A 72,089-nucleotide genomic window follows, 5' to 3' on the forward strand; every position below is an offset into this window, starting at 1 on the left:
ACATTCTTCCTTTCAAACAGGGGAAAGAGCTAGGGCCACTTTGCTTCTAGCCTCTAGCCCCTGGTGGTCTGGTGGCTACCATTCCTGGTTTTCATCCAGGCTACCTAGGTCCAATTCCTGGGCAGGGAACTAAAATCTCTCTTCAGGACTGCTCACTGCTCTCTCTGAGATCAATTCCTTTATAGAGAAATTATATATATACAGATACTTAAATAAATGTTTACCTGTACTTACTTACCTCTACAATTTAAATTTTAAATGCCTTAAAAAAAAAATTTTAAATGCCTTAAGATTCTCAAAAGCCAACTATAAAAATTAAAGGTTTAAAAAACAATTTCTTTGTTCTTAGAGGTGAAAATGTGCACAGAATTTCAAAAGAATATTTTTATTCAATGAAAGTGTTTTTAAATACAAATACTTCCATGAAATAAATCCCAAGTGCTACATTTAAGTTTTTCAGTACAATTTATTATTCTTACATTTTAATTTACATTTATTAAGTGTTTTATAAATATTACACTCAAAGTAATAGAGCTCCAGAGAGAGGCCATTAACTAAGAGGTGAACAGTCTCAGTGTGTCAACTTCCTAGTTAGCCTGCTCGCCTCCCCACTACACATACTTGCCCTCTGGTGGTTATTACTATGTAGCTGTCTTCAAGATGTGGCTGAAGCTTGAATCTACATCTGACATCAGGCCAAGTCTGTGAATCCATGAATATAGGCCACCAAATGCATTTAGAGTTCAGCCTGCTGAAGGTTCTTTCTTGACAGACAATGATGATGAATGTGGAAAGACTGGCTATTCTCTTGGGAGAAGAAAATATACCTCACCTTAAGTGACAACTACAGTTTTCTAACAGAAAAAATAATCAGCAAAGGGACAGGATCAATGATAAGGATAGGGAAAATACTCTGAGAATAGAGTAAGTACAATATATACATAAGGGAATAGTGAGGCTGCTCCTGAGTCCAAACTCTTATTTTTAAAAGTCTGATAAAAATTTACTCAATTACATTTTATACAGTAATATTTAGTGAGCTTTGTCCAAAAAGGCTATGTTTTGTTTGTAAAAATAACAAAAGCTTTATCACTCAGTCTCTGGTCAATAAGAAAGGAAGAAAACCTTGCTAGAAATAACAATAAATAATTTCACACAAAAGTCCAGGTGACATAAGAATAGTATATTAATTAATATATTTTTTTGTATTTACAATAAATCCATTTGTTAATACTGCGATAGAAAAAATAATCAGTCCACATTATGTAGTAGAAACTGGCTTTGAGGCTGATCATACCTCTCACAATAAAAACATACAAGGATTTCTTCCACAGCTAAAGTACTTTTCAACATGACAGTCTTGGGTGAAGGTAAAACTGACAGAGTACTTTACTCTATGTCCTAGAATCAAGCGATCGAGGCTATTACCGTTAAGCAAGCAGCGAAAAGCTGTTTAGTTTTTCCAGGACTATTTAAATAGTAGTTACCATATGAGAATTTAATTTTACTTTGATATAAAAAGTAAAAATCCTAAATAGGGAAACTGCATTAATCAAAAGCAGCCCCAAACAAAAAAGCCATCACTAGAAATGAAACAAGGCATTCTTATGTATCATGCATAAAAAACAATAATTACATAATACATACTTTAATGACCAGACTAATAAATAAATGAGGTAAATTTTACAGTCATTGGAACAAATAAACTATATTCAACTACTTGAGTGCTGTACTGACACTGCTTTTGTTTCAAAATATAAAGTAACATAATTAATCTAACATCTAAAAACTGCATACTTTGAATGTTTGCTTTTTTGATACCCTTGTGAGATAGTAAAGGGGAACTGTGTAACAAAATATTATCTGAATATAAATTATCAACACCAATATGATACAATTATCATGTCATTGCCATTTTGTATATGCACAGTGGAAATATTTTGAAAGCTAGGAAACAGATGAAAACAGACTGGTCAGAATTTTAAATTTCAGACCAATCCATGATAATCTAGAACAGAAGACAAAAATAAAATTCACTAAATAGATATAACTTGATATCTTTTCCAAATTCAGTAGTCCACTAAGATGCAACTTCAAAACAAGTCTACTACCTCAAAGGTAAAAAGGAAGAAAATGTAAATCTCTTTTGAGCTTTAGTTTTCAAGTTTATGCTCTGAAAGAAGGCTGACATTAGTCAAAACAGCAATACTGTATCTTTGCTTTTGAATTTTGTATTTGCTTTTCCTATTTTAGTTATAGTATGGAATAGAGAGAAAAATATTAAATTATTAAGTCAAGGGTAAGTACGGCCAGTTCATGAAATATATTGAGTTAATCAGTTGGGTCAAGAATTTCCTACTATGCTGCTACATTTATTATCTATAGCCTTGGAATAGTAATTTAGGAGATGTCTATCGTAACTACTGACAGCACTTTTCATGGTATACCAATTTCCATTTTTATTTCTTCTCTCCTTTGCCACTTAAATACATTATTTTAACCACCAGATAGGAAATTTTATTTTACAAATTCCTGTTTCATTTACTGAAGAGGTGATTTAACACATAAACCTGCCAATCCTGAGAGATGATGATGGTGAAGATGATAGGAAAACTAAAACCCAGAGGATTATTCACTCAAATTTCTGCTTTAGTTTTTTTTGGAAGATGGCTGGCAGAATAGAAAGAAGAGCCAAAATCATTAGAACAAATACTGAGTTCCAGGAAACAGCTTCCCCTGCTGTTGTAAGCTGGTACAATGTTGTTCCTGCCTTAATTGCTACAAAAGAGGGAGGTGCAACACCTAAAATAGAAAGTAAAAACATATGGTAAAAAACAATCAATTATTTTTAAAAATTAAAATACTGTGTGTATACAATTTCTTCTAAGAATATAGTGATTTACAATTGGAAGACTTTAATTTAAAGTCCCTCAAGTTTATTTCCATATAAAGAATTCAGTCTTTCATAATCACCGCTTAAGGATAATGAATTTAAAAACCCAAGGAAAGTCTCCAGAAAATAATTTTACAAAACTTATCAACAGCCTTAAAAAATGAATGTGCTATGATGCACCAATTTCAACTTTAGGAAATATTAATGTATATGAACAAAGATCTAGTCTCAAGGATGCTCATCAAAGAATTATAATAATAAAAATCTGGAAACAATCTAAGTCTTCAAAAATAAGATTGAGTAAATTGTCATTCACCCTTGATAGAGTATACTTAAAAATGAGTGGTAGGAAATACTCAGAAATGGAAAGATACTCAAAATATATGAGTAAAAAGAGCAGTTTATACAAAAGCATGGTGGAACAGCCACATTTTATTAAAAGCCAGAACAAATTGGAAAAATTACTTTAGCCAAAGCTGAAGTTAACTTTATCTCTAGGTATTTCATCTGTAAAATAAGGAGACAGTACAAAAATTCTCTCTTCTGATTCTATCAGTGTAATATTATTTTACAAAATCCAAAATTACCCCTGCTAAGATTTTTTTCCCACTTTTATAGAGAACCTAAGATTTTTAAGTTTGTCTATAAATTTTTCTAAAAATAGCAATAAAAAATTAAGTATTATTGTAAAGCTTTAACAGACAGTCAATATTTGAAGAATCTGCTCATTTTGTTGGTATCTAAACAATTCACCTTAAATTTGGAAGAAAAGCAGAATACTCTTATTAAAGAACTATCAGAATTCACAAATATATAAATGAATCTTTACACCCACTGATTAATTTCAAAATTAAGTGTTAGCTCCTTGAAAGCAAGAAACTTCTTGTTCATCCTTGCTTTCCCTCAAACTTTCAGTAATGCCCATAATAAGTTCTATGTTAATAAAAAGATAGGATCAATTTTCTATTGAAAATTAAAGTTCAGTATTTCAGTACCTGATTAGAAGACAAAGGAGAAAGTACTGAAGGCATCTTCAATTTTTTTTTTTCTCTCCACTGAGGGAGAGAATGGAGTTAAAAAGTCCTGCTTAATTCTACATGATTAAAAAAATATCCAGCAGAGAGTGCTCTTGTTTAAAAAAAAAAAATTTAAATCAACACAAACCAACAAACATTTCCGAGCATCTATTTATATGGGCCAGGCTCTGTGCCCACCAGTTATATATGGTGCTGGCATGCCTGCAAAGAGCACAAAATCTAGCCCAGCTGGACACTGCTAGACATGTACACAATGAGTTCTAACACAGCATGAACCAGAGGGCTTACCTAGAAAAGTGCCAATAAAAAAAACTTTCAATGGCACGTTTATCACAGGAGATGTAATATTAATAAACCAGTTAGGCAGAAATGGTGTTATTCTCAAAAATATAATGTAGTTAATGAGATGTTCTCTATGACGTTCAACCTGTCACAAGAAAGAAACAAGTTAGGATCAAGATAAAGCCAAGCCTGAAAATAAACTGATTATAAAATACCTTATTTCAAATTCTTATCCCTGATAGCTCAGCATTTACCCAACAGAAATGATCAAATAAGGAGCTTGAAAATGACAATGAACTGCTTATCAAATGTTCATTACCAGAGCTAAATAACATCAGATGAAAGTTTTTAAGATTGTGCTTATAGTGTAATGTTATACTACTAAAGATGGCTCTACATCAGCCTAGATAATATGGCTCAACAACATTTTAAACCTAAAAAGGCAAAATTAAATTTATAACTATATATAAGATAGATATCAAATGACCAACTTTTTAATGCCTTTAACGTCCTGTAATATAAAGGGCTAGTATAGTACATCAATAAACCTGGCCTCCAATTAAAAATTCAGATAATCTTTATGTTAATGTACTTCACATAAGTGAATTCATTCATCATTGATAGATGAGGTTAAACAAGCATATAGAAACATTTAGCTGACTAAATAAAAGCACTGATTACAGTTTATACTTCCTAGATCTTGCTACACAAATAGTGATTTTGATTTTGGACAAAATGCTTAATTTCTCTTAATTTCCTAACCTGTAAAACAAAGGGGTAAATTTCTAAAATTCCTCTGATTTAATAGTCTGCTTCTTCTGATTCTTTATAAGAATAAGATTCTTAGCAATACTATGCTAGACTTTCCTGGGCAGTAGACCTTCTATTTATCACTGCTAGTCTTTGCAGAGACCCTAACGGAAGATAAGTTCTTCCCACTGATGAAATGCCTTAAAAGAGTTGGCTGATACAAGTTTTTCAGAGACCCACTGACAGCATCCTGCATCAACACAAAACAGGTGAGGTGTCTAAATATATGGATGCCTTTACATTGACACTTTGACTTTTGTGCTCTGATTGAAGTTATTAGGAATAAAGAATTAAGATTACTGTTACAAAAACATCATATTTGAAATAATTAACATTCATTATTTGCCTACCACTTAATTTTCAAAAGATCATTTTTATCAAAGCCCTGAGTCTGAGTTAATTTATGTAGATATTATACACTGACCCCCCAAGTAGCCAAAGAATTACATCAAATAATTTAAAAATACATGTTTACCTGCTGTGACCATTTTACTGCTTTCTCAGTTAGGTATTTATAGACAACTGGCCTCCCAACTAAATAGGAGAGCATATAGCAGAATGAGGCACCGAGTCCAGAACACTACAAAATAACAAGAACTCATAAGCACTTTGTACTTTTCCATCTTATTCACATAGATATATATTCACCTAAGGCAAACCTCAACCAGTTTCTTTCTTTTGGGGTATGGGGTGGATACTCTGCGTAACATCTCTTGAGCAGAGCAGAAGAACCCATCTGATCTAGCCCTTTCTCTGACCAAATTATAACTAAAATGAGACCAGCTAAAACAAACTGGCACTTGTGATTAAACTTAGTGACTATATCCAAATAGTTAATGTTAGCCATTAGCCTATGAATAAAACTTCAAGAGCAATATTTTTTCAATTCCTATGCTTGAAAACACCACCTCCTGCCATGGGACTTAACTCCTTGGGCCCACCAACATTCTTGGACTATTTGAATTACAAAACAGTATAGAAAGCAAAGGCTAGAACAGAGCCTATAAATGCAATTAAGTCTATGATAACCCTGTTCTAGAAAAATGCCAAACTATAACATTTCCTTACGGAGGGACTTAACAGATATTACTGTAACATTAACCCCCCTTTAAAACTAATAAGTCTATGCTTCCAGAGACTAATGGGACTAGGATGCCATCTGCATTCCCATCATTCTATTTAAAGTTATTTCTTTCTAGTCTCCCGATTCCATTTTATATACTTACCAAACAAACAAGAAATAAGGCTAGTGGAAAGGGATAAAGAAACCCTGAGAGTATACTGAGAAATATAGAGCCTGGAATAGCAAATGTTTGCAAGCTGTTAACTTCTAAGTTAAGGATTAAAACATAATTAAATGAATTTTTAAACCACAAATCCAACAATCCAGAAAAAAAGTATCAATACAGAAATTAGATGTTAATAAGATTATATCCATATTTCAGTATTAAAAAAAAGTAAAATTATACCCAAAGTTTAAAAAATACATGATTCTACAGCTGCAATACCTTTATAACCATTTACTAACATTATCGTAAATCAATGCTAATTAGAGTGTGTTACTAAGAGAAAACAAAGACAAATACTGAATGTGTACCAGATAGAGAGGAACTGGGCACTTTAGGGTAAGGGGGTGGGGGGGGACGCAGGGCAGAAAAAAAGAAAGAGAACAGAAGTCTTCAGTAATCTTGTAAATGACATGCTTCTCTAATGCACTGGATTTTTTTTTTTTTTTTAAAGGGCTCTTTTTTAAAAAAATTTATTTATTTTTGGCTGCATTGGGTCTTCATTGCTGGGCGCAGGCTTTCTCCAGTTGTGGGGAGCGGGGGCCACTCTTCGTTGCAGTGTGCGGGCTTCTCATTGCGGTGGTTTCTCTTGTTGTGGAGCACGGGCTTCAGTAGTTGTGGCACGTGGGCTCAGTAGTTGTGGCACGTGGGTTCAGTAGTTGTGGCTTGCAGGCTCTATAGTGCAGGCTCAGTAGTTGTGGCGCACAGGCTTAGCTGCTCTGTGGCATAGGGGATCTTCCCAGGCCAGGGCTTGAACCCGGGTCCCCTGCATTAGCAGGCGGATTCTTAACCACTGCGCCACCAGGGAAGCCCTTAATGCACTGGATTTTTACTCTCAAATATTTTTAGGAAACATGATTTCTATGGAAATACAGGTACAATATAATGTATAATTACTATTTCTAATTTAACTTTTGGACATTTACTTCAACTTACTACTCATTTAAAAAAGAATAAGGGTTACAAAATATAGTAAAAGTCACAAATCTTATTTTTAAAACAGAATTATGTTTTTTTCCTGCGTCTCTCTAGTTCCTAGTTTTGGCCTGGACCTCTGCATCACCCATAACGTGATTTACTTGTAAGACAGACTGAGTGAATTCCTTCAACATCTCTCCCTTCTACTTTAAAATTTCTATCTTTACCCATCCTTCCTTTTTTCCTCTAGTTCCCACTTTACTCTTGTTTTCATTTCAATCTCCTTCTTCCTGAGTTCTTTTATCTTTAACTTCTTGCTCTTGCACAGATCCTTTCTGTATAAAACCACTCACACTAAAGAAAACCTAGGCTTTTCCTTGAGCAAGGTATCCTATCCAGTTACTGCCTCTCATCTTCACTGCCTCCCTTGCAACCTGGCTTAACCATCCCTCACTCTACTGAAACCCCCTCCTGGACAAAAGTAATGACTTTTTCTCAGTAGGAATTTTCTATTGACCCTTGCATAGGATTAAACATCCTTCAGTGTAAAACTCACCTCCAGTGAACTGTATTTTTCTTCTGTGTTACAGATCATTACTTCTCTAGTTTTTCACTTCTCCTCACCCTCAAACCTGAGATTTCTCTAACATTCTGTTAGCTAATCTCTCACTTTTCTTTGCTAAATTCAGTCATTTCCATGTATATGGATGTACACATGGCTTCAAGCATATGGTGACAGATAGATAGATAGATAGATGATAGATAACTTTGAATTCTCTATCTCTGATTCAACTTTTCTAATCAAATACCAGTCTCAAATTTCCCAGCAGTCTACTGGATGCCTCCATTAAAAATTTAAACTTAGTTATTTCAGGGCTCTTTGGAATCTTTTAATGGAAAGTCTCAAACACATATGAAAGTAGAGAAACTAGTATTATGATGCCCTATATTCCCATATACAGCTTCAACAATTAACATACAACCAATCTGGTTTTCTCTATATCCTTTACCTTTGATTATATTGAAGCAAATCCAAGACATATCATTACATGTACAACTACATTAATACCTTTAAAAGATAAGGATTTCTTTTCTTTTTAACACAACTATAATACCATTGTCAGAGATTAATTAACCAAAATTCCTAACTATCATAAGTAGCTATTGAGTGTGCTCACAGTTTCCAAGAGTCTTAATTTTTTTTTTTTTGGACAGCTCGTTTGTTCAAATCAGGACAAAAAAGGTCCACACATGGTATTTGCTCTCCACAGCACTTAACTACAGGTTTGGTTCTTTTTTTGGTCTTGTAATTTACTTGTTGAAGAAACTGGGTCATTTGCAGGATTTAACAATTTTTGAACTTTGCCTATTGTATCCCTTAGGGTGGTTTAATATGTTCTTTTGTCATTTTTTTAAAATTAATTTTTATTGGCATATAGTTGATTCCCAATGTTGTGTTAGTTTCTGCTATACAGCAAAGTGAATCAGTTATACTTCTACCTATATCATTCCGCTGTCATTTACCTTATAGTGTTAACAAAGCCATTCTCTCTGCATGGGGATATAATTTGACCTTAACTTTCCAGCTTTGTATAGATTTGTATTTCTTTTCTCTAACACTGAAAAATCTTGGTTCTTAATGTCATAAACATAATTAGCTATTTCCTTTACATACTATTAAGTATATATATATACACACATATATATATATACACACATGTGTGTGTATATATATACTAGATACATTAATATCACATATTTTAAAATTTCAGAATATAGCAACTGAAAATAGTTTAAGATTTCTTTCAAATCTTTTGTCCTTAAGATTTATCCCAGAAGGGACACACAGCCAAATTACTTTTTTCAAGGAAACAATTTGAAATAATTCTTCTAGATAGTCAAATCCCCATCAACTCAATATATTGTTAAATTTCTTTCATTTTGCTTTAGATTGTTTAATTTTTTAAAATTTTGTTAAAATATACATAACATAAAATTTACCATCTTAACCATTTTTAAGTGTATGGTTCAATAACATTAAGTACTTTCACACTGTTGTGCAAGCAATCTCCAGAACTCTTCTCATCCTGCAAAACTGAAACTCTATACCCCTTAAATAACATTCCCCCTCCCGCCTCCCCCAACTCCCTGACAACCATCCTTTAACTCTCAGCCTCTATGAATTGGGCTACTCTAGGTACTTCATGTAAGTGGAATCATATAGCATATCTTTGTGATAGGCTTAGTTTGCTTAGCATAATGTCCTTAAAGTTCATCCATGTTGTAATATGTTTCAAAATTTCCTTCCTTTTTAAGGCTGAATAATATTCCATTGTATGTATATACCACACTTTGTTTCATTCATCCATTAAAGGACACTTGAGTTGTTTCCGCCTTTTGGCTACTGTGAATAATGCTGCTATGAACATGGGTGTGCAAGTATCTCTTGAGACCCTGCTTCCAATTCTTTCAGGTATACACCCAGAAATGGGACTGCTGAATCTTATTTTTAATTTTTTGAGGAAATGCCATATTGTTTTTCACAGCAGCCAAACCATTTTATGCTCCTATCAACAGTGCACAGGGATTTCAATTTCTTCATATCCTCGCCAGCACTTGTTACTTTCTGCGGTTTTTTTTCTTTTTGATTAGTAGCCATCCTACTAACGGGTGTAAGGTTACTTTAGATTTTTAACATTTCCGTTTCTTTTTTCAATTTGATTTAATTGGTTTTATAATTACATGAAATATTTACTTGGTTCTAAAGTCAAATCTATACAATAAAATACACTTAGAGAAGTTTCACTTCCATCCCTGTTTCATCTCTCTCCATAGGTAAACATTTTTATTCGTTTTTAAAAATATCCTTTCTTTTGTCATCCACAGCTCAAAAGTCCTCAACGACTATCCAATACCAAATCAATATTCTATATTCCTTAGCCTGTACTCAAACTTCTCTACAATCTGAGTGCAATGTCTAGCCTACCTTCCTAAACTTATTTCTCAAATCCTCCCCTTCTCACACCCTATATACCAACAAAACTGGACTGCTGATCACTTCCTAACTGCCCTGTGCTTATAAGCTCTGATCTAGACTTGCTTTGTCTAGAATGACTATACCGTATCTCTACCCATAATTCCCATTATTCCAGATGGAAATAGTTGTTTTCGTTTTGAATGCTTAAAACACTAGATTGTATTCAGCATATAATTAGTACTTTATGGTTAAATGGATGAAAGCTAAAGTTAAAATAAGTAATTATAATGTAAAAAGTAATTAACATACAAGAGTTTGAAATAGGTATTACCAATGAAAGTACTAGTACTGCACTGCTGAATACAATGGCTACTAGCTACATGTGGCTGTGGGGAAGAGACACTAAAATGTGCCAGGTCTGAACTGAGATGTGCTATGAGTGTGAAATATACACATTTTAAAGAGTTGGTACAAAAAAAAGAATGTGAAATAGTAATAATTTTTATGTGGTTTCATGTTGAAATGATATTTTTGACATTTCAGTTGAAGTAAAATGTATTAAAATTAATTAAAATGAATTTATTCTTACTTTCCTTAATGTGCTAACTAGAAAATTTTTAAACTGCATGTGGCTCACATTATACTTCTATTAATGAGCGCTGTACTTATTATACGCCCAAAGATATGTCTTCTCTTTTGTTCACTGAGTTTAAAAAGTACCTTTTTAACACTCAGAGCTTAAGGTTCCAGAGTGTAAAATAAATAGAAAATTATAAGAAAATATATAGATTTAACAAATTATCCTATAAAAAATCTAAAACAGGGGCTTCCCTGGTAGTGCAGTGGTTAAGAATCCACCTGCCAATGCAGGGGACACAGGTTCGATCCCTAGTCCGGGAAGATCCCACATGCCATGGAGCAACTAAGCCAGTGCGCCACAACTACTGAGCCTGCACTCTAGAGCCCACAAGCCACAACTACTGAGCCCACGTGCCACAATTACTGAAGCCCACATGCCTAGAGCCCAAGCTCCACAACAAGAGAAGCCACAGCAATGAAGAGTAGCGCCCACTTGCCGCAACTAGAGAAAGACGTGCAAAGCAACAAAGACCCAATGCAGCCAAAAATAAATAATAAATTAATCTTTTAAAAAATCTAAAACAATGCAGAATCACTACAATACCTTAATTATTAAGCAAATAGTAACCATATGCAATAAATCCTGCTGAATTGACAATATTAACCAATGATTCATTTAAAATTGAAAAATTTAAACCAAATGTATTTTATAACAATAAACCTATTCCTATCTTTTAAAAAAATATTTAATTAATTTATTTGGTTGTGCTGGGTCTTAGTTGTTGCATGCACGTGGGAGCCAGTTCCCCGACCAGGAATCAATCCCGGGCCTCCTGCACTGGCAGCGTGGAGTCTTAACCACTGCACCACCAGGGAAGTCCCTATTCCTATACTTTTAATTCACTTTCTACAAGTCACTTTCTTTTTTTCTACTAATTTACATATGGATATTAAGACAACTAGGCTACAACATTTATTCTGCCATAGATGGTCTAGATTCACTTATGCTAACTGGCTCTCTGGCCCTGTGGGTGGGTATCCCCTTTATCCCTCAGCTATGAATCCTTCCAAAGCTAGGGGGCAAAATAGGGCAGAAAAAGACAACTTTCCAAAGTAAATAGAAACTATATGCCTCATTCACAAAATGTTCACAAAAACCTTATAAAAGACAAATGAAAGGGCTTTTTTTTTTTTTTTTTATGGTACGCAGGCCTCTCACTGCTGCGACCCCTCCCGCTGCGGAGCACAGGCTCCGGACGCACAGGCTCAGCGGCCATGGCTCACGGGCCCAGCCGCTCTGCGGCATGTGGGATCCTCCGGGACCGGGGCACGAACCCTTGTCCCCTGCATCGGCAGGCGGACTCCCAACCACTGCGCCACCAGGGAAGCCCTGGGGAAAATATTTTTTATGGTTAAAGTTTATAAATGCAAAATAACCTACAAGCCTAACACTTCGGTTTTTACAGATAAGTGATGAAATGGGAAGTAGGAAAAGGCAGCAGGTGTGAATTTCTTAGAACAGTCAGTATATAATTAAATTACTTTACAAATAACTGTTCCAAAGAACTGTGGAGAGACAGGTGCATAATAATCATTCTTCAAATTACCCCCAAATTTGAATTTTTCTAATAAATAGGGAGGATAATGACAAAGTGCCCACACATAGCACACTACCTAAATATAAATGTTATCTTCACCAGCTGGGTAAAGGAGTAATGTTTGTATTAGCAGCAAAAGCTATTATAACCGTACTTGTCACTAAGTTGTTTATGCCAGGAATAACTGGTCCAATGTGTTTTAAGTATACACTCAAAACATCTGCATAAGGAGGTAAATACAGGAACATCTATATGTTAAATACATAATATCTAATCCAATAAAAATCTAAGAAAATAAAATGCTATTGAATTTTATGAGAAAAAAATTTTAGCTGAAAAGTCCAACAAACCAAAAGAAATTCAGGAAATAAGAGAGGAAGCAAGAATCGAAATATTTTGAGAGAATTAACAAAATAATTAATATGCCTTTTAGAAAGCTGATTTGGAAAAGAAAAATGATTACCTTTACAACATCAAGAGTTAATGTCGACATTTCTCCAAAGAAGATATACAGATTGCCAACAAATACATGAAAGGATGTTCAACATCACTAATTATTAGAGAAAGGCAAATCAAAACTACAATGAGTATCACCTCACACCAGTCAGAATGGCCATCATCAAAAAATCTACAAACAATAAATGCTGGAAAGGGTGTGGAGAAAAGGGAACCCTCTTGCACTGTTGGGGGGAATGTAAATTGATACAACCACTATGGAGAACAGAACAGAGGTTCCTTAAAAAACTAAAAATAGAACCACCATACGACCCAGCAATCCCACTACTGGGCATATACCCTGAGAAAACCATAATTCAAGAAGAGTCATGCACCACAATGTTCATTGCAGCTCTATTTACAATAGTCAGGACATGGAAGCAACCGAAGTGTTCATCAACAGATGAATGGATAAAGAAGCTGTGGCACATATATACAATGGAATATTACTCAGCCATAAAAAGAAATGAAATTGAGTTATCTGTAGTGAGGTGGATGGACCTAGAGTTTATCATACAGAGTGAAGTAAGTCAGAAAGAGAAAAATAAATACCGTATGCAAACACATATATATGGAATCTTAAAAAAAAAATGTTCTGATGAACCTAGGGGCAGGACAGGAATAAAGATGCAGATGCAGGGACTTCCCTGGTGGTGCAGTGGTTAAGAATCCGCCTGCCAATGCAGGGGACACTGGTTTAAGCCCTGGTCCGGGAAGATCCCACATGCTGTGGGGCAACTAAGCCCATGCACCACAACTACTGAGCCTGCGCTCTACAGCCCGCGAGCTACAACTACTGAGCCCACATGCCACAACTACTGAAGCCCACGTACCTAGAGCCCGTGCTCCACAAGAGAAGCCACTGCAATAAGAAACCTGCACACCACAAGGAAAAGTAGCCCCCACTCACCACATCTAGAAAAAGCCTGTGCATAGCAATGAAGACCCAACACAGCCATAAATAAATTAATTAATTAAATAAATTAAAAAGATGCAGACGTACAGAATGGACTTGAGGACACAGGGAGGGAAAAGGGTAAGCTGGGACGAAGTGAGAGAGTGGCATTGACATATATACACTACCAAATGTAAAATAGATAGCTAGTGGGAAGCAGCTGCATAGCCCAGGGAGATCAGCTCCATGCTTTGTGACCACCTAGAGGGGTGGGATAGGGAGGGGATATGGGGATATCTGTATACATATAGCTGATTCACTTTGTTATACAGCAGAAACTAACACAACACTGTAAAGCAATTATACTCCAATAAAGATGTTTTAAAAAAAAAGAGTTAATGTCTTTCATTAACCGAGAAGATTTGGAAAATACGTTGGATTAGAATAAAAGATACAAAAATTAGAAATTAACATCCACAAATTGGAAGGCTAATCACCAGTTGCATAGGCAGTTTGAAAATATGTAGAAAGAATAAAGCAATTTTCCTGCCTAGTTAAAATACAACATATATTTCTATATAAAACAAAGAAATACATACTAAGAACTGTCAAAAAAAAATTCATATCCTTTACATGACTAGTTACTCTCATAGGATTTTTTACCAAGAAAACCATCAAATGGAAGAAAAATCATAACACAACATCTAGAAAAGCAAAAATTAAATACAAATTATATCTTCAAACCTAAGGGAATTTTTTTTAATTTATGGTATGGTGATTATTAATTCAAAATTATTATTTAAATTAAGACAATCAATTAACTAATAAAATAATCCTACATAAAATGATTATCTTGAATAATACAAAGGAAAGAAAATGTTTATAACTGAAATAAGCAGAAAATAGAAAAACTGGTAATAAATATTCAGAAATGACAACTGACTTGAAGAGAAAGGATTAAAGTGAGAATTTTTTCATTCTCATTTTCAATATTTTATTTAAGGTTATACTGCATTAAAAATTTTTTAAAGGAAAAATAGTTACGTATAACTGAGCAGCAGATCTTTTAAAACCTTTTTCTTAAACAAAACTAGAAAACATTTTTCAGTTAAAAGGATACAAAATATATGTAGCAAAATAAGCTACAAGTACTTGAACATAAAAGGTGTCCTTATATTTGGATAAAACTTTTCCTAGAGCCTTGGCATCATCCATATCTCTGGGAACCTTCATATTCATTCTTTCTTCTCTAAAGAAATAAAGTGAAAAAAAATTTTAAATAGAAATTTGCCAAGATAATTCATATCAAAGTCAAGTTCAAAACATGAAGTTTTATCCAAAATGATTTGATGCCTTGATCTGTAATATGCTAAGCATAAATTCACAAAATTAAGTTCAAAGTCTATAAATTATTTTTTAACGCTTTAATATAATTTCATGAGATATGTAATCCATTTGAAAATTCAGAATGACCCAAACTAAAGGTTAAAAAGCATTTGCTCAAACACTGGAGTAAATTTTGAATTAAGAAATGAACCACTGATGTTAGCATATTTAAAACATACTGAACATCATTTTGGGTAATCCTCATGATAAACTGAAGTCAATAATCAATTACAACCAAAATTAAGTAAAAATTTCAATGAATTTATAGTTCATATCTTTTCTTCAATATCCCAGCTCAAAGTTCAGATAAAAACTTAAAACACTTGTCACTTTCTATTAATTTTACTTTATATTTGGTGCCTTGTTTGGAACTGATGTTCTGTTTATAAAAGCCCCAAATAATCATCTTTGTGTTTAATGTATATTGTACCCATTTATTGTACCCATTTGTTTACATGATGAAATTTAACTAACCTTGCAAAACAATGATAGAATGATGTTTAAGTCCTATAAAATTAGCAGGTAAACTAAAATGGGTTTTCTCATTTATAAATTTAAAAGCTTAAAAAAGCTCTTTATAGGCGTGTGCATGCATCTCACACATATACACACACCGAAAGAAATAGGCAGAATATAAAAGATTTATAACAGCATATTATTATACGAAAGTGTTATATTTCTTAGAGCAGATTGGGATCCAAAACAACCTTAATCTACACTCTATATTCTTTCCCTCTTTCAGTCAGCTCTTTATTTCCTACTCCTTTGACTAAAAAGAGAAAAGATCTAAAATTCAATGATACTAATATTAACATAACAATATAACATGCTATCCTCCCAAAGGCATTTACATTCACGTAAGAAATCAAAGTATTAAAATAAAAATAAGTTTAACTATAAAATTTCAAGCATAAGAAAGTGTTAATGAAAGAAATTTAGAGGAAACAGGAACTTCCTTATACCCTGAAATCACATTGCACAGTTATCCATCACCACACCAAGCTGGCCCTGGTTGAAAATCACTACATTTTAGTAGTCTCTGATGTAATCTATGATTACCCAAGGGTGTTGTTATTGTGGTTGAATAACCCAGGGATATTTTATCCTCATAAAGTATGTTTCAGGTCTATAATCTTTTCCCTAAAATTCAAAAAGCTCTGAAAACCAAAAGTTCTTTGTAATCTGTCAGCAAAAATTGACCCACACTTATATACAGTTTTTCACAGTCTTCTATAATACAGGTTTCACTGTAAAAATATTAATGTATTTGATTATGGGGTGCTGCCCCAGATCCTGCTGGAGATACTACATAATATACAGTATTTATTCCATGTTATCTTTCCAAAATAGAAAAGTTCTAAATTCTGAAATACGTTTCACTCCTAAGGTTTTTGTTACGGAATTGTGGCTGTATACTAGATAGACAAGTTTTTCTACAAAGTGCATTTGACAGTGAAAAGTACCTATTCAAACCATGTCATTTCTATAAAACAGGGAAGAGAAAAAGAGCTAGGAGACAGAGATGTGGTGCAGAAGTAAATGGATGAATAGAGGCAGACAAAAACTGATGACATGGAAAAGTAGGAAGGTAGAAAACAGGGATGGAAAAAGGGATAAAGCAGAGAAAAAGAGCATCACTATTTCTCAAACTGCAGGTCAATATCTATTATGGACTGCAATATAAATTTACTTGGTCACTACTAACATTAAAAAACAATATGCAATAAATTTATTAATGTGGCTATGTTTTTCAACATAGCCATTAGAAAGATGCCTTAATTAGAGGAGCAGCGCTAGGAGAACCTTGCATAGAAAATCAAGAGACATATTTGGAAAGAAGTATTTAAATTACAATGTCAATATGAACTTGCTACAAGCCACGAGAGCTGACATACAATTATTATGCCAGTTCTGTTCCTTAAATTAGTTGAACTTTCAATGCACGTTCATCTCTATAAATGTCTAGACATTTTCCATTTCTTTCAGTATACTTACTCACTAAGCTGAGGAAAATTTTTATATACCAAAAACATAACAAAAGCTGCAGATAAGAAAATGGACACCAATATAAGAAGCGACATTCTTGCTGAACCAGCTTCTGCACAGGCTTTCTCTGAAAAAAAAAAAAAAAAATTATAATTAAGATAAATATAGAGGAAGACAGTATTCCAAGCCAGTAAATAATTTCCTGAAAGGTTTTCCTCCCAAGAAACTGTTCACACTTTTGCCCAAAACACTGTAACATTAAATTTTAAATACTACCATATTTGATGTTTATTAACTGGCCATAGTTCTTTGCAGGGATATATGCATTTTAGAAGCACAGAAAAACAGAACACCAGAATTTGTAGCACTGATTTGTTGATAAGCCAAAGGGGAAAAAAGGGCATTGCTCTAAATGCTATCACTGACTTTCAATTTTATATATCTATATTGGGAGATAACAGCATAGGCAGAATGGCCTCTTAAGAAAAATGAGGTAATCTGGCAATTACTTCAAACTGTCATGAGAAAGAACCCACAGATTCACTAATGCAACTGATGAATGTTACACTTTCTCTTTACACCAAGGGCTTCAGAATATAGTTGAACCTCAAATGTTTTGGGTGGCTCTGTCTGTGACTCCAAGAATGGGAGAATATGTTTGTATTCTCCAACAAGGTAATCTTAGTGTTATCTTAAAAATCATATGCAAGTGGGCAGAGTCAAGATGGTGGAGTAGGAGAACACTGAGTTTGCATCTCCTCACAACTAGGGCACCTACCAGGTGATGGTGGGGGACTTTGGACACCTAAGGGAACAGGAGGAACCTGTGAGCGACCGGGTAGGACATGGGGGGGAGCGAGGCGGGAGGAGAAGTGGAGGCAGGAGGGACTGGAACCCCTGAGGGGCGCCTGGGGGAGAGGAAGGGTTCCCACGCCCGTAGGGGCCCACTCGCAGGGAGGGGATCAATGGGGATGGGGAGAGACCGTCAGGGGATCAGAGGATTGGAAGGGAACGTGGCCAGCATTTCCCCCACCCACTCAGGCCCCAGGGAGCCTGCTGAGGTCCCAGGGCTGATCCTCCACCCTCCCACGCCCCCTCCATCTGCGTGGGTCCTGGGGGTGTGAGAGGGAGGGGGAGAGGAAAAGGAGAGGCGAGATGGGACCAGTACCCCGAGGGGTGGCTGGGGGAGGGGAGGGGGAGGTGGGCACTGAGGAGGGGCACACTGTGATCCCCTACCCACAGGAAGGGGATCAGTGGGGACAGGGAGGGAACCTCGGAGGATCAGAGGGAACTTGGCCAGTACTGCCCCTGCCCACTTGGGTCCCAGCAAGCCTGCTGGGGCCCCAGGCCTGAGCCTCCACTGTGAGGCCCCCACCAGCTGTGCTGAGCCTAATCCCCGCCCCCCACCCCCCAGGGCTTTTCCAGTCCTGAGCCTAGGCCCTGCCCCTGCCTAAGTCTGCCCCTCCCCCACAGCCAAGGCCTTTTCCTGCTTTTATTCTTTTTCTTTTTTTCTTTTTGCTATTATGGTTCTGTTTTACTGTGTTGCTATTTCATTTTTATTTGTATTTTATCTAGTATATTTCTTATCTTTCTAACTTTATTTATTTTTTATTCTTTGTTATTGTTCTGCTTTTTTCTTTTTTTTTTTTTGGCCACACACCAGGTGGCTTGCAGGATCTTGGTTCACAGGCTGGGGGTTGGGCCTGAGCTCTTGCGGTGGGAGCACCGAGTCCAAACCACTGGCCTAACAGAGAACCTCAGACCCCAGGAATATTAATCAGAGTGAGGCCTCACAAAGGTCCTCATCCCCGCACCAAGAGCCAGCTCTACCCAGCTGCCTGCAAACTCCAGTGCTGGAAATCTCAGGTCAAACAACCAGTAAGACAGGAACACAGCCCCAACCATCAAAAATAATGAGACGACAAAAAAATATGTTACAAACGAAGGAACGAGGCAAAAACCTACAAGACCAAATAAATGAAGAGGAAACATGAAACCTACCTGAAAAAGAATTCAGAGTAATGATAGTAAAGATGATCCAAAATCGCGGAAATAGAATGGAGGCACGGACCGAGAATATACAAGAAATGTTTAACAAAGACCTAGAAGAACTAAACAATAAACAAGCAGTGATGAACAACACAGTAACTAAATGAAAAATACACTAGAAAGAATCAATACCAGAATAACTGAGGCAGAAGAACAGATAAGTGACCTGGAAGACAGACTGGTGGAAATAATTGCTGAAGAACAGAATAAAGAAAAAAGAATGAAAAGAATTGAGGACAGTCTCAGAGACCTCTGGGACAACATTAAACGCACAAATACTGGCATTACAGGGGTCCCAGAAGATGAAGAAAAAGAGAAAGGGTATGAGAAAATATTTGAAAAAATCATAGTTGAAAACTTCCCTAACATGGGAAAGGAAATAGCCACCCAAGTCCAGGAAACGCAGAGAGTCCCATACAGGGTAAACCCTAGGAGAAACACACCAAGACACATATTAATCAAATTGACAAAAATTAAATTCAAAGAAAAAATATTAAAAGCAGCCAGGGAAAAGCAACAAATAACATACAAGGGAATCCCCATAAGGTTATCAGCAGATTTTTCAGCAGAAACTCTGCAGGCCAGAAGGAAGAGGCAGGATATATTTAAAATGTTGAAAGGGGAAAACCTACAACTAAGATTACTGTACCCATCAAGGATCTCATTCAGATTTAACAGAGAAATCAAAAGCTTCACAGACAAGTAAACATTAAGAGAATTCAGCACCACCAAACCATCTCTACAACAAATGCTAAAGGAACTTCTCTAGGCGGAAACACAAGGAAAGAAAAAGACCCACAGAAACAAACCCAAAACAGTTACAAAATTGTAACAGGAACATACATATTGATAACTACCTTGAATGTAAATGGATTAAATGCTCCAACCAAAAGACACAGACTAGCTGAATGGATACAAAAACAAGGCCCATATATATGCTGTCTACAAGAGACCCACTTCAGACCTAGGGAAACATACAGACTGAAAGTGAGGGAATGGAAAAAGATATTCCATGCAAACTGAAATCAAAAGAAAGCTGGAGTAGCATTACTCATATCAGATAAAATAGATTTTAAAATAAAGACTGTTACAAGGGACAAGGAAGGACACTACATAATGATCAAGGGATCAATCCAAGAAGAAGATATAACAATTATAAATATTTATGCACCCAACATGGGAGCACCTCAATACACAAGGCAAATGCTAACAGCCATAAAAGGGGGAATCGACAGTAACACAATAATAGTGGGGGACTTTAACACCTCACTTACACCAATGGACAGATCATCCAGACAGAAAATAAATAAGGAAACACAAGCTTTAAATGAGACGATAGACCAGATAGATTTAATTGATATTTATAGGATATTCCACCTGAAAGCAGTTGAAAACACTTTCTTCTCAAGTGCACATGGAACATTCTCCAGGATAGATCACATCTTGGGTCACAAATCAAGCCTCGGAAAATTGAAGAAAATTGAAATCGTATCAAACATCTTTTCTGACTACAACGCTATGAGATTAGAAATCAATTACAGGGAAAAAACTGTAAAAAACACAAATACATGGAGGCTAAACAGTGCGCTGCTAAATAACCAAGAGATCACTGAAGAAAGCAAAGAGGAAATTTAAAAACACACAGAAACGAATGACAACGAAAACATGACAACCCAAACCTATGGGATGCAGCAAAACCAGTTCTAAGAGGGAAGTTTACAGCAATTCAATCTCACCTCAAGAAACAAGAAAAATCTCAAACAATCTAACCTCACACCTAAAGCAACTAGAAAAAGAAGAACAAAGAAAACCCAAATTTAGTAGAAGGAAAGAAATCATAAAGATCAGAGCAGAAATAAATGAAATAGAAATGAAGAAAACATTAGCAATGATGAATAAAAACTAAGTTAGTTCTTTGAGAAGGTAAGCAAAATTGATAAGCCTTTAGCCAGACTTACCAAGAAAAAAGAGAGGGGACTCAAATCAATAAAATTGAAATGAGGGACTTCCCTGGTGGTGCAGTTGTTAAGAATCTGCCTTCCAATGCAGGGTTCGATCCCTGGTCAGGGAACTAAGATCCCACATGCTGCGGGGCAACTAAGCCCACGTGCTGCAACTACTGAGTCCACACACCACAACTAGAGACCCCACGTGCTGCAAAAAGAGAGAAGGCCATGTGCCGCACCTAGAGAAGCCCATGCGCCACAACGAAGAGCCTGCAGGCTGCAACAAAAGATCCTGCATGCTGCAACAAAGATCCTGTATGCCACAACTAACACCTGACATAAATAAATAATTTTTTAAAATAAAAATTTTAAAAATTAGAAATGAAAAAGGAGAAATTACAACTGACACAGCAGAAATACAAAGGATCATAAGAGACTACTACAAGCAACTCTATGCCAATAAAATGGACAACCTGGAAGAAATGGACAAATTCTTGGAAATGTACAACTTTCCAAGACTGAACCAGGAAGAATTAGAAAATATAAACAGACCTATCACAAGTAATGAAATTGAAACCGTAATTACAAATCTTCCAACAAACAAAAGTCCAGGACCACAAGACTTCACAGGCGAATTCTATCAAACATTTAGAGAAGAGCTAACACCTATCCTTCTCAAACTCTTCCAAAAAATTACAGAGGAAGGAACATTCCCAAATTCATTCAACAAGGCCACCATCACCCTGGTACCAAAAGCAGGCAAAGATATCACAAAAAAAGAAAAGTACAGGCCAATATCACTGATGAAAATAGACGCAAAAATGCTCAACAAAATACTAGCAAACAGAATCCAACAACACATTAAAAAGATCATACACCATGATTAAGTGGGATTTATCTCAGGGATGCAAGGATTCTTCAATATATGCAAATCAATGTGATACACCATATTAACAAATTAAAGAATAAAAACCATATGATCATCTCAATAGATGCAGAAAAAACTTTTGACAAAATTCAACACCCATTTATGATAAAAACTCTCCAGAAAGTGGGCATACAGGGAAACTACCTTGACATAATAAAGGCCATATACAACAAACCCACAGCAAACATCATTCTCAATGGTGAAAAACTTAAAGTATTTCCTCTAAGATCAGGAATAAGACAAGGATGTCCACTCTCACCACTATTACTCAACATAGTATTGGAAGTCCTAGCTAGAGCTAGGAGGAAGGAAAAAGAAGGAGGAAAAAGAAATATAAGGAATACAAGTTGGAAAAGAAGAAGTAAAACCATCACTGTTTGCAGATGACATGGTACTATACATAGAAAATCCTAAAGATGCCACCAGAAAACTACTAGAACTAATCAATTAATTTGGTAAGGTTGCAGGATACAAAATTAACACACAGAAATCTCTGGCATTCCTATACACTAACAACGAAAGATCAGAATGAGAAATTAAGGAAAAAATCCCATTCACCACTGCAACAAAAAGAATAAAATACCTAGGAATAAACCTACCTAAGGAAGCAAATGACCTGTACTCAGAAAACTATAAAACACTGATGAAAAAAATCAAAGATGACACAAACAGATGGAGAGATATACCATGTTCCTGGATTGTTAGAATCAATACTGTGAAAATGAATATACTACCCAAAGCAGGCTATAGGTTCAATGCAATCCCTATCAAAGGCATTTTTCACTGAATTAGAACAAAAAAATTTTACAATTTGTATGGAAACACAGAAGACCCCCAAATAGCCAACACAATCTTGAGAAAGAAAAATGGAGCTGGAAGAATCAGGCTCCTCAACTTCAGACTCTACTACAAAGCTTCAGTAATCAAGTATGGTACTGGCACAAAAAAACAGAAATATAGATCAATGGAACAGGATAGAAAGCCCAGAGATAAATCCATGTACATATGATCACCTTATCTTTGATAAAGGAGGCAACAATATAAAATGGAGAAAAGGCAGCCTCTTCAATAAGTGGTGTGGGGAAAACTGGACAACTACATGTAAAAGAATGTAATTAGAATACTACCTAACACCATACACAAAAGTAAACTCAAAATGGATTAAAGACCTAAATGTAGGACTGTACATTATAAAACTCTTAGAGGAAAACCACTCTTTGACATAAATCACAGCAAGATCTTCTATGACCCACCTCCTAGAGTAGTGAAAATAAAAGCAAAAATAAGCAAGTGGGACCTAATTAAAGTTAAAAGCGTTTGCACAGCAAAGGAAACCATAAGCAAGATGAAAAGACAACCCTCAGAATAGGAGAAAATATTTGCAAATGAATCAACAAAGGATTAATCCCAAAATATACAAACAGCTCATGCAGCTCAATATCAAAAAAACAAACCCAATCCAAAAATGGGCAGAAGACCTAAAGAGACATTTCACCAAAGACATACAGATGGCCAAGAGGCAACATGAAAAGATGCTCAACATGACTAATTATTAGAGAAATGCAAATCAAAACTACAATGAGGTTATCGCCTCACACCAGTCAGAATGGCTATCATCAAAAAATCTACAAACAATAAATGCTGGAGAGGTGTGGAGAAAAGGGAACCCTCCTACACTGTTAGTGGGAATGTAAATTGATACAGCCACTATGGAAAAAAGTACGGAGGTTCCTTAAAAAACTAAAAATAGAACTACCATATGACCCAGCAATCCCACTACTCAGCATATACCCTGAGAAAACCATAATTCAAGAAGTTACATGCACCCCAATGTTCACTGCAGCACTATTTACAATAGCCAGGACATGGAAACAACCTAAATGTTCATCAACAGATGAATGGATAAAGAAGATGTGGTACATATATATAATGGAATACTACTCAGCCATAAAAAGAAATGAAATTGGGTCTTTGTAGAGATGTGGATGGACCTAGAGTCTGTCATACAGAGTGAAGTAAGTCAGAAAGAGAAAAATAAATATCGTATATTAACGCATATATGTGGAATCTAGAAAAACAGTACAGATGAACCTATTTGCAGGACAGGAATAGAAATGCAGACATAGAGAACAGACATGTGGACACAGGCGGGGAAGGGGAGGGTGGGATGAACTGGGAGATTAGGTCTGACATAAATACACTACCATCTGTAAAATAGATAGCTAGTGGGAACCTGCTATAAAGCACAGGGAGCTCAATGAGGTGCTCTGTGATGACCTAGATGGGTGAGAAGTGGGGGAGTCCAAGAGGGAGGGGATGTATGTATACATATACCTGATTCACTTCATTGTACAGCAGAAACTAACACAACACTGTAAGGCAATAACACTCCAATAAAAAAAAATCTAAATAAAGACTTCAGTAGGTAACAGTCCTCCTAAATTAAAAATTAAACAAGACATTTTGCATGGCAACTCTAAAATTTAACTACAATATTTTTCTTCCCATCATTAATTCACAAGTCCTAAGTAAGGAGTCCGAGGAGAGAAAGGTGTGGACTTAACTGGACTACAGAACACCACCCTAAGCCTTCCTTGAGTACACATCTCTCTGATTGCTACTTGTTGCCTTACAGTTGGATGATGAAATATATAGACATTTGTTGAACAAAATTAACCTCCAAGTTTAACTCCATACCTATTTTTTTCATTCTCTGAAAGGAAAACTTTTTCAAGCATTGTACTCAGCATAATGTAAACACAAGAAAACAGCTAATAATGCAATAAAACTAAGTGAGAGACAATTTTGAAGCTCTCCATTCTTTCACACAAACTTGGAAATAGGGAGTGTTCCCTATTATGATTCCACAATTCTTTTTTAGTATAGTTCTAATAAATCTAGAGGCTAGCACGTAATTCATTTAGTTCTGAACAGAGATAAAAGTTATAAACTTGGGAATTCCCTGGCTGTCCAGTGGTTAGGACTCCATACTTCCATTGCTGGGGGCCCTGGTCAGGGAACTAAGATCCCGCAAGTCCAAGGTGCAGCCAAAAAAAAAAAGAAAGGTTATAAACCTTGCTTTAATGATCAACATCTGAATGTGTAACATACACATTTATAATGTTTATCCTCCTTCTGGCTGCATTAGACACAAGTTATTTAGCATTCAGAGCCACCCACAACAGTGCTTTATACATTCATTAACCTCCAAATCTTCCATCATACTAATTCCCATTCTCAATTATCCCAGTATCTGTTTTCCAACCTCCTCCCAGGCCAAAGGTACAGCTAGAGAAAGATCATTGTGCTCTCCTGGCTTACAAGTTCATATGCTTCCTGCTTTTCTATCGTCAATTAAGGTTATCACTGGTAAACTATAATCCTTTTACAGTACCCTCCGAAAGGGCTATTTCAAGTCTTCAAGCCTTTAATTCTACTTCCCCCATTCTCAACCAATGAGGCTGTCTCCATAATTTAGAGAGCTTCCCAATCTCTACCTCAAGATCTGTTCATGAAATTATCTCCACTTCCCTCTTTCCCCTTATCTTTGCATCAAATGCCAACACACTTCCTTGCAGATCTTGCTCTCAGAATTATCTCATCTCCATTCACTGAATATCTCCAATTCTTCCCACTAACAAGCAACTCTTCTCTAACTTCTAATATGCATATATCTACCCTGAAAAATCAAAACTTAACCTTAATGCCCCTGTAGTAGCTCTCTATTTCTTATAACTTTCATATCAATACCTTTTGAAAAGCAAAATCTTTATATCTACAAGATTTTAGGAATCACTCTTACTGGTCATCTAGTCCACTAGTTCTAGACCTACAGAATCCTACCATTCCAATAGGTAGGAGGAAGCAAAAGACCCATCTCCTCTGAGGACACAGTTTACAGGAACTCTAACAAGGATTTCAGAGTTCTTTTTTTTAAAAATTTATTTGGCTGCATGGGGTCTTAGTTGTGGCACACAGGCTCTTTGTTGCAGCACGTGGGATCTTGTGTGGCGCGCGAGCTTCTCTAGTTGCAGCAAGTGGGCTTCTCTCTAGTTATAGCGTGCGGGCTCCAGAGCACATGGGCTCAGTAGTTGCACTGCGCAGGCTCCAGGGTGCCCGGGCTCAGTAGTTGCAGCACACGGGCTTAGTTGCCCCACGGCACGTGGGATCTTAGTTCCCAGACCAGGGATTGAACCCACGTCCCTTGCACTGGAAGGCAGATTTTTAACCACTGGACCACCAGGGAATTCCCTCTAACAAGTTTTTTATGGTTACAAGAATCTATTGTAACGTTTTTGGAAGTAAATTTTATTTAAAGAGCTTAAAATTTTTTAAATTATGTATTAATAATCAAAAATGGTAGTATCATCAAGTATAAATTTAAACAGCTAAAATAACTTTTTTATAAAATATAAAGAATTAACCATTAAAAAAACACACAGAGAGAAAGCATGTTTGCAGGCAGCAGAAGAAAGAGCACTACCTATCTTGTATAAAAGCTCATTCTCTGATGTTTATGCCCTGCATCTCTGCTACCATTCAACCCACACAGCCTCACTTACTATCATCAACCACTTTCAGGCACTTCCCCTATTCAGCGAAGACTAAGCCAAGCTTCAAGCAAACTTTTCATAATCCTAAAAGATACATCTATTTAGATGATTCACCCAGCCTCAAAGTTCTTATACTTTCATTTCTATGCAACTTTAGCCACCCACTTCCAGTGGTACACTAAATTCTTACACCACCTGAGACTGCTCTATCTTGGGTATTTTAAATTCCAACATGCCATTCCTTGATCATCTTTATTCTTTCATGAGCTTAACACCTCCATTTTCTCCCTCTGTTGGGCTCCTCACTTCTCTTCCTTCTATGCCCAGCCTGGACTCCATGGTGTATGCAGCAGCACCTCTGATTAGAATCCTCACTCTTTCCTTATAGCTAATCTAACCCAAAATCAGTGTTTCAAGCTCACTTTCTTCATTCCTATACCAAGATGGTTGAGCACAAGTAGAGAAAAATCATGAGTGACCCATCACAGAAATCCACGTCTATGGGAAAACTGACTTAGCCTCATTTCTACTCCCTTTTTTTAGGTGTTGAACATGAATCAGTCTGAGCCAATTAGGTTATTCTTACCCTCTGACAACAGTGATAGGTTCAGGGATAAGCATTTGATCTGAGGCAATCTAATCAGAGTTAATACCTAGATTTGTATTGCTAATACTTAGAAAAAGATTCTCAAAATTATCAAGGAAGCATTTAGCTTACCTGGACCTTGAAGAGGAATCAACCTTAAGGTAAAGCTAATATCAGGTAAGCAAAACAAGATATGAAAGAAATCTCATCCTATGATATCACTGAGCCACTGGTCCCAGACTGAAGCCAGTGAATCCCACTTAATCTCTCTACTTTCTGGTTATATGAACCAATAAACCTCCTTTTAGCAAAGTTTTTGATTGTGTTTTCTACTGATTACAAGCAAAAGAATCCTGATATACAATATTTGGGTTGAGACTGACATCAACACATCATACTAATACCTTGGTTGATGTCCAAATGCCAATTTTAGTCTTAGTTCCCAGTTATCAGTAATCAGAGCTTTCTTCTTCCTCTAAGCCAGTACCTAGCTCATAGCAGATGCTCAGAGGATATTTGTTGAACCACATTAGCAAGGCAGAACCTAGAACAGGCATCTGAGAGGGATTTATTATCCAATTTTGAACAATACTGCCTCCTAAGAGCTGTAAAACCAACTTCAAGACAGTGTTTCCCAAACATTTCTGGCTGCTTTCCACAATAAGCAGTGTATTTTATATCATGATCTGATACACACAAAATCTATATAATTGAAAAATAAAATTCAAAGCTTACCCGCTACTACATGCAAAGAACTCTGCTATTTTCTCTTCCATTTTTTTTAAATGGCTCATGATTACCCATCAAATTCATTTCACACCGCTCACAAAGGTATGACCTATATATTGGAAAACATGGTCCTAGGAGTTCTCTTAAATCAAAATGGGGAACTTCTATGATTTGCAAGTAAAAAGACCAGCCAGGGCAAACAACAAAAGAAAATAAAACACCTGGTCCAGGTACCCTTGCACACAGAGTAGGTCAAGAGCCTCTCAAGTAGTAATACCTCTTGTCTCTCACCCTTTCTAATCATGCAAGAATTAGACTTTCAGTGTTATTGCCTTGCTCAAATCATCACAGCGGTCCTCAGTAAGACTCAGACGTCGGACTAGAGTCAAGGCAAGGAATCCACTAAATGTACCAAACACTGCAATGTGAGGTGTAAAATATTTCAAGCATACACACAATGACAACCATTTGTCAAAATTATGTAGATGTATCAGTCAATAAAAATACAAATTTATTTAAAAATACAAATACATGGAATTTATAGAAACACTCTATTACCATGTATTTCTCAAGAGTTAATAAAAAATTTTTTCTCTAAAACCTTTCCTTTTCTGAATAAATAAAAATTAAAAAAAAAAAAGAAATCCTCTACTACTGACAAGTTTATCTCTTTATAGACACACACAAAAGGTTCACACTAACTAACCTTCAAGCCTAATGTTTCCCCCACCTAGAATCCTTTTCTGTTCTCTCTACTAACCCAAACCCTACTTCTCTATGAAGGCGTGCCTTCATATCTCTTCCCTCTGTCTTCCTATAGATTTGTAGTCCACAGAAGTCATTTGACAGCATCACAAAAATAACTTTGTTGAATGTGTTGTTCAAATGTTAAAATACGAGAAACAATTGTAAAAGCACTTTGGCAGTTTCAAGGTCTTATTTTCTGAACAGCTTAAGGTTAAAAAAAAAATAATAATAATAATAAAATAACTGATTGCTATCCCAAACCGAATGACAATCTTTAGGGATGTCCTATCTGGACATCATGGAAAATACTTCCCTAAGTATTTTCCTATCTGGAAAATACTTTTTCAGGAAGCCGTTAGATTACTGTCATTCTCAGTTGCAGCATCATCAAGACAAGGTTACTATCATTTAGAGTGGATTTATACTTTGACAACACTTCATTTCTGGTTTTTGAAGTTATCTGGCTCTATTGTCTATAAGGTGTAAAAATATCCAAATATATAAAGCTGAAAGACCCAAATTAGACTGGAGACATTTTAAATTATTTGAAAATAAAATACCATTTTCTGCAAGACGTTTTCTAAATTTTTCATATATTTTAAATTTGATTCAAAAAATTTCAGCTGATGGGAATTCCCTGGCAGTATGGTGGTTAAGGACTCGGCACCTTCACTACCAGGACCCGGGTTCGATCCCTGGTCAGGGAACTAAGAGCCACACCGCATGGCCAAAAAAAAAAAAAAAAAATTTCAGCTGAATGTTAAACATATTATCTCCATATATAAGTATATTTTTAAAGTGTATAATACTTTACTGATGACTATAGTTACAATGTCGCTAGACACTCTTAAAAGACCCTCTCTTTACCCATCACTGGTGGTGGAACACATCAGTGTGAGTAAGCTGCAGACAACTTAATGGGCATTTGTTAGGATTTCTCCAAGTTTATGGGCTTTGAAAGCATTTAGGAGCTTAAATCACTTCAACTGCTGAAAAGCAATGAAAACTCTACGCCCAGATGAAATCAAAGTATTTAGTTTCTGGGTACACTTTTTTCTTAAAATAATATTTGAGGCCCTGAGAAATGCCAGGATGGTGTAGTGGAAAAAAAGCTTGAGAATAAGAGATCTTAGCTATAATAGTAATTGCTAACATTTATTCAGCCTTCACTTCATATAAGCCAAACATTACACTAAATCCTTTATGTGAATTATTTTGTTTAATCCACGCATCAATCTTAAATGGATATTACTATTATTAATATTATCACCATCCCCACTGTACAGTTCAAATACTGAGCTTTTGAGGGGTAACAAGTCCAAAGTCGTAAGTGGTAGAGCAGAGACGCAAACCCAAGTGTCGAAGCGGCACCTGGATGTAGCTAAATCCTTGCTTTTAGCCAATACTTCACTAATCTGGCTTTCTGACTTTCTGCAAGTTATATATCCACTCTGGACCTCAGTTTTCTCATCTGTAAAAATAAATCAACGAATGCTAACGTTCCTTCCAGTTCTGCCTAACTTCAATATTATCAACCTTACAATCTCCCTGAGCGTCAACCAGCCAGTGTCATTCCTTCTTCTAATTGAACTCAACTAAAAAAGCATTTACGAACCCACTAGGTGTCCGGCCTTGTGGTAGGCCGTAGCCCAGGTCCTCGACTCTGCTCCCGCCACTAGATGCCAACAGGCCCCCTTTCCACCAGCAAATCCCCTGAACCCGCAGGGGTCCTTTCTCCTCCGAAGCCCCTCCCGGCACACTCCCGCCTCTGGGCCAGCCCCAGCTCTGGATCCCAGAAGAGCTCACCCTTCAGGTGGTTTCCGCTGCCTGGCGCCGAGGGACCCCGCGGCCCCGCTGCCTTGTCCCCCGGAGGGGTCGTATGGAGTGCCCCCGTTTGCGACCTTTCGACAACTCTGCCTTTCGTCATGGCTGCTGCAGGGAAGGTGGAAGAAGCGGGGTGATGCCGCGGCCCCTTAACAACAACTACGCGGCAGGCTCCTTACAACACCCAGGGGCCACAGCCACAGCCACTTCCGGGACGACGACCTCACCTGAGACGACCTCAGGCCCGCGAGCACAGTAGCACTAAGCCGGAACCCGCAGCGCCTACTCGGACTAGGCTCCGCCCCGCACCGCCCCCAAGGATAGCGCGCTCGCGCCCGCCCAGTAACCGCGAGACTAGTCAGGGTCCCCTTCCGCCCCACTTGCTGCCCCGCCCCGCTTCATGACTGTGCGGAGCATGCGCAGTCACGGTACCGGAGTCAGCGGGTGTGACTCAGAGACGCAGGCATCCAACGCGCAGCTCTAATTATCCGGAAGTGCGATCTCAGAGACTGTAATGCCTTTGTCCCGGCGACCGGAAGTGCCCGGGAATGATTAGTTGGAGTTTCGCGGTGGATGCTGATTCAGCTGAGTCTCTTCTCTACCAATTCGAGAATCTGTCTCGAATCTGGAGGGGCTAGACAATGCTTGGTCTGAAGATGTTGGAAAACATAAAGCCTGAGACGAACCCACCGAGTTTCAGGAAACTAAGGCTCAAGGAGCCCGTAATCTGTGAAGGTCACAGGGTGGCAGAAATCGGTTTAGAATCCAGTTTTCTTGTTCCCAAGCCAATGCTTTCCCACGTCATCGCCCTGCCACCCCTCATTTGTAAATCCAGGTCAGCACATTTATCTTTTACTTTCTCAGAGCCCAAACGTACCTTTTTTGGCTGTTACTTTTTCCACTCCTACCTCTCAGAGCGGTATTCAGCTTACTCACTGGTGAATGTATTGGAATTCCCTCTTGAAAGTAACTTGGTAATGTGTATAAAAATACTGATTGTTCTTATCCAGTAATTAAATTTCTAAGAAGATATTCTGTGGGAATAAACATGCAGAGGGAGTTATTCCTAACGGGATTATTTCTTAGTATAATAGTAAATGGGGAAGCAATCTAAAAACCCAACACCAAAGAATGGTTAGGTAAATGATGGGAGAACCATTCAGTGGAAATGTTTTATGTACACATCCTCTGCCTACTTATATTAAGACCTTCAGTGACCACTCTAAGAGGTAGCTTCCCATTTAATTCCTTCATGGTCGTTATTAAAAGCAATAATTATTTGGATTATTTGTTTACTTGTTTATTGTCTGCCTCCACCTCTAGAATGTAAGCTCCATTAAGGTAAAGGGCCTTGTCTTTTTGCCCACCATTGTATCACCCAGGAGATGACAGTGCCAACACCTAAGAGGGCATTCAATAAATATGTTGAATAGATTTTCAACCATAAAAAATTACGAAGAGGGGCTTCCCTGGTGGCGCAGTGGTTAAGAGTCCGCCTGCCAAGGCAGGGGACATGGGTTCAAGCCCTGGTCTGGGAAGATCCCACATGCCACGGAGCAGCTAAGCCTGTGAGCCACAACTACTGAGCCCATGTACCACAACTACTAAAGCCCACACGCCTAGAGCCTGTGCTCCGCAACAAAAGAAGCCACTGCAATGACAAGCCCACACACCACAATGAAGAGTAGCCCCCGCTCGCTGCAACTAGAGAAAGCCCGCATGCAGCAACGAAGACCCAATGTAGCCCAAAAAAAAAAAAATACCCAGAGACTAATAATGTGGATGATGCTTATTCAGAAACAAATTCCAAGAGATAACTATAAAAAACAAAACAAAAATATTAGAAGGAATACATAAGCAAGTAAATTTATATCTTTGGAATAGAGGTCTTCTTGAGCAAGATGCAAAACTATTAACTTAAACCCTTGATATATTTTACTAAAAAAAAACTTCTAAGCACCAAAAAATGAACTCTAGGAACAGACTGAGAAAAAATATTTGTCACGTAAATAAGAATCACTACAAATCAATAAGAAAAGCACAACTCGACAGAAAAATGGACAAGATATGAATAATAAATTCATAGAAGAAAAATTAAATAGCCAACAAATTAGGAAAAGATGAACAAGTTCATTAATACAGTGTGATGACACTGAGAGGTGTATAGATTGCAATAGCAGAAGAGAAGAGTGTCTAAATTAGAATGGAGCTGCAGTGAAGGTCTCCTAAGAAGAATGATTATTAAACGGATTTAAAGGATTAGAGGGAATTAACAAAGGAAAGGAGGAGAAAACAGCTTTTGTGAACAGCTTTTTTTTTTTATTATTACTATTATTAATTTATTTATTTTTGGCTGCATGGGGTCTTTGTTGCTGCGTGCTACTCATCGTTGCAGTGCACGGGCTTCTCATTGCAGTGGCTTCTCTTGTTGCAGAGCACGGGCTGTAGGTGTGTGGGCTTCAGTAGTTGTGGCACACAGGCTCAGTAGTTGTGGCTCATGGGCTCCAGAGTGCAGGCTCAGCAGTTGTGGTGCAGGGGCTTAGTTGCTCCGCGGCATGTGGGATCTTCCCAGACCAGGGATGGAACCTGTGTCCCCTGCATTGGCAGGCGGATTCTTAACCACTGCTTATCTTTGAAAAGGAGCTTTAAGCAAAGAATAGGAGAATGGAAAAAAGTGAGATAAGACAAGGGCATTATCACAAAGTGCTAGAAGTTTGAACTTAATCCTGAAAGATATCTGAAACCATTGAAGAACTTTTTTAACTGGAGAGAGATGTATTAAGATTTGTATTTTACAAAGCTTATCCTTACTGCCCAGTGACAGAATTAGAGGAGTGCCACACTAGCAGCAGAAAGAGAAGCTAAGAAGTTATTGTAATAATCCCAGCTAGACCCAGGGTAGTGGACTGGAAACAAAGATGATGTCAGATATGAGATAATGTGAGAAAAATTATTTTAAAACTTTTCTTTAATTACATGAGTAAATACATACTAGTTATTCCAGAAAAAAAACTGAAAAAACAAACAGAAAAATATAAAAATCATCTCTAATAACACCATCCATAGATAATCATGATATTTGGGATTTATCCTTCTGGAATATTAGAAATGTTAACTAAGGAAGTTGAATCTAGGGGAGTAATGCCCTAATTAGACAAGGATATTAAGTGAGAGTGAAGGGATTAGGTGTTCAAGGAATTTCTGGTTTAGGAGGCTGAGGGGAATATTTGTGCCTAAGATAACAGGAAGAGGAGTCACACTGGAGGGAAAGATGCTGAATTTTGTTTTGGATACTGTCTATCTATACTTCCTTGCTTCCTGACTTCTATCATCTTTTCTCACCTGAAACTCCTCTCCTTATAGTCACCAGTGAGCTTCTTTTCATTGGATTCAGTTTTTAGTCATTTGCTACCTCTCTCCATTGCTTAATACATTAACTGCTCCCTCCTTCATGATTTCCATGACAATTCTCTGACCACCTAGTAAACTCTTTTGGAGGAAACTTCTTTTTTCCTTTCCCTTAAAAGCTGGCATCTCCCCTAGATATCCACTCTCTTCTCAGTCTACAAACTTTTCCTAGGCAATCTTGGCCATGACTTCAATAACCACTTATACATACATAGATAACAAATTTTTTTTTTTTTTTTTTTTTTTTTTTGCGGTACGCGGGCCTCTCACCGCTGTGGCCTCTCCCGCTGCGGAGCACAGGCTCCGGACGCGCAGGCCCAGCGGCCACGGCCCACGGGCCCAGCCGCTCCGCGGCACGCGGGATCCTCCCGGACCGGGGCACGAAACCGCGTCCCCTGCACCGGCAGGCGGACTCTCAACCACTGCGCCACCAGAGAAGCCCCAAATTTTTATTTCAAACACCAGAACTATACACATAACACTTACTAGACATTTATACCAGGGTGTACCACAAGCACCTCAAACTCAGAATATCCAAATCTGAAATCAACTTTATCCTTCCAAACTTTAAACACTTCCTGTATTCACAGTCTTGGGAGATGGCACCATCAGTTCCCCTTTTGCTTGAGCCAGAAACCTAAGAACTCTCATTTAACATTCATTAAATTCAACTTGTTGAATGAATGATGAATGAATGAATTCCTCTTGTCTTTCACACCACATCCAAACACTGGGTCTAGTCAGATCTCCATCTCCTCTTCCTTACCTTCCTCATTCAGATCTCATGACCTCTCTTCTCACTCACCTCTAAGCAATTTTCCATATTACCACTAGAGTGGTCTCTGAGAGACAATCTTGAAGCCCTTCATGGTCTGACACAAGCTCAAATGGTCTAGCTGACTCCGAATCTAACATGAATAAACAAATAAATGAATAAAAGAAACCATTCCGAACCACATATAGTACCCTGAACACACCATACTCATGTATGCTACTGTGCCTTTGCAATAGTTGTCCCTCTGCCTTAAATGTCTTCCCCCCAGTGTTTCTCTATGATCAATTACTGCTTATCTTAGAAGAGTTGTCCTAAAGGTACCTACCAATCATGACAGGCACTTCCTCCCCTGGATTGACTCTATTTTAGTAATTATCTAATTATATTTAATTGTTTACTTTGTTGTGGGGGAGGGGCACACCACATGGCATGTGGGATCTTAGTTCCCTGACTAAGGATTGTACCTGTGCCCCCTGCATTGGAAGCGTGGAGTCTTAACCACTGGACCGCCAGGGAAGTCCCCTAATTGTCTACTTATTATCTGCCACCAGACTATAAGCCCCTTTGGTGATTCAGCCTGGTGCCTTTCTCAATATGTTTTTGTACAGTGAATGCCTTTGAGATACATGAAAGCTCTCCAAATGCATATGATCACTAGATAGTTAAATGCACAAATGAAAAAAGAAGGCTGAGAGGGGTAGACCTGTATCAGGAGATATAAAAAAATATTATAAAGTAATTAAAACAGGAATGTACTGGGTCAGGAAAAATGTAGGTAAACAAATGAGATCAAGTAGACCCACATGATCATAGGGATTAGTATATGATAAAGGAGGCTTTTTTTTTTCAGTTTAAAAAATTTTTAATTTGTTTCAAAGTTAAACCCAAGACACATTGACTTCATAGGAAATCCACTGAGAAATGTTTTTCTAGGCTGAACACCTGTTTCCCTTTAGTCTCCCCCAACAGAGCATGTACATGTTAATTACTTTCATTTTATAATCACTGCTGTCCCACCACTATACCAAGAATACCTAACTGTGTGTGTGATATTCTGAATGTTCTTAGCTATACCCTAATTTCACTAACTGCAAAAGATTTTCTGGGATAACCTGTCACTTGAATTCTTTGGCTACTTTTGAAGATGAAGTCCAAAGAACTCTTAAATGATTCTCCTTTGTGTGTGGAGGGGGTTATTTTATAGGCATTAGCAACTAGCACCTGGGGCTGTGCTGATCCCATCTGGCATCACTGGGAGACAACCTGTAAAACCAAAGAATCATTTGATGCAACAGGCAACTAAGTGACTCAAAACTGAAGGTTAAATTTAAAGAAAAAATAATTTAGAGAAAAAAAGGGCAATCCTAGAGGAACTCATTCTAAAAACTCAATCATTATGCCTCTGTGTGTGTGTGTGTTTGTGTGTGTGTGTGTGTATAAGGCACAACCAGATCAGTTCAGTGCATGCTGGTGGGTCCCACATGACTCAAAGGAGGCATTTTAAACCAGAAGAAAAAAGGATAGATTATTTAATAAATGGTACTAGGATAATTGTCTAACCAATTTTTAAAATCAGATATCTATCATATACTATATACAAAATTAATTATCAGATGATATTAAAGCTTTAAATTTAATAATAAGAGCTATGAAAGTATAGAAAGATAAAATAGAAAAAATGTTTTTATTATCTTGAGCAAAAAGACCTTTCTTAGTATAACCTATAAGAAAGCATCTGATTTTATCCCTGTGAAAATTTAAAACAGAATTTAGCACCCATCACACACCCAAAGGAAAATCTACTCCACAAAACAATAATGAATAATGTAGAGATTATTGAATTGTTTGAAGAGAAACAGAGAGACAGTTAATAAATTCTTCTAGACATTTTTGTTCTTCCCTCTTATTGTCAGCACCTCACTTTTTCTCCCCCCTCCTAATCTCTAGAGCAAACACAGTGCTTTTCTGCTTTCAGTCTTGACTTGACGGCCCTGGAGGTCTAGCCTTTGTGCAAGCATAGCAAATATTTATCTAATAAAAGTTGAAAAGCTTTTTTAAGGATCTAAAATTAATATTGGAATAAGGAAGACATTAAAATATATTTTACATAAAGAAATATGGACATAATTTAAGTTTGCAGCTTGCTGAATATTCACAGACTCAAGAGGGGCATCTCCAAGTCAAGAGACAGAACAGTACCAACACCCAGAATACCCAATACTTCCTTCCAAGTCACTATTCACCCTCCCCAAAAGAGACCACTGGAAAAGCCTCTTAAAATATAATGCAAAACCTAAAGCCAATTTGAGATTTCCCTATCTAGCCATGACAAAGTAATTGATACCAGACCAGCCTTCCCACTGCAAAGAACTAGAAAACTAGGCAAAATATCTGAAACAACTGTTTTTAGATGCTGAACAATAGTCAGTCAAGGACTATGATCCTTGAGAGAAGAGAAACAAATGAGTCTCATGATTACATGGTCTTCTGCCTAGAGGCACTTTCTGAACCACAGCACAAGAAGGGGTAGCCCAAAGAGGGCACAGTGGTATTACTAGGCCAAAGAGAACAGGATGGGAGTTCAAGGCTACCATTAAGGCTGGAATTTGCAGGGCAGGACACCAGAGAGGAACAAAGAAGAAGCTCCAGATAGCTGCATAGGAATCTCCTTGGGTTTTTGGTTGAAAACCTGCACAAGCCAGCGTAAGACCACATGAGGTGGAGCAAAGAAAAATGCTCGCGAAATAATGGATACTGGAAAGCTGTGAGCTGTGTGGAGATTCCAGAGCTTACATGGGACTGGAAGACGTTAAAGTTCCACTAAACCAGAGTGAAAAAAGCTCGTGACCAAGTTTGCCATTCAGAAAAGACACCAGAAAGGCAAAGCCTTAGTATTAGGGCTAATCTAACTCTAGAGAAAAGGCTGCTTTAGACATACACTAATACAGATTAAAAACAAGATTCAAAGGATTGATTTGATGCACAAGTAAATTAACCGTCTACAGAACAAAATTCAATTATTTTTATTGAGGTAAAATTGATATATAACATTATATAAATTTTAGGTATACAACATTATAAATTGATATTTGTATACACTGCAAAGTGATCACCACTAGTTACCATCTAGTTACCATCCATTACCACACAGTTGATCCCCTTCACCCATCTCATCCTCTCTGCACTTCCCTTCCTCTCTGGTAACCACCAATATTTTCTCTGTATCTATGAGTTTGTTTTTGTTTTGTTTGTTCATTTGTTTTTTAGATTCCACACATAAGTAAAATCATATGGTATCTGTCTTTCTCCCCCTGAGTTATTTCACTCAGCATAGTACCCTTAAGGTCCATCCATGTTGTTGCAAGTGGCAAGATTTCATTCTTTTTATGGCTGTATAGTATTGCACTGTAATCTGTATATCTTTATCCATTCATCCAATCATAGACACTTAGGTTGTTTACATATCTTGGCTATTGTAAATAATGCCACAATGAACACAGGGGTGTATTTATCTTTTTAAATTAGTGTTTTTGTATTCTTTAGATAAATACCCAGAAGTGGAATAGTTGGATCTCATGTCAGTTCTCTTTTTAATTTTTTGAGGAACCTCCGTACTGTTTTCCATAGCAGCTGCACCAATTTACATCCCCACCAACAGGGCTCCCTTTTCTCCACATCCTCTCTGATACTTATTATTTCTTGTCTTTTTTTTTTTTTTTTTTTTTTTTTGCGGTACGCGGGCCTCTCACTGTTGTGGCCTCTCCCGTTGCGGAGCACAGTCTCCAGACGCGCAGGCTCAGCGGCCATAGCTCATGGGCCCAGCCGCTCCGCGGCATGTGGGATCTTCCCGGACTGAGGCCTGAACCCACATCCCCTGCATCGGCAGGCAGACTCTCAACCACTGCGCCACCAGGGAAGCCCTCTTATCTTTTTGATAGTAGTCATTCTCTGATAATAGTCATTCTCTTTGTGGTTTTGATTTGCATTTCTCTGATAATTAGTGATGTTGAACATCTTTTCATGTGCCTGTTGGCCATCTGTATGTCTTCTTTGGAAAAATGTCTATTCAGATCTTCTGCACATTTTTCAATTGAATTGTTTGTTTTTGTTGTTGTTGAGTTGTGTGAGTTCTTTATATATTTAGAATATTAACTCCGTATCAGATACATGATTTGCAAATATCTTCTCCCATTCAGTAGGTTGCATTTTCATTCTGTTGATGATTTCCTTTGCTGTGCTGCAGCTCAATTTTTTTAAAAAGAAAATAAAATCAAGAAGTTTTATAGTATGGGATCCACAATGTTCAGCATGCAATCTAAAATTACTAGGCACTCAAAGATTCAGAAAAAGGTGACCTATAATCAGAAGAAAAATCAGTCAATAGAGACCCAGAAATGACTTTTTTTAAAAAGCTATTATGAATATATTTAAGGATTTAAAGGAAACCATGAACGTAATAAGGGGACAAACAAGAAAGACCACTAAAGAAATGTAACCTGTAAAGTAGAACAAAACAGAAATTCTGGAACTAAAAAATACGATACCTCAAGTGAAAAATTAACTAGTTGGGTTTACCATCAAGTTAGACACTACAAAAAAAAGGCCAGTGAACTTAAAGACAGGGCAAAATAAATCTTCCAAATTGTAGCACAGAGAAAAAAAGGCAGAGTCCAACATATTATATGTCTAATTAGAACTTCAGAAAGAAAGAAGAGAAAAATTAGGATATTTGAAGTACTTTTTAAAATAATGGTCCTTTTTTTTTTTTTTTTTACAGATTTGTTGAAAACAATAAGCCAAAGATCAAAAAGTTAATTGAACCCAAAGCAGGATAAATATAAAGAAAAACACACTTAGACCTGTCATGATGATACTGACAGCCAGAGATGAACAGAAAATCTTTGGAACAGCCAGAGGGGGTTTGGAGAAAAAACACATTTCATTCAGGGGAACAGAAAAAGAATGAATGCAAACTTCTTGTAGAAAAATAATGCAAATAAGAAGAAAATGGAGCAACTTCCTTAAAGTGCTTAAAGAAAATAAAATCAAAACTGTGGACTGAGAATTTTAAATCCAGCAGAAATAGCTTCAAATACAAAGGTGAAAGAAGGATATTTCAGTTAAACAAAAACTGAGAGATTTGTCATCAGCAGACTTAAAATACAAGAAATGTTGAAGGAAAATGATGACAGAAGGAAATGCAGACCTACAGAGGAATGAAGAGTGCCAAAAATAGATGGGTAACTATAAAAGACTTTTTTCTTCATTATATAGTTTTTACGGGATAATTGGTAATCATATATCACTGGTGGGAGTATTAAATTGTACAACCACTTTGGAAAAAGTTTTGGCAGTTTCTTATAAAGCTAAACAAACACCTATTTTATGACCCAGCAGTGCCACTCTTAAGTATAGTTTAAAATGCATGTCCATGTCCACAAAAAGACTTATACACAAATATTCATAGCAGTTTTAGTCACGATAGCTAAAAACTGGAAACAGGTAGTGTGAGGACATTGTCCCTGAAATGGGGTGGGCTACTGTAGGGTGTCAGAGCCTGGACAGAATGAGGAGACTCGGTCAGCGTAGGGGTTTAAAACCCAAGCAGAGTGGGGAGGGTGTCCTTATAGAGAAGCAGCCCAGTGTGGAGTTTCAGAGCCCAAGCCAGGTGTGTCAGAGGTCCCAAGACCACCCCCAAGTTCAATGATTAACTAGCAGGACTTAGCACACAGTCATACTCATGGCTATGATTTATTACAGCAAAATGATGCAAACCAAAATCAGCAAAGAGAAAGGCATATGGGGCAAAGTTCAAAGGAAACCAGGCACAAACTTCTAAGAGTTCTCTCTCAGTGGAATCACAGGGAACGTGCTTAGTTCCTCCAGCAACAAACAGTGACAACATGTGTGAAATGTTATGTATCAGAAAGCTCATAAGATTCAGAACCCAAAGTTTTTATCAAAAGTTGGTCACAAAGGTACTCCATGCCTGTATGTACAAAAATTCCAGATTCCCACAAGGAAAGCAAGTTGTTCAGGATAAACCACATTATTTATACAAAAAGTTTGGGCACAGTGAACCATTCTTATCAGTATGAGGAAGGTGGGAACCCTCCTGAAATCCAAGGTACCAGGTTCCAGCCAAGGACCAAACTTGTACACAATCCCTTCCAGCAATAGCAGTCTCAGGCCTTCTATATTAACTCTTCTGCACATCAGGTGACAAGGGTATCCTTGAGGAGGGGCAGCTCAAAGCAGGTTTTCAAAGCCAAAGAAGGTTGAGGAGAGTGTCCACACAGGGGGCAGTGATGGTACTAGCCTGGTACTGGGAGTCAGAATCAAAACTGGGTGAAAAATGCATCCATATAGGGCAACTTGGTTCAAGGTGTTGGAGTCAAATGGGATAAGGTGAGCATCTACACAGGAGAGAGAAGGGTGCAGCAATAAGAGATTGGTTACAAACTGGTACATTGATAAAAAATAAGTAACAATATTACAATAATAGTGGCCTGGATTTTCTTACCATCATTAGAGTTAAAAACATGTGAAGGGAGAAAAGTAGACTGAAACTTGTGATGTTGGGGGTATTGAAATTGGAGGTATCAGTCTGAAATCATGGTTTTCAATAGATAGATGGAAGTAAAAATGAATATAAAGGTAAACGAGTATGTCTACCAAACGGGCCTGGAGCAGTGACACCTCAAGGACAACGAATATACTTGGTGTTAAGATCTTGGTTCTAAGTAATATTTTTCACTTGTTGGAGAAATGGCTAATTACAGGGTTAGTTACAGGCATGGAAAAATACAGGATGAGTCTGGAGCATCTTGTACAAGAAACAAGGAAGTGCTCAAAGAATGACAGGGACATATCAAAAGGACAAGAGCCAGCTTGAAGAGGCTCCAGTGGCCAAATTGGGTATAGCTTGAGTTGCAAAATAGATAATGATATATTTTTTAAAATATTCATTCATTTATTTATTTTGGTTGCGCTGGGTCTTAGTTGCGGCAGGTGGTCTCCTTAGTTGCGGCACTCAGGCTCTTTAGTGTGGCATGCGAACTCTTAGTTGTGGTATGCATGTGGGATCTAGTTCCCTGACCAGGGATGGAACCCGGGCCCCTTGCATTGGGAGCATGGAGTCTTAACCACTGTGCCACCAGGGTGGTCCCAAAATAAATAATGATGTTAACAGACTATAACTCATTGGATAAAATATGAAATCATGAATTTATGTTGATAAAAAAATCAATGAATAAATTTAAAGTTTGATGAAAATAGAACATTTACATAGTTTTGAAATATCTATCATAAAATATTGATTAATTACAAAATGAAAAAGAGTAACTTTATATCCCACTCAAATGATTCAAGAAAAAAATTCTTTGTACTACTGGCAACAATTTGAAAGAAATAAATACACAAGTCACAGTTATAGTTGGAGATTTTACCACTTATCTCTTAGTAATTAACAGAACAAGTAGTTGTTCTGTATTCTGATTGTGATATTGGTTATGCACATCTGTATATTTGCTAATATTCATAGAACAATACTGTAAAAAATCAGTTATACTGTATGATAATTTTTATTTTTTAATTAATTTTTATTGGAATATAGTTGCTTTACAACGTTGTGTTAGTGTACGATAATTTTTAAATAAAATAGTAAATAATAATATCTACATATATAGTTGGTGAGGAAAAATCTTAAATTTTCTATGGCTGGACAATCAAACTAAGACAGAAAGGAAAAAAAAAAATGACATGACCCCTTTATAGTAGGCCTTTCCCAATGTGCACTGTGCATCTACATTATACATTACCCAGACCTTCTCAAAGCAAGAGGATGAAATCAAACTTTGAGAAAAAGCTGGTCCCTTTCTTCAGATGCCAGCATTGTAATTCTATGATTAATATTTCTTTTTCATCTCATACAAAGGGTCACATTGACCAAGGGCTTGTTCTGTACGGGCATAACTGACTAAAAACAAAAAACAAAAGAACTGATGAACTGTGTGCACAATGCTAACCTTTCAATATGGTACATTATCTCAAAAATGTATAAAACTGTATCTTTAACTCCTGATCAATGGAGCAGTTCTCAGAGTTTCTGAGAATCTGTTTCCCGGGTTATAATCCTCAGTTTGTCTTGAATAATATTCTCTTTTCTTTCTTCTTAGCTTGATTGTTATTTGATTTTTCATTGACATAATAGAGAGAGTGGCAAAGTAAATCAATAAAGTAACTTTATACCATAAGGAGCTTGAAAAAGGAGCAAACTAAAACAATAGCTAGCAGTAGGAAGGGAGTAATAAAGAACAGAATGGAGACAGATACAATATAGAACGGAAAAACAATAGAGAAAATCAATAAAACCAAGAGCTTTTTCTTAAAAAAAATTGACAAATATTTAGCTAGATTGACTAAGATACAAAGCAAGAAAAATTAAAGTATTAAAATCAGAAAAGAAATTGTTACCAAAGTTCATGTGCCCGATGCACAGTGAGGCCAAATAAACTGAAACATCGGAGTTTGAAGCAGAGAAAGGTTTATTGAAGTAGGACATTTCTACAGATTTTACAGAAATGAAAAGGATTATAAGAGAATACTGTGACTTTTCACAAAGATGGTGCTGAAAGCGAAGAAGGAAGCCCCTGCCCCTCCCAAAGCTGAAGCCAAAGCAAAGGCTTTGAAGGCCAAGAACACAGTGCTGAAAGGCATCCACAGCCACGCAAAAAAGATACGGATATCACTCACCTTCCAACTGCCCAAAACACTGTGGCTCAGAAGGCAGCCCAAATGTCCTCAGAAAAGTGCCCCTAGGAGAAACAAACTTGACCACTATGGCATCACCAAGTTCCCCCTCACCACCAAGTCAGCCATGAAGAAAATAGTAGACAACAACATACTGGTGTTCATTGTGGATATCAAGGCCAACAAACACCAGATCAGACAGGCTGTGAAGAAGCTCTGTGACATTGACGTGGCCAAGGTGAACACCCTGATAAGGCCTGATGGAGAGAAGAAGCGTATGTTCAACTGGCTCCTGATTACAATGCTTTGGGAGTTGCCAACAAAATTGGGGTTATCGAAACTGAGTCCAGTTGGTAATTTTAAATATAAAAGTTTTCACTAAAAAAAAAGAGGATACTGTGATGAACAGTTTGCTTCAGGGAGAGGAACTGGGTGGCAGGGAAACAGTGAGATTTTACTTTTGGAATTTTGTCCCAAATGCATGAATAATATATTTAACCAATAACAGCAATAAACATATGAGCACAAGAATAGATAAAAATGAAAATAATTTATTAAAGTATAAATTATTTTTACCATATTTTCTAAAGTTTTTGCAACAGGCTTGTGTCACCTTCATGATTGGAATAAAAACAAAGCAGATTTTTTAAATGTTCGTAATGTTAGTATGCATACAATTTTTATTGTGTTTCTTTAATATCATATCAAGTCTTACCTCTTCTTTGACTAGAGGAATTTAGTGAAAACAGCATCTTCTCCTTGGCTATGAGCAGGAATTGGAACCCCTAAGTTTTACACTTCCAGGTGAGGAGACCTCAGCCTAAACTAGGAATGGAAACAGTTTAGAAACAGAAAAAGAAGAGTAGTTTCTCAGGGAGCCAAAGAAAGAAGATGTTGTCCTAGAAATAGGTTGGAATGTGGTGGCTGGACTCAGGCATTAGAACTAATTTTTAAGTCCCAGTGTTCAGGCAGCTGTCAGACAAGGCAGGCCAGAAGCCAATGGAAACCAGCTGGTAAAGCTGGAAAGAAGAAGCAGGCTATGTATGTGGGGTACGCAGGGTCGGCACCTTCACATACTGGCACAGCAGTGAGTTCTGTCCCCAAACTGAGTGAGAAAAGGGCTGGGCTCCAGTCAAGAACAACCAGCCAGGTCAAACTCTCTGGATTGACATCACCCTTGTGCCAAAAGAACGCAGGCATCTCAAACTGCCTTTTCATTTGTGCTGGATGGAGAGAGTGTTGGCAAGAGTCCGAATAGTTCAAGACTTTGAGGCTTGGCCCTCTGGCCCGTTTCTCTCAGTGCTGCTATTTGCCCAGGCCAGTAAAGAATCCTGGTCTCTAAAGAGTCAAGATTATCTGAACAAGTCAGAATAGAATAACTTTTAAAAATGAACACTTTTAGTTTTAAAAATTATTTTTTCCATGGGCCATGTCGTCACTTATTATATTATAATAGCACATTTGTATAGGTTTTTTGTTTTGTATTACTCCCCAATTGGAATGTAAGCTCCTTGAGGACAGGGGACTTTTTCTGCTTCATTCACTGCTATCTTCTCAAAGCTCAGAAGGGTGCCGGCACAAACAGAAGATTTTAGTTGAGTTACAAAAAATAATCACTGCCAAAAAAATGTTACAAAAAGTTCAAATAGTAAAGTTCAAAATGTAAAATTTGAGTCTTTGTCCATATCTCCATCTAATTCTACTCTCCCAAGATAACCATTATAACATTTTTGTGTATACAATATTAATCCTAGAACAATCTGTCTTTTTATTTCTGTTTATCTTAAGCAGACCACAATGCCTGGCATAGAAGAAAGTACTTGATACAACTACTTGAAAGTTCATTGAATGAGTTGTAAGCAGTCTTGGAGTTGGGGTGGAGTGGCTAAAAAAAGAGTTGGCTGCTATAGGCTATTTCCCTGAACAAGTTAGGGTGAGTTCCTTGAGTTAAGCATCTGTATATCACACGTATCGAGGAGAGTGCCTGAACAGGACCAATTATTTATTAAGCACTTAGTCTATGACCCAACCATATAATGAGGAGAAAGGTTTGATTCTCCAGCCTGCTGCACTACTTCTGGCTTTCTTGAATTAGACTCCTTGCCCTGTTAAACTGGCTCAGTGCCATTCTACCTGAGCATGCTGGCCCCAGGGCAGAACTCCCATCCCAAAGAGCTCTACATGCCTTTTGGCTGCTGGCAAGACAGAATGAGAAGACTGTCCCATAGGCCAACAGACACAGACACCCACGCTCATGCCCAGCATGTCTGCATGGAATGTTGCCCAGTTAGAACCTCTGAGAGACAGACATCTGTCAGCATCTCTTTGTGAGGGTGTCTCAGGGGATTTGTCTGAGTGCCAGCTTCTCTATAGAAAAGGCAGTCAAAGCCGGAAAAAGCCAGCCATTCAGTCACACTGAAAATACAATATTGAAGCATTAAGCTGGAATGTGACGATTTACAGCTGTCACACCACACTCTCTAAGTGAAATCACATTTTGTGCCAGACTTCCAAAGACATAATCACATGAAAACTATTTTTATTGCCTTGATGCATGGTTAAAAATAGTTTACCACAAATGTAAGAAAATCTACTATGGGATCTCTGTTGAGAAGCATAAATACAGGGAACAAAGTGGCTGTTTTCTATTTTACTTCAGGAAACATTTAGTTATAAATAGAGTGATGCACTAAGCATAGAAGAAGAGTGACTTAGGGTGGATTCCTTGCTAGTCAGTAACTTTATTGAATCAATAAAACTAAATCAACAAAACTAAATTTCCTAGAATCCACCTTAATGATAGAAAAATCTTAGTAGGCCTTTCAGGTTCCAATTAATCTTCGTTTTCTTCTTGACTTCTGCTTATTTCCTTACCAGATCTTTCACCGTCCAGAAGTTAAGTAAAATATTCCAATCTCTCACTGTACTTACTGCTGGGTTCTTATCACTGTGTGTGTGGTGGGGAGCTGGGGCAGGGGCGGGGAGTTCGTTGTAGAGAGGGCCTGAGTTCTCAGTACCCAAAACATTAAAAGTTGCCACACATTTCCTCAGGCCTCTGCACCGGCTGGTTCCTTGGTTTGAGAGGCTCTTTTCCAAATCTTTGAGCAGCTGCCTCCTCATCATTCAGGTTTCAGTCAAATGTCAGTCCTTCCTGACTATCCTATTTAATATTGCCCTCCTCCCATGACTCTGTCTCATGACATTTAGTCTTATTTTCCTCACACTACAGCATCTGAAATTTTACTTACTGGATTATTGTCTGTCTCCCTAGATAAGACCTAAGCACCATGAAAGCAAATACCCTGTCTGCCTTGGTTACCACAGTACTCCACCACCTTGAATAGTTCCTGGTATACAACAGGCTTTTTGTACATATTTATAATTGAATAGGTGGTGGCTGATAGATGGTAGTGGTTAAGTGTAAAACTTTGGAGGAGTGATTTGTTTAAGGATTTAGAAAGAGAATTTTAAATTTCCAGCCAATTACTGTCTTGCCAAAAAGAAAAATGAATTGGGATTATCATGTCCATTGTCAACTTCTAATTATGCCCTTAGCACTGGTTTCTGTACCAGGTGTGAGTGTATCACACACAGTGCATTTTACCACTTGGATTGGAGATCAAAGGAAATCAAAAGTCATTAGCAAATCGTAGATTAACCATTACACATATTTTCCTCAATAGCTCTTGGAAGAGTCACCCTAAAACACGCTGTTATTCAATGAAATATGTAAATTAGTAATGAAAAAGTTCGTTCAATTAAGGTGAAGAGATACACGCGAATAGAGAAGACACATTTTAAAAGGATAGAAAAAGTCCCCGTTGAACTTAACAACAATAAGGTCGTTCTTTTCTTTAGTTCTCTGTAGTGAAAAAAACTGTAAGGATGGCAAAAACGGACATTTTTTTTTAATTGACATTTTATGGCTCTTGTGAATTGACACAAAGTAAAGGCATATATTTGCATCAGAAAAAAATTAACATTAGCAATCAGAGCTATCTCCTAAATGTCCGAAATATGACTTTGTTTATATTGCCTCTCTGAAATCTTAACTAGATTTTTTTTTGACTATAGAAATTAAGTAAGAAACAGGGCCCTCAAAATAATGGCAATTGATTTAATTCCTCTTACCTTCACTATCCTCGTCTGTAAAATGGAGCTAATAATACTTATCACATAGAATGGATAATGTATACTAAGTGCCTAGCTTTAGTAGATATCCAATAAATATTATTTCGGGTTGTTGCTATTTTTTTAAAAAATAAATTTATTTATGTTGTTTATATTATTTTTGGCTGCGTTGGGTCTCAGTTGCTGCGCGCGGGCCCTCTCCAGCTGCGGCGAGCGGGGGCCACTCTTCGTCGCGGTGCGCGGGCTTCTCATTGCGGTGGCTTCTCTTGTTGCGGAGCACGGGCTCTGGGCACACGGGCTTCAGTAGTTGTGGCTCGTGGGCTCTAGAGCGCAGGCTCAGTAGTTGTGGCGCATGGGCTTAGTTGCTCCGCAGCATGTGGGATCTTCTCGTACCAGGGATCGAACCCGTGTCTGCTGCATTGGCAGGCAGATTCTTAATCACTGTGCCACCAGAGAAGCCCCTTGCTCTTTTTAAAATACTTGAAATCCAGAAGCCCTTTGGGCAGCATCTGGCCTTGAGGTCTCTGATCTGCTTCAGCCACTCTTAGCTCTATAACATATCCTTCCTGGGAGGTTACTCAGCAGGCACTGTGGGAAATAAGAGTTTGTTCTGATTGTAAACTGTCCCTGCTTGTCAGAACAATAACAACAACAACAAAATCAAGCATCATTTCCAGTCTCCTCTCCAGCACCAATTGTGCTTCAGTAATCTATCACTAAAGAGGTATCTGGGGTAAAACTGAACATGTGCATAAAGAGATTGTGAACCCATTTGGGTCGAGACTACCACTCCATCAGAGGCCACAGCAGTAGCAGGACAAAACTGAACCAGAGTAGTAATTTCAGGGATGCCTCTCCAACAAGAGGCAACTAGCTACATGAGAAGACCTCTGAGTGCCTCATCCTTCTCTCTGACCCCTTCCTGAGAACAGGGAAGGGGACAAGGTGTCCCAGGGTATGACTCAGCCTCTATCTGCCCTCTAGGGCACTAGAGTGGGAGGAGGATTAAAAAAAGTCCACTGATCTCCTCTGCCGTAAGTCTAGCTTATACTGCAGGTGGAGAGCTTCGAACCAATCATGAGATTGACATTTTAGGTTTTGTTGTTTCTTTCTTTCTTTCTTTCTTTTTTTTGCAGTTCGCAGACCTCTCACTGTTGTGGCCTCTCCCGCTGTGGAGCAGAGGCTCTGGACACACAGGCTCAGCAGCCATGGCTCACGGGCCCAGCCGCTCTGCAGCATGTGGGATCTTCCCGGACCAGGGCACGAACCTGTGTCCCCTGCATCGGCAGGCGGACTCTCAACCACTGCGCCACCAGGGAAGCCCCCGAGATTGACATTTTAAACCAGACTGAACTGAGTTTTAGTTGTCAAGTCATAGAATCTGCCCAGGATGTCATTAAGGTACAGGTGAGGGGGATTTGCCACATCATACTTGAAAGTAGTAATCAAAAATAATAATACCGGGCTTCCCTGTTTGAGCCATGGTTGGGAATCTGCCTGCCAATGCAGGGGACATGGGTTCGAGCTCTGGTCCGGGAAGATCCCACATGCCACAGAGCAACTAAGCCTGTGTGCCACAACTACTGAGCCTGCGCTCTAGAGCCCGTGAGCCACAACTACTGAGCCCGTGTGCCACAACTACTGAAGCCCTTGTGCCTGGAGCCCGTGCTCAGCAACAGGATAGGACACCGTGGTGAGAGGCCCACGCACCGCGATGAAGAGTGGCCCCCACTCGCCGCAGCTGGAGAGGGCCCGCGTGCAGCAACGAAGACCCAGTGCAGCCAAAAATAAACAAATAAAAATAAATAAATAAGTTTATTTAAAATAATAATACCTCACAATTACTGAGTGCTTAGCCTGTTCAAGAACTTTACATATATTGGGCTTCCCTGGTGGCGCAGTGGTTGAGAGTCCGCCTGCTGATGCAGGGGACACAGGTTCGTGCCCCAGTCTGGGAATATCCCACATGCCGCGGAGCGGCTGGTCTGTGGGCCATGGCCACTGGACCTGCGCGTCCGGAGCCTGTGCTCTGAAACGGGAGGGGCCGCCTCTGCAACCGGAGAGGCCGCAGCAGTGAGAGGCCCGCACCGGAAAAAAAAAAAAAAAAAGAACTTTACATATATTATCTTGTCTAATCCTCATAATAAGCTTGTGAAGTAGATCCATTACAATCTCCACTGGACACAAGAGGCAACTGAAGCACAGAGAAGTTAATTTGCCTAATTCAGACCCCAGCAGTCCCGCTCCAGAGCCAAGCTCCTGACCAACATGCTTTACTGCTTCTTATGCCCTGATAGGTTGAGATTTCTTCATAAACCAGTTACATATGTGGGCGCCATCATATATCAAGACCATGTAATGTGTCAGTGCAGAGTTCTCTTTTTTGCTTACTTAAAGAACAAAACCTCTCAAGATACAAATTTCAAGAAATCTTCACTATTCCAAGCAGTCTTTGTTGTTGTTTTGTTTTTTTGTCTGTTTTGGCCACTCCACGCAGCTTGCAGGATTTAGTTCCCTGACCAAGGATTGAACCCGGGCCACAGCAGTGCAAGTGCCGAGTCCTCATCTCTGGACGGCCAGGGAATTCCCCAAGCAGACATTTTAAAGGCAAGACCCACCTGGGTTGTAGGATAAAGGCCAAATTCAATCACCTATCAAGAGGAGTTAAGAGGGCATCTGCCCTAATCTACTTTTGCCCCATCTCTCACTCTATTTTTTTTTTTTTTTTTGCAGTACGCGGGCCTCTCACTGCTGTGGCCCCTCCCATCACGGAGCACAGGCTCCAGACGCAGAGGCCCAGCGGCCATGGCCCATAGGCCCAGCCGCTCCGCAGCATGAGGGATCCTCCCGGACCTGGGCACGAACCCGCGTCCCCTGCATCGGCAGGCGGACTCTCAACCACTGCGCCACCAGGGAAGCCCTATTTTTTTCAAGTTTTAAAGGCTACTTTATTGGCCTTCTCTGGACATTCTTTGTTTTTTTTTAGTTATTTTTTTTTATACATATTAGTGTATATATGTCAATCCCGATCTCCCAATTCATCCCACCACCAGCTCCGGGACAAGGCAAGATTTAGACAAGAAAGTGAGAATGGGAGCAAGACTGTGGTAGGAAGGGAGTACCAAGAAAAGGAGCCTAGGGGAGAAGAGAAGAGGTATCCGGAAAGGAAGTCTACAAAGCTGGGCTGGAGACTAGAAGACAGTGTGGCTTGCAAGAGAAGTTCAGTATGGAAGGGACTGGTGTCTAGAAAAGCAATTTGAGACCAGGTTAAGGAAAGGAGAAGTTCAGTTTGGGACATTTTTGCAGTGTTTGCACATTATATAGGTGGGGATATTCACCAGGAGAGTAAAAATTAGGACCTAAAGCTCAGCAAACTTTAAGGCTATGAATAATAAATGAAGAAGTCATCAGCCTATGAGTGCAAGAGAAAATCGTTGGAGTAGATAAACGTATTTAGCAAAGAGGGCAGAGCAAGATGAGAAGGCAGCCAAGAACAGAATCTTAGAGATCACCTATATAGGGCAAGTGGAAAAAAGAAAACAGTGAAGGATACTGAAAAGAACTGTCAGAGAAGTAAAAGGAGAATCCATTGAGGGGGGATCACAAAGGCCAAGAGAGGAGAGATTCCAGAAGGCAAAGACAGTCAACATGGCAAAGAAGAATGAAAAGTGAGTAGAAGTCATTGGGTTTTGCACTTAGAAATTGGTGACCTTTGAGAGGGAAGTTTCAGTATAAGAAAGATGCTTCTCTACATCTTGCAGAAAGTATACAGCAAAAGCCATCACTAATTTTCATAGTAGTTGTCTCAGTCATTATCCTAGTCAGCTCAGGTTGCTCTAACAAAATACCATAGACTAGGTGGCTTAAACAACAGACATTTATTTCTCACAGTTTTGAAGGCTGGGAAGTCCAAGGTGTCTGCTGATTCAACTCTTCCTGGTTTGCAGATAGCTGTTTTCTTGCTGACTACTCACATGGCAGAGAAAGAGAGCTCTGGTGTTTCTTCCTTTTCTTAGAAGGGCACTAATCCCACCATGGAGGCCCCACACTCATCACCTCATTTAAATCTAGTCACCTTTCAAAGGCCCAACCTCCAAATAGTATCACAGTAGGGGCTGGGGGGAACATAAACATTCAGATCATATTAGTCATAATTCTTTGGGTTGCAAGAAAGAGAAATTCACTTTAAACTAGTGCAAGGAGAAGGCATTTTAGCAAAGCCCCAAGGTAGCCAGTATACAAAGGGAAAGGAAAGAGAATCTGGAAAACCATCAAGAACTGTGATCCTGTTAGTCCTCTTACTATCTCTCATCTCTGTTTCTCTCTGCACAGCTGTTGGTATCCCCTGTCTGAAGCCTAGCTTTCAGTGTTTTGACATGCATATGGCTAAACATGGCCATTCCACAGCTTCTGAGAATGCACCTTCTCCACTCAAGCAACATGCAGATACTGAAATAGAATTTCTCAAATCCAATCATAGTTCCTGATGGAACTTGTATCCCTGAAGCCAATTCCACCTTTGTCAGGCTTTAGAGGAATGTGACAATAACCTTATCTTTTTCACCTTGTTTGAATTGGGTTTCTATCATATGCATTTGAAGAGTTCAGAATTTCTGACGGTAAAAGTTATTAAGCCCCAGAATGCATTCCAAGAAAGGCTCTCTTTCTAAAGAAACTCTCCAAGAATTGTCTAGAAAGGACAGTTCTTTCCTTTAAAGGGCCTTTATGTCTAGATTTTTCCCTCTGATTTCAAAAGCAAGTAACAAAGAAGAAATCAATCAGTTGTCTCATCGTCTCCCTGGGGAGGCAGACAGATGTTATTATCCCATTCTGACAGGTACAAATGGGCACAAAAATACTGAATTATTTTCTTTTGCTATCCATCATGTCAAGAGGCCTGCTAGGAATGGGAAACCCTTTTTAGCCTCAAGACAGCACTTTTCCTTTTAAAAAGAAAACTGCAGGGACTTCCCTAGTGGTCCAGTGGTTAAAAACCCGCCTTCCAATGCAGGGGACACAGGTTTGGTCCCTGGGAACTAAGATTCCACATGCCACGGGGCAACTAAGCCCACGTGCTCTAGAGCCCATGCGCCACACCTAGAGAAGCCTGTACACCGCAATGAACATCCCGCGTGCTGCAACTAAGACCAAATGCAGCCAAATAAATAAATATTTTAAATAATAAAAAAAAAGAAAACTGCAACATATGGGAAAAGAATCTAAAAAATAGTGGATATATGTATAACTGATTCACTTTACTGTACACCTGAAACTAACACAACATTGTAAATCAACTATAATAAAATTTTTTTAAAAAGAAAAAAAAAACTGCAACATATGAATACTTAACCAAGAATGATGGTTAACTTCTAGAGCTCATTTATTCCACCGAAGTAAACTCTAGCCACCCCTTAGTCAAGCATCCTGGATAGCTTCAGGCAAATGAACCCCTGAGCAGAAAATATGATTGGGAATTAGATCCTTTAGCTTTTAATCTTTTTCACCCATTTATTTCTGTATACCTTTTCTGCTCTGAATAATCTTTCATCATTTATTCCTCAGGGAATTCAAGCATTGGGTTGCCTTTTTTTTTTATTTTTTGCATTGCCTTTTGAGATCTGGTTGTGAGGCATGTCAAGTCCTTTGGTAAGAGCAAGATTTCCAACTGTAAGAAAGGTATTTTACTAGTAACAGCTGCTACCTCTGGGGGATGGGATTGTGTAGAAGTTTTACTTCCTAAATTAAATATTTCTGAAATGTTTGAAATTTTTCAGTAATTATGAGTTGCTTTTGTAATCAGAAAAAAAAGTAAACACATATTTCTTTAAAATGTTCAATGCCAAAAAAAAAGAAAAAGGCAACCCAACAAAAAAGAAAGATATTTTACCTATGGAGCTCTCCAAGGGTATAGTATTTCTCTATCATCTAGTACATTTTGTCCTTTTTATCTTCTAATGATTAAATCCTATGTTTTTCTAAAAATTGTAATGTCTTAACCAAATTTTAATAAGCTCAGGTCTCTGGCTCCAGTCGTCCTTTTCAAATCATTCCCCACACTGTTACCAGAGGGATCTTTCTTAAACAGATCTGAGCAAGTCACATCCCTGCTGCAAATTATCTGAGGCTCCTCCTCCCCCGCAGACTCCAGGGACTCCATGAATCAAGCCCTACCTACCTGCTTCTCTAGGCCCATTGCCCTTTACTAGTCACCTTGCTCTTAAAGCTTCTACGATACCAGACTAAGTTTTAGGAACAGCATTTCAAGGCCCAGACTGAACCATCTCCATCTCTGCCTAGATCAGAATGCACAAAGACCTCTCCAAAAAGCTTGACTTTGCTGGGGCTGGGCTCAGGGGTGCTCCTGTCAGTAGGACTGAGGTCATAGAGACTGAGACACAAGAGTTGGCACTAAGGTGGGTGGAGTGTCTTGCAACAACATGGACAGACACAGAGGGTATCATGCTTAGTGAAGTAAGTCAGACAGAGAAAGACAAATACTCTATGTTATCACTTATTTGTGGAATCTAAAAGAATAACACAAACGAATGTATATAACGAAACAGACTCACAGACATGGAGAATAGACTAGTGGTTGCCAGTGGGGAGAGGGAAAAGAGGACGGAGAGGCAAGATAGGGATATTGGATTAAGGGATACAAACTACTATGTATAAAATAGATAAGCTACAAGGATATATTGTACAGCACAGGGAAATGTAGGCACTATTTCATAATAATTTTTTTTTTTTTTTTTTTAGTTTTTTTTTTTTTTTGCGGTACGTGGGCCTCTCACTGTTGTGGCCTCTCCTGTTGCGGAGCACAGGCTCTGGATGCACAGGCTCAGCAACCATGGCTTGCGGGCCCAGCCGCTCCGTGGCATGTGGGATCTGCCCGGACTGGGGCACGAACCCGCGTCCCCTGCATCAGCAGGCGGACTCTCAACCACTGCGCCACCAGGGAAACCCTCATAATAATTTTAAATGGAATATACTGTATCCAAATATGGAATCACTATGCCGTACACCTGAAATAATAAAACATTGTAAATCAACTATACTTCCATTTTAATAAAAGGTGGGTGGACTGCCATCACCTTGCTGATCCTCTGTGACCACCTCCTCACTCCTGTCTTTTTTTTTTTTAATTTTTATTTATTTATTTATTTTTAGCTGCTTTGGGTCTTTGTTGCTGTGCGCGGGCTTTCTCTAGTTGTGGCGAGCAGGGGCTACTCTCCGTTGCAGTGTGCAGGCTTCTCATTGTGGTGGCTTCTCTTGTTGTGGAGCACAGGCCCTAGGCTCGCAGGCTTCAGTAGTTGTGGCACGCAGGCTTCAGTAGTTGTGGCTTGTGGCTTCTAGAGCACAGGCTTAGTAGTTGTGGTGCACAGGCTTAGTTGCTCAGGCATGTGGGATCTTCCCAGACCAGGGCTCGAACCCATGTCCCCTGCATTGACAGGTGGATTCTTAACCACTGTAACACCAAGGAAGTCCCCTCACTCCTGTCTTAACAACAGCAGAATCACTAGCACATCTCTATATCCCTTGATATTGGTTTTCTCTGTGATTTTAAGGGCTTGACATAACTCTCTGGTGGCTGCTGTGATATCTGCTACACGGATCACCTGGTATTTCTAGCCCAGAAGTAAACTCAAAGTGAGTGTCATGTAGAGCAGAGGCTGTGTTAGCTTAACTCTACCAGACCTCTTGAGTTCCTGTTGTTGCTGAAGGATCAGGAAGTGAGGGTGGAGAGGGGGGAAGGAGAAGGAGGAAGAGAGGCCGCACCAGAGTAGTTCTGTGCCCCAAAAAACTGTCTTATCAAAGGCCACCTTGTTCCTTGCCTGCTCTTATTATGCAATAATTGGAAGCACCCAAGCTTTTACTCCTCTTGGTCATGCATAGTGTATTGAACTGGGGGCTCTGTAAGAACACAAAAAATATGTGCTAGTGATTGCAACTGGGACAAATATGCAGATAGGTGGTCAAGATCTGGAAGGGAATTAGCCAAAAAATAATTAGTAATGTGTCAGGTTAGTGGTATTATGAGTTACTTCTTCTTTTAAAAAATTTAAAATAATTTATCTTTTAAGTACTTGTTAAGAGAAGATGGGGCAGGGGAAAAAGAGAATGCTGCACCTTTGAGACCTGAATGTCTAGGGCATAGTGTAATGGGATGTATATATATATGCACCATCATAACCCATCCCACTCCACAAGTCACCATGGAGTTCAGCCTAATACTCCCATAGAATTGGAAAGTCGTGGAAGGTCCCTTCGGGGTACTTTAGAGACAGTTTAATCCAATTCTTCCTTTTATAGAAGAGAAAACTGAGATCCAGAGAGATCAAGCGGTTTTCTAGGGTAGCACAGTTAATTTGTGGTAGAGCTGAAAGGAGAACTCAGGTTTCTTACCTTTTAACCAATGGAAGGAATAATTTTATTCTTTCTTATTACTGCCTTTCAAACTCATTCTGTCAACTCTCCCTTCCTAGCCCCTTAACCTACCATCTTTGGTCCTCCAGCCAGCCTCTCACCTAGCTCTCAGGTGAGAAAAGGTATCAGTCTCTCTACACCACAACTCAGGGGACTCAGGTCAGATTGTCCCAAGAACTCTCTCACCATACTCTGCTCCAGGTCCCAGCCACCTCAGGGCATGTCTTCCATTCAGCACACATCCACCTGCGATGTCAGTCTCCCCTCTTGGCAGGTCCCTATTCTTTACGTTCCCTTGACCAAAGATAGAGGAAAACCACAGCTCTCTGTTAGTTCTCTTCAAAACAATCCTCACTTTTTAAACGTCTCCTCTTTTTTTTTTTAAACATCTTTATTGGAGTATAATTGCTTTACAATGTTGTGTTAGTTTCTGCTGTATAACAAAGTGAATCAGCTATATGTATACATGTATCCCCATATCCCCTCCCTCTTGCGTCTCCCTCCCACCCTCCCTATCCCACCCCTCTAGGTGGTCACAAAGCACCGAGCTGATCTCCCTGTGCTATGCAGTTGCTTCCCACTAGCTATCTGTTTTACATTTGGTAGTATATATAAGTCCATGCGACGCTCTCACTTCGTCCCAGCTTACCCTTGCCCCCCAACTGTGTCCTCAAGTCCATTCTCTACATCTGCGTCTTTATTCCTGTCCTGCCCCTAGGTTCATCAGAACATTTTTTTTTAGATTCCATATGTATGTGTTAGCATACAGTCTTTGATCTTCTCTTTCTGACTTACTTCACTCTGTATGACAGACTCTAGGTCCATCCACCTCACTACAAATAACTCAGTTTCGTTTCTTTTTATGGCTGAGTAATATGCCATTGTATATATGTGCCACATCTTCTTTATCCATTCATCTGTCGACGGACACTTAGATCGCTTCCATGTCCTGGCTATTGTAAATAGTGCTGTAGTGAACACTGTGGTACATGACTCTTTTTGAATTATGGTTTTCTCAGGGTACATGCCCAGTAGTGGGATTGCTGGGTTATATGGTAGTTCTGTTTTTAGTTTTTTAAGGAACCTCCATACTGTTCTCCTTAGTGACTATATCAATTTACATTCCCACCAACAGTGCAAGAGGGTTCCCTTTTCTCCACACCCTCTCCAGCATTTATTGTTTGTAGATTTTTTGATGATGGCCATTCTGACAGATGTGAGGTGATACCTCATTGTTAAACCTCTCCTCTTGATCATCTTTTCTCAGACCAAAAGTGGGAGTGGCAGGCTACAGATCTCAGAACCAATCTCGGGGCCACCCCCTGAGCAAGTCATGCAAACACCATCTGACATGTCTTCTTATAATATGAGGGTACTTGCCATCTATTATTCTAAGCTGTGAAAAGAAGAAAAGAGGGAAATCTCAGTTAACATCTTGTTACAATTGTATCTATTTCTTTCCAGGTGTCTTTGTTTCTCAATACATTCCAGCTGTAAGTTTTTCAATTTGATTTTTTATTACGTTATGCATTCCGATGAGAACACGTCTCAATTTTTTTTACTTGGTTAGACCCTGTTGTGGGCCAACTTCTGTCTCCCTCCTTCCCCTCAGCTGAGAGACTATTCAGTGGCATCTGCAGGCTCAGGCTTAATCTAGTCACTGGACAGAATCCTCAGCAGAGGCAAGAGGAATTGATGGCACTTCCATCCCTCACTCTACGGGTTCTTACCAAGGCTGTTGCTGATCTGCACTCACGTCCCGGTCCTATCTGTTAACTGACCTTCAGTCTTATTCTTGAGACTCAGCCCTGCTGTGGACTCCAGACCTAGTCCATGGATTTCAGCCTAGTGCCTTAGATCCAATCCTTATACTCTGCCGAGTCCTGATCCCCCTGCAACTGGCACACACGTGCCCCTTTCAATTCCCCACTCCTTGAGACTGGACTGTCCCTGAACTTTAGTCCAGTGGCTGGAGTCCTGCTACCTGCTGACCAGACTTATCTGTTCATCTGAAGTCCTGAGTATCTCCTATCTCAGAATTTTTCTCTCTCCCATTAAGACCTGTCAGGTCCCGTTTGGCCCCAGGAACGAACTGCTTGCCCATGCTACTGCTCGTTGGTCGTTCCTGTGCCCTCCCAATGGCAGATTTGGCCTGCCCAGTACTATTGCAGTTGACACTGTGTCCCCTGGTGGTATCAGATCGCAGTCTTTTCCTCTCAGTGGCCCTAGGCCATGATAGGACTCAAGCCAGGCATGAACCATTTCCCCTGAGTAGGATGTTTTATTATATAACTGCTCTGAAGAACGGTGCAACCCTTGGGACCAAATCAGAACAGCCTTGTGTAGTGAGTCATTTGAGGACAGATCATGGAGTCACCTGCAGTCTCTACTCAGGCACAGTCAACCTGGATCAGAGACTGCTGAGTACTAGTTAAGTGAATGTGTGTTTAATGGACATTTATTTTGCCTGTTCAGCATCCCTTCTGGTCTGGTACCATAATTTTTCCTTTCCTATTCTCAATCCAGCATTCTGGTAGGGTTAACCCAAACCCCAGCTTTACCCCCTGGCCAATCAGAGCAACATGACACTCCTCGGACTCAGTGATTACAGTGATGTGCATGTGACCTAAGCTGGGCCAATGACAGTCTTACCCGGAAATGTTACTCGCCCTATCAGAAAAGAAGTGCTTTCTGCTGGGGTTACTAAATTGATAGAATGTAACCTGGAGCTACTGTGTGCCATCTTTGACACCACATAGGAAGAGACTGCCTGGTAACTAAGTCAACTTAGAGGAAAACAAAACTGAAAGAGAAAGGAAAAATTGTTACAACATTGATCCAATCCTAATGCCAGCAATCCACCAATGGATTCCTTGGTTTATAAATCAAGAGATTTACTTTTATTGTGTAAGTCAGTATGAGTGGGTTTTCTATTACTTGAAACTAATACAGCTGGCAAAAAAAAACTGACTGGTATTTCCTTCTGCTTTACCAGCTGGGTAAACCTCCATGAAGGAAATACACCAAAGAAAAGCCAGTTGAAAAAGTGTTCAAAAATGTATTCTTTCATTCATTCCACCATTCCATTTTTTTTTATATTTATTTACTTTTGGCTGCATTGGGTCTTCCTTGCCGTGCGCGGGTTTCTCTAGTTGCGGCGAGTGGGGACTACTCTTTGTTGCGGTGCGCATGCTTCTCATTGCAGTGGCTCCTCTTGCTGCAGAGCATGGGCTCTAGGCGTGCAGGCTTCAGTAGTTGTGGCACATGGGCTCAGTAGTTGTGGCTCACAGGCTCTAAAGCTCAGGCTCAGTAGTTGTGGCACACAGGCTTAGCTGCTCTGCGGCATGTGGGATCTTCCCGGACCAGGGATCGAACCTGTTTCCCCTGCACTGGCAATCGGATTCTTAACCACTGCGCCACCAGGGAAGTCTGGGCTAGTGTATTTTAGAGGGATTTAAAAAACAAAAAGAAAAGTGAAAAAACTTGGTCACTACTTCCAGAGATTCAAAATCTAACTAGAGGAAGAGATAATGTTAGAGAGAGAGAGAGACAGAAAGAGAGAGAAAATAAGCTGTCATGTGACTGGTAGAAACCTTGATAACTGAGAGGAAGGAGACAATTTCCTCTGGGGTGAACAAAAAAGGCTTCGTGGAGGAAGTGGAATTTGGACTGTGAACAGAATTTTTGATAAGCAGAGATTGGGAGGAAGAGTGTCCCAGAAAAATAGAAGAGTTGGGGGAATGACAAAATGCATGGCTATGCCTATGGAATTACAGAGCATATCAACATGGCTGGAGTTGGTGTCCATATAGGAGAAGGTGCAGAAGTTAGCTGCTACCAGACCTGGGGTGGGGGGTGGGGTGCTGAGGCATGGAGCTTCTATTGTATTCTCAGGGAATAGAACCTTCGAATAGAATGAGACAAAGGGAAACTTTGAATGCTTTAGGATAGTGTTTGTACAAGATGAAAGTTATGATTGATCAGAAATCACTTGGATCCTCTTTCAAACTACGCACTTCAACCAGATGTCCCTAGAACACCTGCTTCAGTGAACCACTGTAACTGAGAAGTGCCTGTTATAACTCTCAGCCAGGAACATGAACAATGGTTGGGAAACATCATCCCAGAGGCAGAAACACTATTTCAGAGACTATTGTGTGTGGTCAGAAGGGCACCAGGATCAGTAAAGCTGTTTTAAAAAAGGAGTTGGGGGGAGGTGATGGGGAAGGACCTGAATTCATCCCTCACTTAGACTTCTTATAGTCATTTCCTCCTAGCTGCTTTCTCTGCCTCTGGTCCTGCTCCATTTCAAACTATTTTATATTTCATGGCCCGATTAATCTTCCTGTCCTGATGCTGTCATTCCAACTCCAAAACCCGTTATGACAAGCCACTATCTACAGAACAGGCTGAAGTTCTTTGATTTCCCGTAGAAGGCTCCTTTTGAATGAGGCTGCAGCCATCTTTTAAACCTTGCTTCCTGCTATTTGTCATCAGGTATTTTCTAGTCCAGCCAAGCAACTACGCAAGAGCCCCTTGCTTTCCTGTCTCCATGCCTCTTTCATGCTGCTCATTCTGCCTGGAGTACCATTCCACATTTCCTTTCTCATCTATCTTCATCTTCTCCGTCCTTGAAGGCATAGTTCAGATGCCTTTTCTGAACCCCTCTCTCTCCCACCCTGCCTTTGATAATGTCTCTGCATTCTGAACTCCCACAGAACTTTACCTATATCTCTCTTTAGTCATGCATAATTTGCTTTTTTAAAAAAGACTCCACAGTTATTTATTTATTTATTTTAAATTTATCTATTTATTTATTGATTTGGTTGCGCTGGGTCTTAGTTGCGGCCGGCGGGCTCCTTAGGTGTTGCATGCGTGTGGGGTCTAGTTCCCTGACCAGGGATGGAACCCAGGTTCCCTGCATTGGGAGCTCAGAGTCTTAACCACAGTGCCACCAGGGAAGTCCCCACAGTTATTTATTTTTAAAAAATCAAAAATTTAAAAACAATATAATACATAAAATAAAAATCACACATTTTCCCACCATCCAGAAACACCAATTTTTAAGCTTCATATTTGCATTCGTTTTCTTTTTTTTTTTAAAATCTGTTATTTTATTTATTTATTCATTTGGCCTTACTGCACAACATGTGGGATCTTAGTTCCCTGACCAGGGGTGAAACCTACACCCCTTGCATTGGAAGTGCGGAGCCTTAACCACTGGACCACCAGGGAAGTCCCTTTCTCTTTTTTTTAATTGAAGTATAGTCGCTTTACAATGCTTCAGGTGTACAGCAAACAGATTCAGTTGTGTATATATACATATTGTATATATACATATTCTTTTTCAGATTCTTTTCCGTTATAGGTTATTACAGGATATGCATTCATATATATATTTTTTTCCCTTTGGCCATGCCGGGCAGTATGCAGGATCTTAGTTCCCTGATGAAGGATTGAACCCACGGCCTCCAAAATGGAAGCATGGGGTCTTAACCACTGGACTACCAGGGAGGTCCCTGCATTCACCTTCTTAAAGGAAGGAAAACATTATAGATAATTTTATAGTCTTCTTTAACCACATACTCTCCCTCTCAGTCCCATTTCTGCTCTCAATGTCCAGTGGAAACTGCCACCATGAGTTTGGTGTGCATCTTTCCATTCCATTCCCTGTAATTTTATCTGCGAACACATATGTGTCCATCACCAATGGACTGTGATGTTGTGTGCTTTTTTTTTTTTAATTAAAAAAAATATTTTTTGGCTGCGTTGGCTTTGGGTCTTCGTTGCTGTGTCCCCTTTGAACCTGTGTCCCCTGCCTTGGCAGGCAGATTCTTAACCACTGCGCCACCAGGGAAGTCCCTATTGTGTGTATTCTTAAATTTATATTAATGGTATCATGATGTTTTTGGTTTTTTTTTTTTTTTTTTGCTTGCGCTGAGTCTTTGTTGCTGCACATGGGTTTTCTCTAATTGCGGCGAGTGGGGGCCGGTCTTCGTTGCAGTACGCGGGCTTCTCATTGCAGTGGCTTCACTTGTTGCAGAGTACGGGCTCTAGGCACGCGGGCTTCAGTAGTTGCAGCCCCTGTAGTTTGTGGCACGCAGGCTCTCTCCTTGAGGCAGGCGGGCTCAGTAGTTGTGGCACCTGGGCTAATTTGCTCCGTGGCATGTGGGAATCTTAGTTTCCTGAGCAGGGATCGAACCCATGTCCCCTGCATTGGAAGGCAGATTTTTTTACCTCTGGACCACCAGAGAAGTCCCCTGTTTCCTTTTCTGATACTAAAACATGTTCACGATGGAGATTTTAATTCAGAAACATCAAAAGAAAGAACTTAAGATCAACTGTAATCGCAGTCCCTGTGTAAACTGCTCCTCTTGCCACCACTTTGCTCCCTTGTCTTCTCTCCAAGTACCCAATCAATGCTACCTGGGCTACCTGCAAAGTGTCACGGAGGTGTCCCAGAACGCCGAGGTCCCTTGGAGCATCCACTCTCTCTGCTACTGCCATCTCGAGTCTGTCTCTGCCAGCTTGCAGATCTGTGCTGCCCTTCTCTCTCTGGTCAGTAGGCAAATGCCTGTCCCTTTCTTATGCAAAGCTCTTTTCATTGGGGATCTCACAGCTGAGTTCCTAACAATTCAGTTCTTTCAGCAAGCCATCCAGAAGGGTACCTGGGCTCCTGGTGAGTTGGCTGTTTCCGTTTTAGTACACAGCCTTCTCCTTCCTAGGACTGAGTGGGGAGCAGGTTCAAATACAGCTTTATAAAATCTTCATAAACACCCTTTTCTAACATTCAGGCCCCGTGGCTGATTCTACCCTCTATGGGAACTCCTTCTTCAGTAGGGGATTTTTCCCTTAAGGAATCCATTATTACTTTCCACAGCCTGTGTTTCATCAGGTGATGTTAATTTTAAAAACTCAAATTTTACGTACTTCTTCTGGACCCAAGAAAATCAAGGGAAGTGACTAAGTGTTTCAAGCATTCTGTCACAACAGTGCAGAGCCCAACTTGATGTCCGGGTTCTACACCAACCAGGACACTGACATATATATTATCTATCACAGTGCTGGCAAACTCCACCAAGCCACTGCCCTTACCACACACACCCCTATATGTTACTTCCTCCGTGAAACCTTTTCTCATCCCCCTCTATTCTCTCAGTTGCTTCCTTTCTTGTTCGCACTTAGATGAGAGCATTTATTACATAGTATACACACACACACACCCCAGCTCTGAGAGGGCTGGAATCTATGAGCCACAATGTAGGATGAAGAGTAAGCATAAATATTTATAGGAGGGATGAGGGTTTGGGTGAGCCAGTCTACACTCTAGTGCTTAAATACCAGAAAAGGGACTTTCTACGCAAACCAAAAAACAACAGGGAGGTGTTCCATTTTCTTGAAGCAGGGCAATCTGTTTGAAAAATGTAGTGTGCCTTAAAAATGTGCCAGGTCATTGTGTGAGAGTCGGATGGGAATGTGGCAAAACCAGTTAGGAAGTCACCCGCGGTGACCCTGCACTGAGATGTTAAGAAGTGCAAGATGGTTGCGGTGGCGTGGAGAGAGAGAACTACATCCAAAAGGTAAATTCAAAAGAAATAATAACAAAAAGTTAGATTTGCTGAGTTCCCGCTATTCGCTAGGCTGGGCCAACACCACCAAGGTGGGTATGGTCTCATCCCCATCTCGCCCATGTTTAAAATGAGATTTGGTCAGATTGAGCGACTCTCTAGGGGTCTCACACCCGGCAAGCAAGCAGCAATGCTGAGCTTCCAACGCAGGTCATGGGGCTGCCGAGGCCTCCGCTGCCTCAACCCCAGTCACCCACTCCGCACTGCGCGGTGAGGGCCGTTTTCCCGACCTGAGGCCTCAGCTCCTCAATTCTTCACTAAGAGCCTTGCAGAGGGCACTGGAGTTCAGGGATGCTTTATCCAACTGCCAAGCCCTGTCGGGACCTTAGAGCTCAGCGGCTGCGGGCGGAAGAAGGCGCGTGGCGGCGGCGGCAGCGGCTGCAGGAGCTGAATCGGACCCCGAGGCGGAAGCGGCTTGGTCACGGCGGGGCCAGAACGCGGTCAGCGCGGAGAGCGCCGGCCGCTCGCGGCTCTGCATAGTGAGCTGTGACGCTCGGCGGCCGCTCGGGGGCAGTGGGGAGCCACCACTGACCGGAAAGGCCGAGTCAGCGCAGGCCACGCCCGCGGAGGCACGTGTGGAAGGCGGACGCGCGACTGCAGGACCCCCGCACCTTCGGCTCCCGCGCGCCGCGTCCGGGCAGCCTGCGCCGAGGGCTGCGCCTGCGGATCCCAGGCCATCCCGGCACCACCGCCCAGAAGAGATTAGGCGCAGGTTTTCGAATATCCCGCCCCGGGACTGGAATCTGAGACCGAAATTTGACATCTTGAAGTCGCCCCAAGCAACAGATGCTCTGTGCGGGTTTCAGTGGAAGCTCCTGACCTGTGAAAGGAGACAGGCTGTGTGTCTCAAAGACTGAGTGGATTTTGAAGATCAAAGGGACTTGCCCAGGAACAGAATTGGTTTGCCTGACCCAGTTCCCAAATTTAGTAAATAATAATGAAAACAAAACACTCACTTTTGTTTTTTTAATGCAAGAGCAAAACTTCTAGAATTCCAAGAGAAAATAAACCTTGGTTTCTGAGACAAAGTTTCAACAAGATGAGAGTGTGGCAGAGGGAACTTTCTAGAGATCCCTGATAAACGTGATCCCAAGGTCTTTCTACTGTTTCTCCCCACTTCTACAATAGTGGGGCCAGAACCCATTTTAGTAAAATAATGCTTTATCGTTTTTGCTCAGATTTATTTTTTAGTTAAAAATGATGCTATAGAAATTGCTGGGGGGTGGGGGGGTTGGAAATTACACCTAATTACAGTCCCTCAACCAGAAAGCACAATTACTATTTATTTATTTATTTATTTATTTATGGCTGCATTGGGTGTTCGTTGCTGCCTGAGGTCCTTCTCTAGTTGTGGTGAGCAGGGGCTACTCTTCATTGAGGTTCACGGGCTTCTCATTTTGGTGACTTCTCTTGTGGAGCACAGGTTCTAGGTGCGTGGGCTTCAGTAGTTGTGGCTCACGGGCTCTAGAGCACAGGCTCAGTAGTTGTGGTGCACGGGCTTAGTTGCTCCGCAGCATGTGGGATCTTCCCGGACCAGGGCTCGAACCCGTGTCCCTTGCATTGGCAGGTGGATTCTCAACCACTGCACCACCAGGGTGGCCCCAGAAGCCACAATTACTTTTGCTTCTCTCTTTACTTAATGTTCACAAAGAAGAGATTTTTACATAGCTGCAATAGAGCTATCACTATCTATTTTACTGTTTTCAGGTAATGTTATGTAAACATTGGTCCATGGCTCACAGATCTTCAGGATCATTATTTTAAATAACTGCATTATGCCCACCACATAAACTGCTATCCTCCTGTTGGTGTGCTTGTAGGTTGTTTTATTTTTATTTAAAAAATTTTTTTGGCCGTGTTGGGTCTTCGTTGCTGTGCGCGGGCTTTCTCTAGTTGCAGCGAGCGGGGGCTACTCTTCGTTGCAGTGCGTGGGCTTCTCATTGTGGTAGCTTCTCTTGTTGCAGAGTACGGGCTCTAGGCCTGCGGGTTTCAGTAGTTGCAGCACGCAGGCTTGGTAGTTGCAGCCCACGGGCCCTAGAGCACAGGCTTCAGTAGTTGCCACTCACGGGCTCAGTAGTTGTGGTGCGTGGGTGCTAGAGCTCTCGGGCTTCAGTAGTTGAGGACTGCGGGCTCAGGAGTTGTGGTGCATGGGCTTAGTTACTCCGTGGCTTGTGGGATCTTCCTGAACCGGGGGTCGGAGCCATGTCGCCTGCATTGGCAGGTGGATTCTTAACCACTGTGCCACCAGGGAAGTCCCTGTAGGTTGTTTTATTGACTGTAGGTTGTTTATTGCTCTTTACTTGTTTCTGATTGTCAGCCTTTGTCCTCCATTGGAAACGTTCTCACTGGGCAAAATGAGGAACCTTATGAGGAAAAGTGGCTGCCAACCATTGCAGTACAGGAAAGCTTATTTTCTTTTTAAGAGTTTGCATCATTTTCCCAAATAGTCTTGATATTTTATCCCACTTGGATAATCACAGCCTTTCTTTAATGCTGTAAGGTATACATTTTAAAAGACCAGAACCTTCCAGGAGTCTGACAGAAGTGGGATTCAGAGTTGTGTTGTGAGACATTTTCAGATTTTCTTCAAGCAGTTTGTGTTCAAGTGCCACTGTTTACTGTCTTCTGTATGACTCAGAACATGTTATTTAACCTCAATCTCAGTGTTCTCATCTGAAAAATTGGGATAATAATAGTACATACTTCATAAATTGTGAGAATTAAATGAGATCATATTTGTAAAGTGAGTGCTTCGAATGCCTGCACATAATGCTCAACAAATGTTTACTTATAAATAAATATTATTGTCTTTCTGCTATTAAAGAGAACAATGGCTTTATACTGAGTAATGACAGACAACATCTGCCATGGCCACCAAAGTTGAAATGGTAGAAGTGTTTCCTTGCAAACTTTACCCACCATTTGAAAATCAACTCCATGTGTAAGTCTTCTTAATCAGATCAGTAGTTTCATAGTTAGAGAAAATGGCTTAAGCTGAAAATAGGTGTATAATGTCATATGATCTTTTGAACAAAGTTTTACTTTTAGAAACTTGGACCTATCTGGGGCAATGAGACTGAAAGGTGTGGGGAGAAGATCAAGAAGCTGTTACTTGGGACTTCCCTGGTGGCGCAGTGGTTAAGCATCTGCCTGCCAATGCAGGGGGCACGGGTTTGAGCCCTGCTCTGGGATTGCCGCGGAGCAACTAAGCCTGTGCGCCACAACTACCGAGGCTGCACTCTAGAGCCCGTGAGCCATAACTACAGAGCCCAAATGCCACAACTCTTGAAGCCCGCACGCCTAGAGCCTATGCTCCGCAACAAGAGAAGCCACCACGATGAGAAGCCTGCGCACCACGATGAAGAGTAGCCCCTGCTCACTGCAACTAGAGAAAGCCTGCGCCCAGCAACGAAGACCCAACACAGCCAAAAAAAAATTTTAAATAAATAAATAAATTTATTTATTTTTTTAAAAAAAGAAGAAGCTGTTACTTTTCATCTTAGGCTCTTCTGCATTACTTTGTCACCATGCACATATATTACTTACTTTTTCATTGTCGTTTTGTTTTGGATGTGTAGCCTGAATGCTTGCTTTTGAGTCAGTCTGTTAGATGGTTCTTCAAACTGAAAACTAATGGAGTCCCGGATGTGGTTCTGGTGTAACATACACTAGAATTTTGCTTTTCCATTTTTCTATCTTAGGCACTGTTTTCAACTGCTGCTATTCATTCATCCATTCAACATATATTCGTTAAGTGGTTATTATGTGCCAGGCACTACACTTGGTAATGAAGACATTCCTCAAACAGGCAACCAAAGTTTGAAACACATGCGTGCCAGCTACATAGAATGGATTTTTTGTTAAAGACTTCTGTGATTGTTGGTCCTTGCGCTTGTTGCTAGTGAATCTTGAGATGATCTGACAGAATGTAGCTTTCTTTGCAATAGAGCTGTACCTAGAACATTCTATTTCAGACTCCAGAATCCTGCACATATGAAATAGAGATAGGACTAACTTTGGACCCTGTGGTAAGGGAATCTCTTCCACCAACGCTGCTTTTCTGGAGCTCTGCCCAAAGCTAATGTTATACAAAAGGGCCCCGTGGGCACTTTGCAGGAGAAATTCTTTGATTCAAATCAATTCAATTCAAAATCATGTATCGAGTACCCACTGCTTATAAGCACTGGGGTAGGAGTGGGAGATGAGCCAAATATGAAAACAACCCAGACCTTGAAGCTTATTATCTTTTAGGGTCTTAAATCTTCCTGAAGATTATTCTGACCCAGGTACTTCTCTTTTTAAAATCTTGAATGGATCTCTTTTGTTTTCGAAAAGTTTTTTATTTATCTCAAAAAACTCTAAATCTAACTGAGTACTGGACACTATGCTAGGGTATAACGACACCATTTCAAAAAATTACCGTTACTGGTTCCAATATTGTTGATGGCATCTGAGTCACCAACACAACGCACTTATATTGGTCTGAATTGTAGCCAGAACTTGTATAATTTTGTGCTTTTGTATTGTTGCAAGCATCTGACTACTGCTTTATGACTTCTAGTATAGCTGTCCATGAGCAACTGCAATTAAAATACAGATTATTTTATTGTAAGTCACTTTCCTTTTTTAAAAATAAATTTATTTATTTTATTTATTTTTATTTATGGCTGTGTTGTGTCCCCACTGCTGTGTGTGGGCTTACTCTAGTTGTGGCGAGCGGGGGCCACTCTTCCTTGTGGTGCACGGGCTTCTCACTGCAGTGGCTTCTCTTGTTGCGGAGCACGGGCTCCAGGCACGCGGGCTCAGTAGTTGTGGTGCATAGGCTTAGTTGCTCCGCGGTACGTGGGATCTTCCCAGACGAGGGCTTGATCCCGTGTCCCCTGCATTGGCAGATGGATTCTCAACCACTGCGCCACCAAGGAAGCCCCCTCACTTTCCTTTTATTTCTTCCTTGTATTATAGTTAAAACACTATATTGATTCTTTAAAAATATGTGTATTTAGACTATAGTATCTATAGACCTCATTTAAGAATAGCATAGAGGACATTACAAAAAGAGGTCGGATAAGGTTGAGAACAACTGGCCTAGTCAAATAAATCTAAATGACTCATCCTGGCACTTATGGCCATCATTGTCTTGTCTCAGGTTTATTTCTCTTTGCTATACCTAGGATCAGGCCAAGTTGCTTCACTTGATATTCCCAGTTTTGGAGCAGTGCCTTCTATTCCCAATGCTCTGAGGTCACCTTGTCCTATGCCACTGGGCTCTGTTAACTTTGCCACATCTAATTGACCAGTCTATTCATAGTCTGTCCAACTGCCCAAGAGAGATGTTCAATAGGAATGATAATAATTAACCAGATCAATCAAATTTTCTCTTGCAAAGATTGAATTTGAGACCCAGACAGGCAATTAGTTAATGGCAGGGTCAGAAGATGAAAGACACACAGAGAAAAGGCTGTAACCAGAAGTTATGACACAGCATAATGCAGGAGTAGACAGACGTCTTGAGTATCCAGAAGCAAAATGAGAAGTAGTAGGAGCAGGAGCAACGGATGCAGAACGAGCGTCCCTACACAGCGGCGCAGCCTTAGAGAGGTGTCCACACAAAATACCTGTTCCCTTGAGCTGCCTTGGATCTAGTATAACTTTCCCGTTCCCAGATGGAATTTAATCCCCCACAAGGCTTCAGTCCTACATGATTGAGATTCCTGTCTTCTTTATTTTCCCACATAGCCTTGGAGGAAATCTTTATCACTTAAGGTAATATGATCTTTTTTTTTTTGCGGTACGTGGGCCTCTCACTGTTGTGGCCTCTCCCGTTGCAGAGCACAGGCTCTGGACGCTCAGGCTCAGCAGCCATGGCTCACGGGCCCAGCCGCTCCACGGCATGTGGGATCTTCCTGGACCGGGGCACGAACCCGTGTCCCCTGCATCGGCAGGCGGACTCTCAACCACTGTGCCACCAGGGAAGCCCGGTAATATGATCTTTGCAGCCAAAGATCCCAACTACCAGCTTCTCCAAATCATGCTCTCCCATTTCTGTGCCTCTGCCATTTCCTCTGTTTACAATGTTCTGCCCCACGGTCTCGTTATTGCACGACTCAGTGTTATGTACCCAGAGTCCAGCTCGGACACCATCTCCTCCATCCTGTTATCTTAGCTGCAAGTAATGGCTTCCTCTGTCCTTGGAGCTCCCATTTCTACTTCTTTTAAGAATATTTCTCACTCCCAACTCTGTTATAGAAAAACATCACCTCTATTAGATGAGTACCTTGAAGTAAATACAATGACTATCTCATCTCTGTTACCTTCATAGCAGAGCTAAACATAAAGCCATGCGTAGAATAGGTGTTTAATTATTTACTTCTCCTATTGATACGTTGCCTATCTTCTCCCCATTTCTCAGTCTTAGTTCATTCATGGTGTCAGTTATCTTTAAGAACACGGCATTGAACCAGAACTGGTTTGCACATAGTAGAATTTCAATATATGTTTGCTGAATGCAAGATCCAGCTTTTACTCGATATCTAGGTCAGCATGATATCCTATGCACTGGGCATCACAAAGATATACCCCAATATTTATTTATTTATTTTTTGTGGTACGCGGGCCTCTCACTGCTGTGGCCTCTCCCGTTGCGGAGCACAAGCTCGGGACACACAGGCAGGGGACATAGAATGGTGCAGTGGTTGGGGGTCTGCCTGCCGATGCAGGGGATACGGGTTCGTGCCCCGGTCCAGGAAGATCCCACGTGCTGCGGAGCGGCTGGGCCCGTGAGCCATGGCTGCTGAGCCTGCGAGTCCGGAGCCTGTGCTCTGCAACGGGAGAGGCCACAGCAGTGAGAGGCCCGCGTACCGCAAAAAAAAAAAAATTTTTTTAAATATATATATTTATATATACTTTAATGAAAAAAATTACTGAGCTAGAGAATCATTTCATAATGATAAAAGTTTCAGTTCCTCCATAAATAGCATAGCCCCAAATATGTAATGCAAACCGACTGATAGAATTATAAGAATAAATTTAGAAATCCACAATCATAGGTGATTTTAATTTTTTCAAATATTTGAAGAAAGAAAGAGGAATTAGTAAAGAAAAAGCGGAACTGAGGATGTTACAGGCTGAATAGTGTCCTCCCCAAAATTCATATGGTGAAGCTTTAACTACCAGAATGTGACTATATTTGGAAATAGGGCCTTAAAAGAGGTGAAGTTAAAGTGAAGCCATTAGGGGACTTCCCTGGTGGCACAGTGTTTAAGAATCTTCCTGCCAATGCAGGGGATGCAGGTTCGAGCCCTGGTCCGGGAAGATCCCACATGCCTCAGAGCAACTAAGCCCGTGCACCACAACTACTGAGCCTGCGCTCTAGAGCCTGCGAGCCACAACTACTGAGCCCGTGTGCTGCAACTACTGAAGCTTGCGCAGCTAGAGCCTGTGCGCTGCAACAAGAGAAGCCACCGCAATGAGAAGCCTGCACACCACAACGAAGACCCAACGCAGCCAAAAATAAACTAAAAAAAAAAAAAAAAATGAAGCCATTAGGGCGAGGCCTAATCCAACTTGACTGGTGTCCTTATAAGGAGAGATTAGGACACAAAAAGAGACACCAGGGACACAATGTCCATGGAGGAAACACTATGTGAGGACACAGTGAGAAGGCAGCCATCTCCAAGCCAAGGAGAGAAGCCTCAGAAGAAACCAATCCTGCTGACACCTTGATCTTGGACTTTTTGCCTCCAGAGCTATGAGAAAATAAATTTATGTTGCTTGGGGTGGGTGTGTGTGGGGGAATGTGACAATATGAGTTATTATTTCATTATTTTTTAACTTTTAATTTAATTTTTAAATTGTATTTGTTATTATTTTTAATTTTCATTTTCAGACGTTATGAAAAGAGTACAAAAATTCCCATATACCCTTTACCCTGACTTCTCAAATGTTAACATTTTATCACATTTGCTTTATTATTCTCTCTGCATATATTTCTTTTTTGAGAGTAAGTTGCAGACATGATATCCCTTTATTTATTTATTTATTTATTTTCAAAGTGAAAGTGAGTTTATTTATTTATTTTTAAAATAAATTTATTTATTTTTAAAATAAATTTACTTATTTTTGGCCGCGTTGGGTCTTCGTTGCTGCACACGGGCTTTCTCTAGTTGCGGCAAGTGGGGGCTACTCTTCGTTGTGGTGCGCGGGCTTCTTATTGTGGTGGCTTCTCTTGTTGCGGAGCATGGGTTCTAGGATCGTGGGCTTCAGCGGTTGTGGCTCGCGGGCTCTAGAGCACAGGCACATGGTGCACGGGCTCAGTTGCTATGCAGCATGTAGGATCTTCCTGGACCAGGGCAGATTCTCAACCACTGCACCACCAGGAAAGTCCTGAAAGTGAGTTTAATTAGAGAGATACTCATTTTATAGGCAGAATGCAGTCATTCTCAGAAGTGAGAGCAGCTCACATGATACCC

At 39.7% G+C, this 72,089-nt stretch overlaps 1 protein-coding gene and 1 pseudogene across 2 annotated transcripts; one reads left to right on the forward strand and one right to left on the reverse strand.

Annotated features, from left to right (window-relative positions):
* Nucleotides 1–446: 446 nt before the first annotated feature.
* On the reverse strand, nt 447–30,843 carry TMEM41B (transmembrane protein 41B). 2 transcript variants are annotated; one of them, XM_032640772.1, is made up of 8 exons: nt 30,732–30,843; nt 30,487–30,609; nt 17,152–17,269; nt 14,891–15,019; nt 6,249–6,342; nt 5,498–5,602; nt 4,219–4,357; nt 447–2,802 (listed from the first exon to the last, which is right to left on the reverse strand). In XM_032640772.1, exons 2-8 carry the CDS (start codon nt 30,605–30,607, stop codon nt 2,633–2,635), a joined length of 876 nt encoding a protein of 291 aa, XP_032496663.1. In that variant the 5' UTR covers nt 30,608–30,609; nt 30,732–30,843; the 3' UTR covers nt 447–2,632. The 2 variants fall into 2 exon arrangements, with proteins under 2 accessions (XP_032496663.1, XP_032496662.1); XM_032640771.1 differs by having other exon boundaries at nt 30,487–30,612; nt 30,732–30,823.
* Nucleotides 30,844–43,310: 12,467 nt separating this feature from the next.
* LOC116758346 lies at nt 43,311–43,795 on the forward strand (annotated as a pseudogene).
* Nucleotides 43,796–72,089: the final 28,294 nt, after the last annotated feature.

The sequence above is a fragment of the Phocoena sinus genome, chromosome 8, assembly GCF_008692025.1.
Source record: "Phocoena sinus isolate mPhoSin1 chromosome 8, mPhoSin1.pri, whole genome shotgun sequence".
NCBI lineage: Eukaryota > Metazoa > Chordata > Mammalia > Artiodactyla > Phocoenidae > Phocoena > Phocoena sinus.

Bases quoted from the DNA above. Each gene is read 5' to 3' on its own strand.
- TMEM41B (XM_032640772.1), bottom strand. From the start codon at position 30,607: ATGACGAAAGGCAGAGTTGTCGAAAGGTCGCAAACGGGGGCACTCCAT. The intron at 15,020-17,151 runs GTAAGTATACTG...TTATTTCTTTAG, and splicing joins AATTTTCCTCAGCTTAGTGA to AGAAGAAAGAATGAATATGA. The intron at 4,358-5,497 runs GTAAACATGTAT...TTCTTGTGACAG, and splicing joins CAGTAAAATGGTCACAGCAG to GTTGAACGTCATAGAGAACA.